The sequence below is a fragment of the Dama dama genome, chromosome 11 (genome assembly GCF_033118175.1).
Source record: "Dama dama isolate Ldn47 chromosome 11, ASM3311817v1, whole genome shotgun sequence".
NCBI lineage: Eukaryota > Metazoa > Chordata > Mammalia > Artiodactyla > Cervidae > Dama > Dama dama.
In genome coordinates, this window is record NC_083691.1 from 57,910,745 (window position 1) to 57,982,132 (window position 71,388).

The window sequence follows — 71,388 nt, forward strand, 5'->3', positions numbered from 1 at the left end:
GCATCTTCCATTCTCTTTCTGACTCTCACCCTCCTGCCTCCCTCATATGAGGACCCTGATGATTAATCATGAAGGGTCCACTGGGATAACCCAGGATGGATTAGCCTTCACTTAATCACATTTGCAAAGTCCCTTTTTTGCCAGGTAAGGTAACATATTCATAGGTTCTGGAGATCAGGATGTGGAGTTCTTTGAGGGGGCCATTATTCTGCTCAACCCTCAGTAGGATGAGCTTGGCTTGGGAGCACCAGGCCAGAACCCAGCTTCCTGCCTCCCTACCGACTCTGTTCAAAGTAGAATTCAGTGCGGGCTGAGGGCTCACTCTCCTTGCTAAGTCGCATGGGCTGATGGGGTTCAGAGGAGCTAGAGAGGAACCAGCCAGGCCAGGCAGCAGCCTCGAGCCTGAAAGCGGGGCCCGAGCTTCTCTGGAAGAAGGTGAAGCGAATGGCCTCTTCTCCGCCCTTGTACAGGTCCTCGATGTTCACATCCTGTGGGAGCAAGGCAGAGGAGGCTGGATGGGGCAGCTGACTGTCAGCCCTCAAGGCTTCTGGGGCTTGGCCAATGAGGGAACCAAAAGGTGAGTCTTTTCCCAGGGAAATTCACTCTGCAGGTTCTAGAGGGAAGGATCTGGGCACTGGGTGCAGAGGGAGATGGTGGAAATCCAAACAAGAGGGACATGTGGACCTTGCTGGACCACAGATGGGCATAGAGATGCCAGAGCACCCTGGAGGTCTGTAGGGTCCCCCAGTACAGGGTGTGATTGCTCACCTCCAGCTGCAGGGAAGGCCCCTCCCCTGTCTCCACACATGCCAGGCAACGGCTACCTCCCTGAACCCCCAAGAAGATGGGGAACTTGGTGCGTTCAAGGCCTCTGTTGGGGAGTATGCAGATGGTCTCTGGGAGGGAAGAAGAGAAGAGAGCCAGGTGATGAGGGGACCCCAGATTACAAGCTCTTAAGCGAGCTAAAGCTTGGGCAGGAAGGAACTGGGCCAGGGCACAGCTGACCTAGGCCCTGCATACAGACTGGGACTGCCATCAGGGCCCTGATCCCTCACTGGGAGAGTTCTCCCTGCCTCAGTTCTCACTGTCACTGGAGACAGAAGGGGAAGGAGAGCCTGGGGCAGATGGAGTTTGTGTGAGTCCCAGGAGGTCAAGGCCCCAGATGCTCACCTGCATGACAGTTGTCTGCATCGGGATCTCCCATCAGGAACTGGCCATCTCTCATGTACAGAGCCTTCTGCTCTGCATCCTTAATTCTGGAACAGGAATCGACGCTGACTGCCCGCCCCCTTCAGACACCCCGGGCCCCACAGCCCTTTCACCCCAGGCTCTGAATGACCTGCTCATTGGCAGTTCTTCTGTGTTGAGTCCTGCCCCAGGCCATGGGTGTGAGGCCTTGTGCCATGGCCACAGAAGCGGAACCTAGAACCAAGATCACCTGCAAAGCTGACTGAGCCCTTTTGTAACCATTCCCAAAAGCCCCCCTGATCATTGCTAACAAGCTTCCTGACTCCCAATTAAGCAAAGATGCCTGTTCCAGTAAACACCCCATAACACCCCAACCAATCACCCAACACTATCCTTCCAGCGGGGATTGTCTTTGTTCTGAGGCTATAAGAATCAGCTATTAACTCAGGAAAACTATCTTTCCCTGGTCTGTCAGGAGGTCAGCCCACTGCACTCACAGTGTCCTCATTATATCTGCTCTTTGTTCTTAATAAACTCACTCCCTTCTGAAATGCTCTTCGTCTGGAAATTCTTTCCCAACCCACACTTAGACTGCCCCAACATCCTGCAGGTGAGAAGTAGGGATGCTACTCCATCCAAAAGTAGGTCAAGACCAGGTTAGCCATAGGCTATAGGAAAGTTCTCCTGGGGCTGGGCATTTTTCAGAGACTGCATCTCTGTCTTTACTGAGCTTGGCCCCTATCAGGCCCTCAGGGCAGTGATGGGAGCCAGGGTCTTCTCACTGAGGTGTACAGAGTTTTCCTGACCCTCCAGCCCTCCAGCATGCAAGTATATAAGGGGTGGGGGGGAGTAGGCCGCTTTGGGTGTACCAAATACAGATAGTCAGCAGAGAGTCAGAGCAGGGCCCTGATGACTGGCAGTGGGGTTGGCAGTGGTTCTAATGATAAGTGTGGGAGGGTAAACACGTGCAGGGAAGCTGAGAAGGAACCATGGTGAGTCTGTGCAGATCAAAGCCACGCCCACAAGGCTAACCCATTGCTGGCTGGTTTCAGAGATGGCCATCAGCTGCTCTCGGGCCTGGGGATGCTCCTTACCTTCAAGGGCAGAACTTCTGGGCCAACACCACTACCTCTAGGGGATTCTTCTTTCTTAGTAACAGCTAATTATAATACCCTGAGCTCATGACTGTATGTGTTTAAAGCAGGTTCCCTTGTATAATAAAAATGAAGATCTGAAAATAACCTGTTTTGGCAGCTAGCTGCCTCCCTCCAACCTCAACCACCCTGAACTGCCAGCCACATTCTGTTCAGGGACAGAACCCAGGCTAGAGACCCCAGAGAGCTGACATCCTGTTTTGTCATTTGCAGGCTCCATGCACATGTGTCTTGCCTTCTCAGCCATGCTGTAACTTCCTGGAGGCCCTGACCAATCCCCCATGTCTAGGATAGGATGGGGCCACAGAGAGGACAATCTTCCCAGGTGGCGTTAGTGGTAAAGGACCCACCTACAAATGCAAGAGACCTGGTTCAATCCTTGGGTCAAGAAGATCCCCTGAAGAAGGGAATGGCTACCCCCTCCGAGTATTCTTGCCTGGAGAATTCCATGGACAGAGGAGCCTGGCGGGCTACCGTCCATGGGGAGGGACTTAATCGCAAAGAGTCAGGCACAACTGAGCGACTAATACTCATGGAGAAGCTGAGGGAATGCATCCCAGGTGTTAACCCTATTTTATTTTTATTATGCCCAAACTCATTCCTTGAAGGTCTTGAGATAGTTTACAACAAAAAACACAGATAACAAAGTGGTAAATGAAAAGCAAAGATTCAAATATCAAATGAGATAAAAGTAAGAGTTAGAAGCCCAGAATGGGAGTAAAAACCACAGAGGTTAACATATAAAAATGCTATCATTAAGATGCAAAATTATCTCTGAGCTTTTAGAGAGCGGAGGCTGAAGCAGCACAGAGAATGTGAGTCTGAGTCCTAGTCCTGTGTGACATCAGGTACTTAATAACCTTTTTGAGCCTCAGTTTTCAAATCTATAAAATGGGTTTAATAACTCTCCCTTGTAGATTTCTCAAGATGAAGGCAAGGCAGTAGAATGGCTGGCTTCTTGCAGAAGCTCAGGGAAGAAAGCTCCTGTAATTACGATAAGTGCCTTAATTATGGGGCACTTGAGCTTTCTGGTGTGAGAGGGAACTTCATCCCTCTGACTCAGCCTTCTTTTCTTCTTCCTCTGTCATCCCCAGATCCCTGATTAGGAAAGGTAGACTCCAGGAAGACTTACATGTAGTATTTTGCCATGGGGAGGGAGCACATTCTTGTAAGCAGGGGTTACTGGTCCTTGCTGAAGGGGGAGAAAAAAGGGCTGTCAGAGTATGAATGGATAAAGAAGATGTCCATATACACAGTGGAATCATAGCCTGTCATAAAAAAGAATGAAATAATGACATTTACAGCAATGTGGATGGACCTAGAGATTATCATACTAAGTAAGCCAGACAAAGACAAATATCATATAAAATATTGCTTATCTGTGGCATCTTAAAAAATGATACAAATGAACTTATTTACAAAACAGAAAGAGATTCACAAACATAGAAAACAAGTTTATGGTTACCAAAGGGGAAATGAAAGGCATAAATAAAGAGCTGGGGATTAAAATATACACACAACTATATACAAAATAGATAACTAATAAGGACCTACAGTATAACATAGATAATTGTACATATATAGTGTTGCTGTTGTTGCGGTTTAGTCACTAAGTCTTGTCTGACTCTTTGTGACTCCATGAACCGTATGTAGTCCACCAGGCTCCTCTGTCCATGGGATTTCCCAGGCAAGAATACTGAAGTCAGTTGCCATTTCCTCCTCCAGGGGATCTTCCTGACTCAGGGATTAAATCCATGTCTCCTGCTTAGCAGGCAGATTCTTTACCATTGCACCAGGGGAAACCCATCTAACTGTCTATCTATCCATCTATCTATCTATGTATAACTGAATTACTTTCTGGGCACCTGAACCTAACACAGTATTGTAAATCAACTATAATTCAATTAAAATTTTTAAAAAAGAATGGCTGCAATTTAAAAAAAAGAAAAGGAAAAGAAGGGTGGTGGAGCTGGAGAACAGACACCCCAAGGGCCCTAAATCACCCCATCACAAGGCAGAAAGTTCTCACCAGGGACTTGTCTATCGCTGGCCTCTGAGTCCACCAAGGTGCCCCCAGCCCAGCCAGTTCCAGGCCCTCTGAATTGCCCTCCTTTGAGGCCATCCAGGAACACATCTAGCCGAGCTGGCAGGGGTGTGAGCCATGACCTGGGGCCAGCTCTGGGAAACAGGATGGAAGGTACCCCCAAAGAGTTCAGCCAAGAGACATTCCCCGGGGCTTAGATGGGGGTGGGTGGGCTCCAACCTCACAGTTTGAGGAAGAACCTGGTTTTGACCCTGACCCTGTCCCACTCCCCAGCCTGGCCTTAGAGACACCATCCTGACTTCCTCTGGGCAGCACTACTAGGAAGAACCTCCAGCCTGCACCAGGGGTGGGCAGGATCTCCCTGCAGTTAGAAAGCATTGTTCTGGGGGATGCTTTGCCAAGACTGTGACCTACCAGAGGTTATCCAAATTCCCCCATTCTATTCCAGATGGAAAACAGCACACACACGAGACACAGACTTGTGTTCTGGGGGAGAAATGGTCCAAAAACTGAAGCCAGTGACATCTATACAGATCCCAGACCACAGAGCTTCACACAGCTCTGCTCCTCCCAGATGGATCATCTGTCCCTAGAGCTTTTCCCTGAAATTACCACTTTCAATCCAGCACAGAAAGAAACCCAGAGCCAATCAGGGCATGAGGCTGGGAGGAGTTGGAGAAGAGTCCAGAAAAGTAAATACAAGGATGGCTAGGGCTGAGGCTAAAAAATAGATCTGATTCTCTCACCAAGGAAGAAGGGAAAGAGAAGAGAAGAGGAAAGAAAGCAGAAATGTAGAAGAAATGGGAGAAAGGTAGAAATGAAGAAGCAGGGCTCAGAGAGGGAGAGGGTGATACTGAGCAACATTTTGGGAATCTATAAGACGGAAGTCCTGCAGGACTTCCAACCATCTCAGGCTCCCTGAGCTCCTGACCTGGATGTTAGAAGGATGGCTGTAGTCAAGGTGCCTTATAGTATAGGAAATGCCACTTGATCACCTTGAACAAGTCATTTCCTCTCCCTCAGCTTTGCAGTGAGAGTTTGAGCGTTCGTGAGGACAAAGGATCATGGGACACCAACAGGAGTACAAATTCTGGATAGATGTTGGTGATGTGAATCAAGGTTTGAAGCATTCTGTGTACTTTGTAATTTCATCTGTTTTCCATATTCTAAGGGAAAAATAATGAATTGCCCAAGTATTTAATAATAAAGATGTTCATGTAATCATATTTTATAATAGCAAGAAATTGGAAATAATCTATCTGCCATAATAGGTGACTGGTAAAAATGGTAAATAAGAATGTGGAGGCTCAGTGATAAAGAATCTGCCTAGAACACAGGAGACATGGGTTCAATCCCTGGGTTGGTAAGATCCCCTGGAGAAGGAAATGGCAACCCATTCCAGTATTCTTGCTTGGGAAATCCCATGGACAGAGGAGACTGGCAGGCTACAGTCCATGGGGTCAAAAAGAGTTGGACACAATTTAGCGACTCAACAGCAACAAAAGTTATGGTAAATAAGAAAGTATGTGTACATGAAAGACAATGTTGTGGAAAAACATTTTATGATATATGAATGTTCAAAATACAAAGTGCAAAGTGCAGGTTATAAATAATATGTGCATTATGTTTCCATTTAAATCTACCCAAATACATAGAAACAAAGATGATCAATATTTTATAGCACATATCTATGGCTGATATGATTATGGGTGATTTTTATTTAATTTTAGCATTTCAACATTTTTCTTTATATGAATAAGAATTTCCTTTGTGAATGAATGAATGAATGAAAGTTGCTCAATAATGTCCAACTCTTTGCAACCCCATGGACTGTAGCCCATCAGTCTCCTCTGTCCATGGAATTCTCAAGGCAAGAATATTGGAATGGGGGAAGTATATGCTACGTTTCAATTTTTTGAAAAATGAAGTGTTCAATCCAAGTCATTAGTTTTCCAGAATGTGCCTGCCCATTGAATTACTTGGAGGACTCTTGAGAAGTACTGTTTCCTGGACTGAAGTTTCCTGAAGTGACTTAGTGATCAACTGGGCTGGGGAAATGGTACACAAGTTCGGTTCTTCTCACTCTTGAATGAACATATAAGTCACCTGCAGCTCTTGTTAAAATACAGATTCTGATTCCCTAGGTCTGGGGTGACCTAAAACTCTGCATTTCAAATGCAACCAAATGGTATTAATGCTGGACGATGCTTTAAGTATCAAAGGACAGATGATCCTCCAGCCCTTATAAGCTGACAGCAGCATGGCCTTGATGCAAACCCACTTGATGCTGCACTCACTCTCAGCCAAACTATTGGAGAAACTTTGGTTGGAGCGGCAGAAATATGGGCAACCTGGTGCTGTGCCAAGGGCTGGCTGGGGCAGACCAAGTAGAGGGCAAAGTGTGAGGCCAGACAGACAGGCTATGACTCCCCCTCTTGGTCAGTGTCAACTCAGAGCCAACAGAAATTCAAGAATGGTCCAGTCCAGCAGGATCTCTGGGACTCTAGAAGCCTCTTTTCCTGGTCTGGCCTCAAACCTGTGTCTCTCCTAAAGACCCCCAAATCAGGAATCCCTGCCTGGGGTCTTGGTATAGATTGAGATGTATAGAAGTGAGTAGGAATGAGAGGCCATCTTCTAGTTTATCAGAGAGGCTGGGTTCCTGGTGTGGAGCATCTGCCATAGTCCTTCCCAAAGTACCACATACTCCCCAAAGCTTTCCCTTCCCAATTGTCTCCAAGTGACCTTTCACTGGACATTAGGCTATAGCCCTCTCTGGGTACCATCTTTGGCTATCTCAGTTCCCATCAATTCACCTGTCCTGGACCCAATATCACCAAAAAATATCCCTGGATTTCCTCAAGCTCTTTTGCACATCACACTCACATTGATCTCACCCTCTCCTTCATCCTCCTACACACAGTCTTCATTGAATCTGTTCCCTCCAAGACCAATATTAACTTCTGTAGAGTCAAACCAAATGACTTTTTTGATTTGTCAGATCTTTGGCAACTGCCTCCCTTGGATCCCTTGATATTGATTCACACCTCTCCATTCTCTGCTCAGGTCCATTGCGAATTTTTCCCTTTTTGCAGGGGTCATCCCTAAACCTTGAAATCACAAGCCAACATCCTAAGCACTTCTCTTTCATATCCCATGGAGCTACAATCCATCCATTTCTACAGATGCAATGATCATCTTTCTCTGATGCCTCCCAAGCCCAGTTTGAACATCCTCCTTTATCTCCAGCAGCCTCCAGGATACCACCCTCTGGATATCCTGCCATCATTCTCAACCAAATGCATCTAAGGTCAAATTCATCTTCTCCTCCTCCAAGTCCATTCATCCCTCCCAGTATCATTTCTCTTGCTACCATAATATTCCTCTAGATAGTGAGATTCAAAACCTGAGAACTGTTGACAATTTCTCCTACTTTCTTGACTCTATGACAGATTTATCAACAAGTTCCAATAAATTATGTCTTCAAAATATAAACTTTGTTTTCTTCATAGCCATTAGAATTGTGACTATATTCCTGGTTTCTCCACCTTCAGTACAGCCCAACCTATCTGAGGTTTCTGGACTTGTATTCTAAGTACTGCTTTCATCACATCCCCACCCCACTATAGTCTACAGTGGTTTCCCATCATATGATACACTTTTCTAGGTATATCTCACTTCTCTTTGGACACTAAATCACCTCCCAGGCAATGAGACTTCTTTCTTATTTTTCTCATAGGTATTCTCAAAGTTATCTTTGATTTCCCTACCTCCAAAGTCATCCCATTCTATTGTTGTCCATTCAGATCTTTTGGCATTAAGGTCACTGGACATGGTATTATTATCTATAGTTGAGTATCTAGTTCCGCCAAGTTAATTATCAGCTCAGATATACAAGGTCATGTCACTTAACCTCTAATCTTCAGTTTCAGCATCTATAAATCATGGTATTAGAGTATGTGGTTATTAAAATTCTTTCCAGATCAAACTATCAGTGATTCTATGATTCAGTGTTTAAAGACTATTTTCTTTACTATTGCAATCCTACTCTGAACTCCCATGAAGTTTCATTGTGTTATTTATTATTTTATATGTAGACATTTATTTCCCTTTTTAAATTTAACAGGCTCTTTAGGCCACAAAATGTGGCTTGTAGCTCTCTCCACCTGCCCCAACTGAGGTACATCCATGCTTACAAGTAGGACATAGAAACACATACCGCAGATTCAAATGGAAGGTTGGTTCTAGACCTAACTCTATTACAAGTTTGTTTTGCCACCTTGGAAAGTCCCTTTTTGTCCCTAGGCCTCCAATTTCTTATCATTAGAATGAGAGGCTGGGCAAGATCAGTATTTTTCAAAAGTATTTTAAGTTTCAAAGAAAAGTTTTCATGGGACCCTAAGGAAAATTAGATGGATAAAAGGTACCTGTTTAGCAGAATTAGAGAGAAATGGAGATATGGGAACCCAGTTAGCATTGACCACTGAAGCAGGCACTGGGTGTATATGTCAGTCTCAACTTCCCAATTTATCCCTCACTCCACCTTTCCCCTTGGTAACCACACACTCTACTCTATATAAAATAGATAACTAATAAGACCCTATTGTATAGCACAGGGAACTCTACACAATATTCTGTACCTAAATGGGAAAAGAATCTGAAAAAAGAGTGGGTATATTTGTATATCTGGAGAAGGAAATGGCAACCCACTCCAGTATTCTTGCCTGGGAAATTCTATGGACAGAGAAGGCTCGTAGGCTAAGTCTATGGAGCCTTAAAGAGTTGGACATGACTGAGCAACTAAACAACAACTGAGGGAATGGCTACCCACTCCTGGAGCGGTTCCTGCCTGGAGAACTCCATGGACAGAGGAGCCTGGCGGGTTACAGTCCATGGAGTTGCAAAAAGTCAGACAAGAGTGAGCGACTTTCAATTTCACTGTGTTAATAGATATTCTCCCTGTATGCCTAGAAGGATCTGTGAGTCTGAGATCCTTGGAAATAAACAAATTAATTAACAAACCATGCCCTCATGGCAGGTCTGATGGATAGAAAAAGATAAACCATCAGTGGGGTAGCTGCAATAAGCCCACAGGTTTTTACACTGGAAACTTTGATTGTTTAAATAACAAGGACGTGTCTGGATGCCAGTAAAGAATGGACTCTTCCTTGGCCCTTGCCTCCCTGGCTACCTCTCAAAGATAGGGAGAGCCTGATGTTTCTCTCAGCATGCCAAGCTACTGACCCCAATTCTTTGGTGCCTCCTGAGTTGAAAGAAATGTCTTATGAAACAGGTCTCACTGGTTTGTACAAGGTGCTGACTGGCTGGTGAGGCCAGGGCCTGGTCTTGGGTGGCTGGGAAATTTCCCCTCCTTAGGGAAATTTGGGAGAAGGAAATGGCAACCCACTCCACTATTCTTGCCTAGAGAATCCTGTGGACAGACGAGCCTGGTCGGCTGCTATCCATAGCATTGCACAGAGTTGGACACGACTGAACTGACTTAGCATGCATGCATATATAACTGATTCACTTTGCTCCATAGCAAAAACTAACACAACAATGTAAACCAACTATGCATGCATGCACACACACTCAGTCACTATAGTTGTGTCCAACTCTTTGCGACCCAATGGACTATAGCCTGCCAGGTTCCTCTGTCCACAGGATTTCCCAGGCAAGAATACCAGAGTGGGTTGTCATGCCCTCCTCCAGGGGATTTTCATGACCCAGGGATCAAACCCAAGTTTCCTGCATTGCAGGTAGGTTCTTTACCTGCTAAATCACCAGGAAAGCCTGTAAATCAACTGCCCCCTCTCAAGGCACTGGGGCATCCCTAAAGAAAATCAAGCTTCATCAAACATTGCTGGGTACCACTGGCCTCAATGATTTCTTCTGAAATTACTAAAATCTGTGCTCCTTGAGGACTTCCCTGGTGGTCGAGTGATTAACAATCTGCCTTGCAATGCAGGGGACATGGGTTTGACCCTAATCAGGGAACTAAGATCCCACAAGGGGCAGAGCAGCTAAGCACTTGAGCCACAACTAGAGAGTCCGTATGCCACAACGAAAGATCCTTCGTGCTGCAACGAAAGATCCAATGCAGCCAAATAAATTTAAAAGTATTCAAAATTTTATTTAAATTCTGTTGCCCTAAACATTTAAAAACTTTAACATGACTTAGCTATACTTTCTCCTCAAATTCTTTCTATGTGCCCCTAGACTTATTTAGCATCCTATATCTACATAAAGGATACCTTGCTAACTAGAGAGCTTTCCAGGAGAAATCAAAGGGAGGTGGCCTATCAGAGATATTGACAGAGGGAGAAGAAAAGAGGAAAAAGAGAAAACACTGCCTTCTACCACTGACCTGCAGATCCTGGGTGCCTGGAACCTCCAATTGATTTCTCCAGGCTGTCTACACTGAGTTTATATTGCCTGATCAGGGTGGGACAGCCTGTAGCAATGTTTATAATTGGCTCCAGGATGGGGAAGAAAGGTGCTGGGATTTCACAAGGTCTTTGGCACAGTCCAGATAATAAGAAGGTGGGAACACTAATGAATATTTGTTAAAGGGGAGAGAGTCGCCCATAAAGCCTTAGCAGAAGCCAGGTGCTGGGACCCTGCTCAAAGCTACTGTCGTTAATACTGATATTGGTGGTTTTGGCAGCCAGATAAATGATGCTAGGGTCAGACATCTTCATATCACCTTCCCTTTGGTACCCATGGAGCTCCGTCTAGTCTTAGGGAAGAAGAAGAGGCAAGAGTGAGTGTGCCTGAAAGGCCTAAGGACAGATTTTTGTCCATAGCCAGGCTGTGACCATGAAGGCAATGTGAGAATGGGGGTTGTTGATATTGTGAATAGCCTCTGTTGGGAAAGATGAAAGGGATGTCTTTGTTTTTCAACAGGCTCTATTAGTTGGTACCAGCTTGATGGGGTGAATGTCTAAGGAAATCCACTACAGTCAGAAGACACTGACCTTAGATTTATCCTGGGATTGAGCAGGTGCTGTGTGCCCTAGACTACAAGGGCATATGACAGTGTGAGCGGGGCAGAGATGAAGAATACTTGGGCTTCTGATTGACATTGCTTAATTCAGCCCATCCATCCACTCATCTGTCCATCCATCCATCAATCCATCAGTTCATCTACCCATTCATCCATCCAACCATCAGTACATCTACCCATCCACCCATCCATCTGTCCATCTACCCATCCATCCATCCATCAGAATGTCTACACATCCAACCACCCATTCATCCACCCACTTACAAGGGGCAGAGACACTTAGGCATAGTATTCTCTGGGGACCAACTGCTTTATTGTAATTCTCCCTCATGGGTCATTTGCAAAGTTCCATAAAGAGCTCGGTGAGGACATGGGAGAGGTCAGTCCTATACCCAGATGTCTGCAGAGTGAGCAATGAAAAAAGATGGGCAAAGGTGGAAACAGATTTCTGTTTTTTAAGGCCAATAGTCATTCTTCACCCCTTCTCCCAATCTCTTGTCCCCTCAATGGAAAAGTTCAAAGCACAGGGTATTTTACCAGGCAACCAATCAGTGCTCACTGAGCATTCACAAGACCTGTAACAGAGGCATCTAAGACATGGTCCCTGTTATTAAGTAGCTTTACAGTCTGACTGGGGAGCTAAGTCATAAATACTTGAAAAGACCAGACTCTCTAATCTCTGAGCCCAGGGGATACTGAACACAATAGAGGGGAGAACCTCCTTGAGTAGAAAGATAAATTCCTAGAATTGAAAGGGCTTTCGCCCTTTATATAATTCCTCCTCTTTCACTACTCCTGTCAGCACATCCCTGCTAAAGTCCTTTTGAATTCTATCAGCCTACAGGTGATACAGCAATCACACTTGAAGCTGGAGAAAGCTTCAAGAATGAGGTAGAATTTCAGCTGCTCCCTGCAGGGTGGGTCCATTTCGACAGGTAGAAGAGGGTGAAAGAATATTCTGGGTGGAGGAATAGTCTCCATATTCGACACTCTCTGGACTCCAATAATTTGCCAAACATTAGTAAGGTGCTTGGAAACAAGCTAGGACAGACTTGACCTTGAGGTGATCTCAGGAGCCTCAGATCCCAAGTCAACTGATTCCAAGGAGGGGGAGTTAGCACAAAGCACTGTCAGAGCTGATGACCACGGATCTCAACTCAGCAGGGGCTCCTGGGAGTCAATGATATGAGACCTTTTCTGGGCATGTGGGCAGACAGTGTGAACCAAGTCTGTTCTCAGGGGCCCTGAGAGGCCTGTGGTAGCGGCTTGCTGTCTGCTGCCTGAGGCTTTATGCTGCTTCTGGGCTGAAGCTGCTGAGGTCCCTGGAGCCAGACCCTCTGGCCTGGCCTCTCCCTCGCTGATCCTTCAGCTGCAGCTGAACCTGCCAGGCTGGTCTGACTGGTGAGGTGCAGAGGGGACATGTGGAACTACCATTCGGGCCCCTCCTCTGGCTTCTGCTGTGATTCCCCATGGTTCAGGCAGGGACCCTGGAGTCACAGCCTCTGGCCCATATGTCTGAAGGTGCAAAGGGAGCTGAGAAAGATCTAAACCTTGTGGAAACAGAATATTCAACCAATTTAGTATGGTCAGCTTTTTAAAAAAAATATTTATTTCACTCGGCTGAGTCGGGTCTTAGTTGCCACGCGTGGGATTTTGTTATGTTACGTGGAATCTTCCATTGCAGTACACAGACTCTCTAGTTGTGTCACTTGGGCTCCAGTAGTTGTGGCACAGGGCCTTAGTTTCTCTGCAGCATGTGGGATCTTAGTTCTCCAACCAGGGATCGAACCCATGTCCCCTGCATTGCAAAGCAGATTCTTAACCACTGGACCACGAGGGACGTCCCTGATCAGCTTTTCAAGTTTGATGTTTGGGGAAATAAAAGGACTGGTGTTCATTTTGACCAGGGCAATAAAAGTACTGGAGAAAATTGCAATCAAAATAAAATAAATGATTTATTTCTCTTCCCCTCCATACTAGTCATGTATTGCTGGGTAACAAGTGACCTGACCCCAAACCTTAACAACATAAAGCAGGAACACTTATTTTCTCAGAGTTCCTAAGGACTAGGCTGAGCTTAGCTGGGTGATTCTGCTTCAGTCTCTCACTAGGTTAGAGTCAATCACAGGCGCATCACTTGAAGGCCTAGCTGGGCTGGAGGCGGAGCTACTGTCAAGTTCACTTGTGTGGCAGTTGTCAGGAGCCTTCGTTTTCCACCACTAGGTCTCCTTATAGGGCTGCTCACACATAGCAGGTGGCTTCCCCCAGAGCAAGTGAACAAAGAAACAGACCAAGATAGAAGCCACAGTGTCTTTTATAACTTAATCTCACAAGCGACATAACATCACTTCTGTTGTGTTCTATTGGTCATGGAAACAACTGTGATTCAATGTGGGAGGAAGCACAGGGGTGGGGCATGAATACCAAGCGACTGGGGATCATCAGCCACTCCAGCTTCATTGTAGAACAATTAGAAAATACAGATAAATAAAAAGAAGGAAAGAAAAATCACCTCTAATAGCATTACCCTGACATTGCTAAAATGGAAGTCAACTCTTTCAGACTTTTGTTTCTATGCAGAAATATATATAAATAGGTTTTTTTCATTAAATTGCAATTAAAAATATGCTACTTTGTAACTCATTCTTCTCGCTCAATATGTCATGAGCATCTTTCTGTGTGAAGATACATCAGTATCTTGGGTTTTAATTGTACCTTGGGTTTCAAAAGGTATGACATGCCCATCTTCCGTCTTCTGAGTTGGAGCCACTTCCTCAGACACCACTACCCTCTCCCATCCATGGCTGAAACATGAAGGTAGAGATGGAAAAGGCAGCATATGATGGTGGCTGAATTAAAGAGAAAGGGACAAGGTCTGAGTCCTCAACTCTATGACCACTCTCCCTCTTCTGCACAGTGGAGACCTCGTGTGTGTGGCCAGCTGGTGGCCCTGATAGGCTCAACTAGAGATGTGCTGCCCTGTGGGGCTCAAAGCTACCAGGTAAGTTATCAAAAAGCATGGAAGGTTTCCACCGCTCCCCTGACCCTGACTCATTAGAGGTTTATTTCATGGGACTTTTTCAAGGATTCACACCAGTAGTGCCAATCAGCAGAAGAGGAAACTGTAGAAAGCCCCAAATCTCAGAAGGATTTACCCAAACTGGGAAACAAGGGCAGGAAGAGTGGCAGTATGCCCAGCCCTCAAAAGTGGGGGCCATGAGGGTAGAGGCAGAGTGATCACCACAGGTGTCCTCCTATGCCTCCAGCCCCTGCCAGAGCTGGCCTTCCAGGGAGCCCTGGAGACACATTGCCCTAGTCACATTGCTGGAAGTAGAAGTCAGTGATGGGCTCGTCCCAGCTGGTGTCCTTCAGGAGACGGGTGATCTGCAGCGGCTGGTCAGCTTCAGGTACCGTGCAAAGAAACCAGCCTGGGTAGGCAGCCGACTCAAAGCTGGAGGTGAGCCCCGTGTCCCGCCGGTAGAAGGTGAATTTCTTAGACTTCTCAGCACTATGATAGAGCTCCATGATGTTCACTGGCTGCAGGCAGAGGGCATGACAGGTGAGAGACAGGAGCAAGCGGAAGGACACAAGGAGGCAGAGCCGCAATCAACAGAACGCTGCGAGGGAGAGGTGCCCCAGCCACAGCAGCAGCAGCAGCAGTATCTTTGACTTAGTGAAGCCACATGGTGAGGCTGCCCCGACAGGACCCACCTCTAGTTTCAGGGTTGGTTCCTGCCCTGTCCCACACGACAGGCATTGGCTCCCACCCTGGACGCCCAGGATGACGGGAGAGAGCTTGGCATCCAGAGACCGATTGGGGACAACGCTGATCTCCTCACCTAGAGGAAGGAAGGGGATGAGGGAAACTTGACTGCTCTTCCTCTCTCTCCCCCACTGTGGGCTGAATCAGACACTCTCCCACTAGGCTAGTCAGAAGGGGAGCTTCATAGCAACTGCCATGTAGGGAAGGGTGGTCTCCTAAGGTGATCCAGTGAACGTCAAGACACATAGGACCTTGAAGATGGTATTATCTTCCACCCCCACATCCACTCCCTTGTCCAGGGTCAAAACTTCAAGTCTCCAAACCCCAAGGGAAATTTGATCACCTCTTTCAATGTCCCTTGACCCTCCAGACTTTTCTGTAACCTGTCTTGATAAAACTCCCAATTAGAGTTATTTGGACATCTTTCTACCCTCCTGTGAGAGTCCTGAGATCAGAAAAGGGTCTCATTCCTCTCTGTATAATTCCTCCATCTCTCTCTCTCTCTCTCTCTCTCTCTTACACACACACACACACACACACACACACACACACACACACACACACAACCTCACAGAGAGCTCTACCTGGCCCTAACACCTGGTGAGAGTGTTCCAGGTGTGTGCTGCTTAGTGAGCAGTCCCAGTCAGGCTGTGTGGGGCAGAGTGAATGAGCACGAAGCCAGATGGTGCCACCTGCCCCTCTAAGTCGCGCCACTCTGAGTGACCAAGGACTCTCAGAGAGCCAAGGGGACCCAGAGTAAAGAGGCAGTAAACCCCCTCTCACATGGGAGTAAAGATTTAGACAGCCTGCGTTAGTGCCCTCCTCAGCAAGAACTATCAGGAAAAGGGATGTTGGACGCAGCTTCACCTACCGAGGAAATGACAAAACAGCCATCTCAGAAAAGAATTCCACCTCTATATAGAGGTTTCCAGTGTATGGCGCAAGCTGGAAAGTGTAGTATTTCACTTGTCCTTGCTCAGAGCCTGGTTTTTTGACACCCTATCTACTGTGTCAGGTCTGTAGGTTTGTGCCAGTGTTTTTTAAGCCCTCTTCAGAGCCCCTCCCTCTGAGCATATAGAGACCTAGGGAAGTAAGGTCAGGTTTTGGCCACCAACCTTTAATGACCTTCCCCGCTTGTAGGCCTCCAGCTAGAAGCTGATTATCATGCAGGTAAAGCACCTTCAATGCTGCATCCTTCATTCTGAAATATCAGGACAGGATGACATTCAGTTAGGGGAGGGGTTGCTCCAGCTTACCTGGGCTCTCGAGACTCCGCCAATCTCAGGCACTATCGCCCTCTCTTCCCACTGAGCCGGAACTAATGGCACAGCCTTTTTTTCCCACCCCTGGGGATACATGCCTATCACCAGGACAACACCACAGCCTCCCACCTGAGTCTGGGACTTTCTCCTTCACCCTTTGCAATCTTTTCTACACTAACCAGACGTTGGAAAGGAAACTAAACTGTGGGTCAGAGTCCCGGGTTCTCATCCTGGCTCTGCCACCATCGTCACAATAGACAAATGGTTCACTCTCTCTGGGCCTGAGTCTCCTCATTGCTAAACTAAGAAGATAGGATAGATGCTGTTCAGGCCTTTTCAAGGTTAAAATGTGCCTTGATCAACTTCCACCTTTACTTCCTCTGCTTGGTGCATTTATTAATATTTCCACTTGGCTATATAGTCCCTACTATGTGAAGGATTTCTTTACATTTAAAATTCTTTCATTTTGCTTTTCAAATTTAATTCACATTTACAATCTCAGTTGATTTTCTGACATCCTGTGAGGTGAAAAATGTACTCTGAAGGGGGTTCTTCCAGATGTCATATGGAAAAACAAAGTATGCGATATACAAATTGGCTAAATGTTGGCTAAACACAAAGAAATCTCTACTTCAAAGTAACTAATACACTGAGTTGTGCTACAATCCTCTTCGAAGGGGACCTAGAAAGCCTATTTTCCACATTTCCTTGACCAAAGAGCACCACTGTATAAAGCCACTCATAAGACTGGCTTTTCTTGGGGGGCAAGCTATACTAGACCCTAAGCTCAGTGAGAACAAGATTCTGCTCAGTCACTGTTCCAAGTCCAGAGTGGAGCGCCTGACTCACCACAGGTCAGCGGACAGACAGACTGACAGAAGAGTTTTGCTAACGCTGTTTTGTTCCAAAGGGCAGTAAGAAGTAGTGCCTGGATTGACTTCACTTCACCTCATCGGAGGGTGGCGATGGGGACGGTGGCTGGGGGCGGGGAAAGGCGGGGATGGTAAGGTAACAGTAGGGATCCAAGCTCGTAACTGCCTTTCTCATTACGATGGACGATGGACGAGGCCACAGCTCTTTTCTCATCAGGTAACCCCCAAGAGGGAAGCCTGCCCCAGTCTGGAGCGGCTGGGAGAGATGGTCTAAAGACAAGGAGGTGGGTGCCTATTCACACCTTTCCAGACGCCCCCACTGTAGGCAATCCCGAGCACCCCTTCAGTGGAAAGACTGGAAAACAGGTCTACCGGGAAGTCGTGCCCCCTCGCGCTGGACACGAACCAATCAGAGGCTCAGATACTCACCGGAAGCACAGTGCCCCGCTCAGGACCATCTCGAGCTTCCCAGCTTGTAGCCACTCCTATTTTGAGATAACAGAAAATCTTAGGTGAAAATGGAGGTTGAGCTGCAGGGGACCTGGGCCCCCTGAGCCCTCCCCGCCTCCCTCCTCGACCCTCTGCCCTGGCATGGGAAGAGCCCCCAAGGAACAGGGGAATTCTAGGTCTGGGGTCAGGAGAGGCAAAGCCCAGTTCCCTAGAGGACACCTCAGAACGCTCCTTTCTCCTGACGGAGCCCGTGCTGTCTGCCTGTTCTTCCAAGGTTGCCTCAGCCCTTTTAATGATCCCTAGGGAGGGGCCCCTGAAACTGGCTCAGTCTCGGGAGGAGCAGGATTGCCAGAGTGATTTCATACCACCTTAAGCTTCCAGAAACACTTGCCTGCTCATTATCTCTCTCAGAGAAGGAAACTTCTGGAAACAGTCTTCTTCTTCGATCAATTCTGAAGAACTTCCAGGGGTTTTCCAGCCCTTTGTGATCACTGAGCTCCTAGACATCTGGCCCTGCCAGACCCAAGGGCAACATGCAGTGAGCTGCTCAAGGAAAGCAGAGTTTAGAACAACCCCCTTTCCGCCTTTCTCCCTGCCGCCTTACTTCTCTCCCTCTTTCGTTTGCTCCCTCCTTCCCTTCCCTTCTTCCTCTTTCCTGTCTGCCTGTGCCAAGACTATGGAAAATGCTGGAGGTGGAGCTCGCCTGCTTAGATACTGTCAAGAGTATATATTCGTTGTAGAAAAACCTGAAAATCCAGAGTGACCAAAAAAAAAAAAAAAAAAAGAATTCTCATCTCCAGCTTGTGTATCATCAGCAAACCAAGAACAATAGTTTTTCCTCTGCCCATACATACCTGTAACCATCACTTTACACATACTGTATCCCAGATGTGCTATGTTTAGTCTCTCTGTCCTGTTCGAGTCTTTGCGACCCCATGGACTGTAGCTCGCTAGGCTCCTCTGTCCATGGGGATTCTCCAGGCAAGAATTCTGGAGTAGGTTGCCATGCCCTCCTCCAGGGGATCTACGCAACCCAGGGAAAGAACCCAGGTCTCCCGCATTGCGGGCGGATTCTTTACTGTCTGAGCCACCTACACTATTTTCAACTCGCTTTAGTCATGTAAGCAAAATAGCAGAATCTCTTTTCATATCAAGTATAATGATATCAGAACATTGAATAGCTGCAGAGTATTTCTATGCAACATCATTTAATTACAGCAATCAATTATTGTTAGCCGTTGTTATTATCATAATGTGCTATTGAAAAATCTTGTAGTGACAAACATCTTTGTATCAACATCTTTGCTTGTGTGTCTGATTATTTCCCTTGAAAATAAAATCTAGCTTGGGCCATCTATTATTGATCTTTCTTCAGTACATAACTGATAAAATAATGTGTGATTGTATGACAGTTCATGAAGTTTTAATCCTTCCATATGCTCCCTGTGATGGATGTAAATGAAAGGTAATGGTCAGTGCATAATAAGTTTAATTATGTCTTGAGCACCACAGAAAACCATTTATTGTTAAGTCATACTTTTTTTAAAAAAAATATTGTTTTCAGATGAATGGACTAAAATGTCCTTAAAGTGTTCAAAAATAAAGAAAATATTACATGGTTCAAAGAATAGAAAAATGATTCATCACTCATAATGCCGCTACTGTAATAAACACCTTTCAGAAAAGTAGAGCCTTATGTAAAAATTATTAAGGTGGCCATAAATTGGCCAAATAGAAAAGACACTATTTGTGCAAATAGTTGCAAAAAAGAACAAAACAAAATTAAAAAAACACTCCAGAAGGAGTTGGCCAATAGGCAAAGTGACTTTAAGTAAACAGGCTTTCATTTGCAAAGTGGTAATAGAGAAGAAGGTTTTGTTTCTCCTAAAATGGTAAAATGCCAACTGCTTAGTTTGCCCCCTATGATCCCCTGACTCTAGTGAATTGCACCTGTGTGACCACAGGACACTGCCATGGTGCTTCATCAAGCTCCCGCCTCCTTCTGCTAATAAAGAATGAAGCCAGTATGTGGTCCCCCTCCCCTCACTCCCACACTGCTGAACATCCAGAGGGTTGTGCATAATAAGGGGTAGATACAGAGTGAATGGATGGGACAATGAATGGATGAGCCAAGAAAGTGAAAGAAAGAAATAGAAAGCAAATCCCTGCTAAGAAAACTTCTCCAAACTTGAAAATAAAACACAATGATAATGGCATGTGCTCTCAGTGTCGTACTGGAGCACTGTCAAACAGTCCCACCAACAATTGCACAGTTCTCTGGGGAAAGTCCGTCTTTGTTTGACTTGTTAACTACCACGGGTTAGATTATCAGGCTCCGTGAAGTTAGAAGAGAACTAAGAGAAGATTGATTAATTGCAGATAACTTCTGCCTGATAGAAAAGGTAGTCCCAAAAGATAACAGTTATCACTTCAGTTCACTTAATCAGTCGTGTCCAACTCTTTGTGACCCCATGGGCTGCAGCATGCCAGGCTTCCCTGTCCATCACCAACTCCCAGAGCTTGCTCAAACTCATGTCCATTGAGTTGGTGATGCCATCTGACCATCTCATCCTCTGTCATCCCCTTCTCCTCCTGCCTTCAAACTTTCCCAGTATCTTTTCCAATGAGTCAATTCTTCGCATCAGGGGGCCAAAGTATTGGAGTTTCAGCTTCAGCATCAGTCCTTCCAATGAATATTCAAAAATGATTTCCTTTAGGATTGACTGCTTTGATCTGGGTACAGTTGTATTGCTTTACAATTCATTAAGCAGGGTTTTGCTTTTTTTGTTTAATTTAAGCCAATCCATTCCACCATTTCTTTCCTGATTGATCATATAAGCTTCTATTCCTTGACTTACCCTTTGGGTCAGCTTTATCATCCTTCCAGTTCCTTCATTTATTAATAATGATAGATCTTTGACACATGCTCATGGTATGTTTGTGTGAAAGTCATGTTTTGGATTTTTTGAAAATTAAACTGGCATTATATAAAACAAAGTTCCTTTGCCCCAGATTCACACACCATGTGTGGTGGTTTTCAAATATGTACACAGATTCTTTGATACTCCACCCTTTAAGAAGCAGAGCTTAATTCTCCTTCCTTTGAGTGTGAACTGGATTTAGTGACTAAAGAATATATTGGGTTTGCCAAAAAGTTCATTTGGGTCTGTCTGTAACATCTTATGGACCATGGACATGCCCAGAGGCTGTCCCAGCCTGCAGAAGGGTAATGCTCCCAATGAAGACTTCTCACCACCTTTGAGTGGCAGTGCCCTGGAGGTGAATGCAGATCCTGTCCTTGATGGGGAGATGAGGATTCAAACAGTGTAAGAGTACACACCTGTACTAGTAGGTAAGCACACATTCGCAAACAGTTTTTTATAGCAAAATGGTCATTTTTATTAGGAAGATAAATTAAATAATTAAAATAGCCAATATTCATTTGATGTTCACTATATCCCAAGAACTATGTTTAGTGGTTGGCCTGAATGTTCTCATTTTGTGCTCAGAACTGCCCTCAGTGGTTAATACCATAATTATTATGTCTCATTCATGAATGTGGAAACCAAGAATAGAAAGATTAACTATCACTTGATACTGGACCTATAATTAATATTAGAGTCAGAATCAAGCCCAGGAAACCTGAATCCAAAGCTATTGACCCCAAAACACAACACAGCAGTTAGAGTGATCTTTTCATAGTCTGAGTCAGATCACAGCCCATCTACTCCCAGTCTCTGAGAGTAAAAGAAAAGACTTGGCCATGTTTTCAAAGCTCCACAAAATCAGGCCCTCGTTAACTCTTGACCTCATCCTTTGACCACTCCATGCAGTACATTCAAGGCACATGAACCTCTTGCTCGTTCTTGAACAAGTGAAGCATGTCCCTGCCTCAGGGCCTTTGCACTGGCCACTCTCTCAGCGTGGAAAGACTTCTCCAAGACATCAGCATGGCTCACTCTTTTACTCTTTAAAGTCTTTGCTAAACTGTCACCTTCTCAACAAGACTTACACTCACCACCCTAAACTGCTCTCTCCTACTTCCAATTCCCCTTTCCATGCTCCATTTCTTTGCACAGCACTCACCACTTGTAAGCACATTGAATAATTTGGGCGTACTACTTATCAGCTCCCCTGCCAGTCCTGTTGGAAAATAAACTCATTCAAAGGGAACTGTTTTCTATTGTCTTCATTGGCATATTCTAGGCCTTAACGCCTTCGATAAATGATGCTGCATTGACATTGAGTAACTTATACACTGTATCATGTAGGAAAAGCCAGATAATGCCTAACATTTTGTTCACAATTATGGTTTTATTTCTCAGAGTTTTTAAAACTTTTGGGAATATAATTGCTTTACAATTGTGTGTTAGTTTCTGCTCTACAACAATGTGAATCAGCTACCTGTATACATATATCCCCTCCCTCTTGAACCTCCCTCCCACTCCCCTATCCCATCCCTCTAGGTCATCACAGAGCATTGGGCTGAGTTCCCTGTGCTATACAGCAGCTTCCCACTAGCTATCTATTTTACACATGGTAGTGTATATAGGTGCTTCCCTGATGGTTCAGATGGTAAAGAAACTGCCTGCAATTCAGGAAGCCAAGGTTCAATCCCAGGATTGAGAAGATCCCCTGGAGGAGGAAACGGCAACCCACTCCAGTATTCTTGCCTAAAGAGTCCCATGGACAGAGGAACCTGGTGAGCTACTGTCCATAGGGTTGCAAGGAATCAGACATGACTGAGTGACCAACACTTTGACTTTTCACTTCAGTGTAGATATGTCAGTCCTACTCTCTCAGTTCATCCCACCCTCTCTTTCCCTTGTCATGGCCACAGGTCTGTTCTCTACATCTGTGTTTCTATTCCTGCCCTGCAAATATGTTCATCTGTACCATTTTTCTAGATTCCATATATATGTGTTAATATATGACATTCATTTTTCTCTTTCTTACTTTGCTCTGTATTGATGCCTTTGACTCTTATTCTCTTGGTATAACAGTTAAGACCATAGGTGGACAAACTCTGGCCTATGGGCTAAGATGGGCCCACTATTTGTTTTGTTGGAACACTGTCATGTTCATTTGCTTCAACAGTCTATGAACACTTCAATACTACAATGAACAACATTGAATATTTGTGACAGAAACTACATAGCTTGCAAAACCTAAGATACTTCGTACCTGGCCTTTGAGAGAAAAAGTTTGCTGAAGTCTGGTCAAGACTCTCTGGATCCAAGTCCTAAATGTGTCACTTATCAACACGTATTTTTGATCAAGTTATTGAATTTTTCTCTGTTTTGGAGTCTTCATCTGTAAAACAGGAATAAAAATAGTGTTTACCCAGGTTGTTGAGCTTAAATGAGTTAATGTATACGATGTGCTTAAAAGAGTGCCAGGCACATTCATGCAGGCATGCTTAGTTGCTCAGTCGCGTCAGCTCTTTGTGACTCCATGGACTGTAGTCTGCCAGGCTCCTCTGCCCATGGAATTTTCCAGGCAAGAATACTAAGTGGATTGCCATTTCCTTCTCTGAGGGGATCTTCCAGACCCAGGGATTGAACCTGCGTCTCCTGCATTGGCAGGCAGATTCCTTATCACTGAGCCACCTGGGAAGCCCGCCAGGCACATAGTAGATGCTTAAATGTCAGCTATATCATCACTACCACCACCAGCAGCAGCTGCGTGGCCTTGGGAAATTTGCTTCTTCTCTCTGATGTGATGATTCATCTCACCTTTTTGTTTCTTTATAAAAACAGAGTAATAGCCACTTCACTGGGTTGCCATGAGGAGTGGATGAGACAGAGGCTGTGACGAGCATGGTAGGTGTTTGGCACAAACCCACAGACACCTGCTTACTGCCCTCTTTGTGTTTCTCTGTCTCCTCCCCAGGTACATAAAGAGGAAACTGGGAACATAGCAGAGGCCAGGTTCACATTCCCCTAAATCTGGGGCTGGTTCAAGACCAAACACTTCCTTGCACAGGTTAATGCCCTTACCTGGGCCAGAGAATGAGAAAGCCCCACCCTGGTCTGGCTGAGAGGCCATAGCACATGCTATGGGATTTCCACATTACTTACAAGAAGGCTAATATTGGCTGCTCGTTTACTGTGCCCGGCACCATCTCAAAAGCAGAACAGGCACAGTGCCAGGGGTCCTGGGAGATAAGTGCTAGTCTTATTCTCATTTGACTGATAAGACAAAATGAGGCTTAGAGAGTTTGGTTCACAGGGTCACAAACTAGTAAGAGATGGACCCAGTATTGGTCCTCTGGCAGTTGGATTCCATACTAACTTGTCCCCCCTCCCAAGATTTATCTCCAATTGTGAGCAAATAAACCATGGAATTCTACAGATTCAAGTGATAGAGGAAAGGAGGGCAGAGATGGAAACTAGTTGATCTCCCTTTCAGGGTTTTGTTTGCAGGAAGGATCAAGCCTCCCAAAGAACAGGGGCTTCTTCCTCCACAAGAACAGGAAAGACAGTGAGAACCCCCAGAGTTGGTTCAGAGACAAAAGGCTTCACCAGTATAGACAATACAGTGGTGGACAGGACTTCCCTGGTGGCACAATGAATATGAATCCTGCCTGCCAATTCAGGGGACAGAGTTCCATGCCTGATCCAGGAAGATTCCACATATCACAGAGCAACTAAGCCCCCACACTCTAGGACCTATGAACCACAATTACTGAAGCCCATACACCTAGAGCTTGTGCTCCACAAGAGAAGCCACCGCAGTAAGAAGCCTGCACACCACAACTAGCGAGTAGCACTGCTCAGCACAGCTAGAGGAGACCCGCGTGTAGCAACAAAGACCCAGCACAGCCAGAAATAAATTAATTTTTTAAAAAAGAATGTGTTGGATTACGGAAATGATTTTTTAAAATGCAGTGGTGGGCATCCAGATGGAAAGGATTCCTCACTCCCTGGGATGACTTCTAGGGGCTTAGAACATCCTTGAAGGACCCTGCCTGGAGCAGGAGAGATGGTGGCGATGCACACACAGCCTCCAGGGAGCCCCAAGCAGAAAGGGACCTCCTCCCCTGACTCCAGCCACAACCTGTAATCACTGTGGGAGTGACATAGGGGAAGGTGCCACTGGGCTCTTAGTACATCTGAGAACTGCTGGGCTCCCCATGAGATCACAGGAAAGTTTGAGGTCTGGGCACTGGCTGCAGCTGGGTGCCTTGTTTCTGCTTAGTTCGGTGGCATCTTCCAGTGGGGGAAGGCTGGGGATGGGCCAGTTCTACAAGCAGGGATCAAGGAGTGTGTGGGTGACCCAGGAGGCAGGGTGAGGCTCTGTGTGTGTCACACCCACCGGACAGTTTCTCCTGACTGAGTCACCAAGGGTGGGGCCAGAGCCACTGGCAAACTCCTTACCCGAGATGCGGATGAGACCCTCCCAAGCAGGTTCAGAGGTTTCTCTCCTCTGCATCTCAGAAGCCCACAGAGCCTAAGGACTCCCCTCCCATGGGCTGTGTGGTTTGGCCATGACCAGACTTCTGTCTGAAGAACAGCTGGAACTTGAGCCAGATTCTGAACCTGGGTGTGAAATTGGAATTAAACTAAAAACATAGAAGGGAAAAGCCAGCCATTTAGAAAGAGGGCTGGTCTGACTCCATTCTTCCTGCGTCCTCCCCACCTCCTGCCTGTCAAGTACCCTAAGCTCTGTGCGCATGGCCATGACCTCATCAGAGAGGGTGGATCAGGCCAGCCACACTTTGATCCATTGCTTCCAACCATTCATGCAACCGGTCCGTGTGATATTTGCTTCTTTCCACAAAGGACTTGGAGCAGTGAGCACCTGCAGCAGAGCCAGCCAGGACAAGGCGAGCTGCATCAGGTCTCCCTGTGGGGAGGCTCTAAGACTTCTGGTGGCTCAGGTGGTAGAGCCTGCCTGCAGTGCAGGAGACCCGGGGTTCGATCCCTGGGTTGAACTTTTTCACGTTAGTGATGCTCGGAACAGAGAAGATAAACTTATCCCCCATATATATAAATATACTTATTTGCCCAGGGCTTCCCTGGTGGCTCAGTCGGTAAAGAATCCACCTGCAATGCAGGAGACCCAGGTTCAATCCCTGGGTGGGGAAGATCCCCTGGAGAAGGAAATGGCAGCCCACTCCAGTATTCTTGCCTGGAAAATTCCAGGGACAGAGAAGCCTGGAAGGCTACAGTTCATGGGGTCACCAAGAGTCAGACACGACTTAGTGACTAAACCTATAGTTACTCAGTCACGTTCAACTCTTTGGGCCCTCATGGGCTGTAGCCCACCAGGCTCCTCTGTCCATGGAATTCTCCAGGCAAGAATACTGGAGTGGGTTGCCATGCCCTCCTCCAGGAGATCTTTCTGACCCAGGAATTAAGCCCATCTCTCCTGTGTTTCCTGCACTGCAGGCAGATTCTTTACCTGCTGAGCCATTGGGAGAGCCTATATATATATATGTATATATATGTATGTATATATATGGGTTTATATTCTGTGCAGTTTCTCAAGATGGAAGCTTAGATTATTAATTTGACACATTGACTTTTCTACTATGAGTATTAAACACTATGAATTTCGCTCTAGGCATGTTTTAGTTATAGCTCACAAATTTATACATATTGTATTTTTATTTAATTCAAATATTTTCAAATTTCCCCTTAGCCTTCCTCTTTGACCCACAAGTTACTTAGAAGTATATTGTTTAATTTCCAAATATTTAGAGTTTTTCTAAAGATTTTCTTTTCTAGTTAATTCAGTTATCATCTGAGAATATATACTGTGTGATTTCTCTTATTTTAAATTCACTGGGTTTTGTTATATAACCCAGAATATAACCTATCATGGTGAATGTTCTGTGTGCACTAAAAAAAGAAAGTGCATTCTGATGTTGTTGTGTGGAGTGCTCTATTGATAGTGTTTTTCAGGTCTTCTGTACCTTTACTGATTTCCTGTCTACTTGTTCAGTCCATTATGGAGAGAGGAATGTTGAATTCTCCAACTATAATTGTCTATGTCTCCTTTCTATTCTGTCTTTGCTTCATGTGTTTTGAAGCTCTGCTGTTAGGAGCATACACATTTAAGATTATTACATCTTTTTGGAGAACTGACCTCTTTATCACACATAGTCATATATGTGTTTCTCTGCAATGATAGCACCCCAGTGCCTGCATGCTAAGTCACTTCAGTTATGTCCGACTCTGTGTGACTCTATGGATTGTAACCTACCAGGTTCCTCTGTCCATGAGATTCTCCAGGCAAGAATACTGGTGTGGGTTGCCATGCCCTCCTCCAGGGGATCTTCTGCAAAGACAGCAGATTCCTTACCCCTAGTGCCACCTGGGAAACCCTGTAGCTTTGTATAATTACCACTGCTATCAAAATAGAGAACTATTCTATTCCCGCAAGGCTGTCTCATGCTATCCCTTCATATCCACATTTTGGCTTCACAGGCTCCTCTGTTCAATCCCTAATCCCTAGCTCCTACTATCTGCTTTTTAATAGTCCCCAGTTGGCTGGGAACTGTTTAGTTTTACTCCTGTTATTTCAGCATAAGTATTACTATTAGTAGTATATCTTTATATATGCTTTATAAAAGTGTCCTAGTTTGAGTAGTGAATTTAATCCCTTTTCTTTTATTGGGATTATGAATGTTTTTTGTTGTGTCTATCCTATGATTTTATTTTAGGTTTTCTGCCTACCATAAGTTTTGTTGTGCTTCATTCATATTTTTTGCCTGCTCGATTCATTCTATTTTTTGTTTCAATTCATTTTCTTCTAGTATGTTGCTGCTGCTGCTGCTGCTAAGTCACTTCAGTCATGTCCAACTCTGTGCGACCCCATAGACTGCAGCCTACCAGGCTCCCCTGTCCCTGGGATTCTCCAGGCAAGAACACTGGAGTGGGTTGCCATTTCCTCCTCCAATGCACGAAGGTGAAAAGTGAAAGTGAACTCACTCAGTCATGTCTGACTCTTAGTGACCCCATGGACTACAGCCTACCAGGCTCCTCTGTCCATGGGATTTTCAAGGCAAGAGTACTGGAGTGGGGTGCCATTGCCTTCTCTAGTGTGTTAAAAACATACAATTCTATTTTTACTTATATACTGGTTAACTAATTTTTGGTACACAGATTTAAATGTATTTTTCTTTTTCTCTAAAAATTTATGCTTATTTGTTATTTAGCATGTTATATTCTATAAGACCTAGCTCAGGACTGATTTTACATGCCTCAAATAAATTAAATTTTAGTTTCTTAGAAGAAAGTGTGAGATAAGATATTTAGTCCAGTTTAGACTGGGGGTCAGCAAACTATGGCCCATGGACCAAACCTGGCCCACTATTTTTGTACAGTCTATGAACTAAGGACATTTTTTACACTTTTAAATGAGTGAAATAAGAACTTCCCTGGTGTTCCAATGATTAAGACTCTGATACTCCCAATGACCATGGCCAATCCCTGGTCAGGGAATTAGATCCCAAATACCACAACTAAGAGGTCACATGCCACAGCTAAAGATCCTGCATACAATGATGAAGATTGAAGATTCCATGTGCTGAAACTAAGACCCAGCACAGTCAAATAAATACATAAATAAATATTTTTTAATAAAAATAAAAAAATAATGAGTGAAATACATTTTAAGGAATAATATTTCATAACAAGTAAAATTTATATGAATTTCAAATTTTGGTGTCCACAGATAAGGTTTAACACAGCTTTGCTCATTATCTTATGTATTGTCTATTTTTGTGCTGCTACTTCAGCAGAGTTGAATAATTGTGACAGAGACTGTATGACTGACAAAGCCTAAAATATTCATTGTAATGTATGGCCCTTTACAGAAAAAGTATGGCAACCCCCAGCATGTGTGCTAAGTCACTTCAGTCATATCTGACTCTTTGCAACCCTATCAACTGCAGCCCACCAAGCTCCTCTGTCTATGGGATTCTCCAGGCAGGAATACTAGAGTGGGTTGCCATGCTCTCCTCCAGGGGATCTTCTTGACCCAGAGACAGAACCCACATCTCTCACATCTACCTGCACTTACAGCTGAGTTCTTTACCCCTGAGCTTCCCTCGTGGCTCAGAAGGTAAAGAATCCGCCTGCAATGCAGGAGATAGGGGTTCAATCCCTGGGTCGGGAAGATTCCCTGAAGAAGGGAATAGCAGCCCACTCCAGTATTATTGCCTGGAGAATTCTATGGACAGAGAATCCTGGCGGGCTATAGTCCATGGGGTTGCAAAGGGTCAGACATGACTGAGCGATTAACACTCACTCACTCACCGGGCACCAGGGAAGCCCAGCAACCCCAAGATCATCAGTCAAATGTTGCCTCTCCAGGCTTCCTTAGCTCAGGTTCACATTGTCCACTTTTTATGAAGTGGGGAACCTAGGCTTTCTTCGCCATCAGGTTGATGACAGGTAAAAGAGCAGGAAATGATCTTAGTATTTTTGTATTTCTCCAGGCCTGAGCACCACCCCCTGTATTAGAAGACTATATTTATTGTTCAGTTGCTAAGTCATGTCCAACTCTTTGTGACCCCATGGACTGCAGCACCCCAGGCTTCACTGTCCTTTACTATCTTCCAGAGTTTGCTCAAATTCATGTCCACTGAGTCAGTGATGCTATCTAACCATCTCATCTTCTGCCACCCTCTTCTCCTTTTGCCTTCAACCTTTCCCAGCATCAGGGTCTTTTCCAATGAGTAGGCTCATCACATCAGGTGGCCAAAGACTATTAGAAGACCATGTTCTTTAGCCGCTCAGTCATGTTCAACTCTTTGCAACCCCATGGACTGTAGCCTGCCAGAGTCCTCTGTCCATGGGGATTCTCCAGGCAAAAATAGTGGACTGAGTTGCCAAGCCCTCCTCCAGGGGAACTTCTTGACCCAGGGATCGAACCCAGATCTCCCACATTGCAGGCAGTTTCTTTACCGTCTGAGCACCAGGGAAGCCCAATATTATGCTATAAACATCTATTTAAATTATCACCTACCTGCCTTCCAACTTTGATCTAGTGTTTCCAATAACAGTTTCATCTGCATATGAATTATCTCTCCAGATACGAAGTAAAATCTTGAGACGACTAGTTCATCAGGCACATTGAGAGACTGAATCACAGTGCATTATACAAAGCTAATCTGACTTTATAAATGTAAATGTGTCTTCTGTAGTATTAAAATGTCCTGAGTTCTCCTTCTAGCAAGATGGGGTAATAAGAACCAAATTTAACTTCCCACCTGACTCAGCTAAAGAAAATGAGAATGGATAACATTTATGAAGCCATGGTTTTAAAGCATTGAACATCAGCCAGTGAAGGACAGTGATCCCTGAGAGACAGGAAACAAATGTGGTGACCCAATAATTACCCTCCCTTTGCAGTAGAAACCCAGGGGCTCAGCATTCTTTCTGAGTAGAGGAGATAGAGGTTTTCAGTCTGTGGAAATAAAGGTAGTTGGAGACTTAAAAAAAAAAAAAGTATGAGAATGAAGGGTTGCATAGAAGGAGAATTCAGATCTATAGAGGGTCCCCATTGCACAACCACCAGAGTACTGATTCATGAATTATAGATGAGGAATCTACCCAAGGCTGGAGATTCAGTTCAGTTCATCCATTCAGTCATGTCCAACTCTTTGCGACCACATGGACTGCAGCATGCCAGGCTTCCCTAACCATCACCAACTCTCAGAGCTTGTTTATTTATTTATTTATTTTAATATTTTATTTTATTTTTTTAAGTATTTATTTATTTTAATTTACAACATTGTATTGGTTTTACCATACATTGACTTGAATCCACCATGGGTGTACATGTGTTCCCCATCCTGAACCCCCCTCCCAACTGCCTCCCCATCCCACCCCTCCGGGTCATCACAGTGCACCAGCCCCGAGCACCCTGTCTCATGCATTGAACCTGGACTGGCAATTCATTTCACATATGATAATTTACATGTATAAATGCCATTCTCCCATATCATCCCACCCTCGCCCTCTCCCACAGAGTCCAAAAGACTGTTCAATACATCTGTGTCTCTCTTGCTGTCTCGCATACAGCGTTATCATTACCATCTTTCTAAATTCCATATATATGCGTTAGTATACTGTATTGGTGTTTATCTTTCTGGCTTACTTCACTCTGTATAATAGGCTCCAGTTTCATCCACCTCATTAGAACTGATTCAAATGCATTCTTTTTAATGGCTGAGTAATATTCTATTGTGTATATGTACCACAGCTTTCTTATCTATTCGTCTGCTGATGGGCATCTAGGTTGCTTCCATGTCCTGGCTATTATAAACAGTGCTGTGATGAACATTGGGGTACACGTGTCTCTTTCCATTCCAGTTTCCTCAGTGTGTATGCCCAGCAGCAGGATTGCTGGGTCATATGGCAGGTCTATTTCCAGTTTTTTAAGGAATCTCTACACTGTTCTCCATAATGGCTGTACTAGTTTGCATTGTACTGTTTGCAACAGTGTAAGAGGGTTCCCTTTTCTACATACCCTCTCCAGCATTTATTGCTTGTAGACTTTTGGATAGCAGCCATTCTGACTGGCGTGTAATGGTACCTCATTGTGGTTTTGATTTGCATTTCTCTGATAATGAGTCATGTTGAGCATCTTTTCATGTGTTTGTTAGCCATCTGTATGTCTTCTTTGGAGAAGTGTCTGTTTAGATCTTTGGCCCACTTTTTGATAGGGTCTTTTATTTTTCTGGAATTGAGCTGCAGGAGTTGCTTACATATTTTTGAGATTAATTCTTTGTCCATTGCTTCATTTGCTATTGTTTTCTCCCATTCTTAAGGTTGTCTTTTCACTTTGCTTATAGTTTCCTTTTTTGTGCAGAAGCTTTTAATTTTAATTAGGTCCCATTTGTTTATTCTTGCTTTTATTTCCAATATTCTGGGAGGTGGGTCATAGAGGATCCTGCTGTGATTTATGTCAGAGAGTGTTTTGACTATGTTTTCCTCTAGGAGTTTTATAGTTTCTGGTCTTACATTTAGATCTTTAATCCATTTTGAGTTTATTTTTGTGTATGGTGTTAGAAAGTGTTCTAGTTTCATTCTTTTACAAGTGGTTGACCAGTTTTCCCAGCACCACTTGTTAAAGAGATTGTCTTTTCTCCATTGTATATTCTTGCCTCCTTTGTCAAAGATAAGGTGTCCATAGGTGCATGGATTTATCTCTGGGCTTTCTATTTTGTTCCATTGATCTATATTTCTGTCCTTGTGCCAGTACCACACTGTCTTGGTGACTGTGGCTTTGTAGTAGAGACTGAAGTTGGGCAGGTTGATTCCTCCATTCTTCTTTCTCAAGATTGCTTTGGCTATTCGAGGTTTTTTGTACTTCCATACAAATTGTGAAATTATTTGTTCTAGTTCTCTGAAAAAATACCATTGGTAGCTTGATAGGGATTGCATTGAATCTATAGATTGCTCTGGGTGGTATACTTATTTTCACTGTATTGATTCTTCCAATCCATGAGCACGGTATATTTCTCCATCTATTTGTGTCTTCTTTGATTTCTTTCATCAGTGTTTTATAGTTTTCTATATATAGGTCTTTTGTTTCTTTAGGTAGATTTATTCCTAAGTATTTTATTCTTTTCGTTGCTATGGTGAATGGAATTGTTTCCTTAAATTCTCTTTCTGTTTTCTCATTGCTAGTGTATAGGAATGCAGGGGATTTTTGTGTGTTAATTTTGTATCCTGCAACTTTACTATATTCATTGATTGGCTCTAATAATTTTCTGGTGGAGTCTTTAAGGGTTTTCTATGTAGAGGCTCTTGTCATCTGCAAACAGTGAGAGTTTTACTTCTTCTTTTCCAATCTGGAGTCCTTTTATTTCTTTTTCTGCTCTGATTGCTGTAGCCAAAACTTCCAAAATTATATTGAACAGTAGTGGTGAGAGTGGGCACCCTTGTCTTGTTCCTGACTTTAGGGGAAATGCTTTCAATTTTTCACCATTGAAGATAATGTTTGCTGTGGGTTTGTCATATATAGCTTTTATTATGTTGAGATATGGTCCTTCTGTTCCTGCTTTCTGGAGGGTTTTTATCATAAATTGATGTTGAATTTTGCCAAAGACTTTCTCTTCATCTATTGAGATAATCATATGGTTTTTATTTTTCAATTTGTTAATGTGGTGTATTACATTGATTGATTTGTGGATATTGAAGAGTCTTTGCATCCCTGGGATAAAGCCCACTTGGTCATGATGTATGATCTTTTTAATTTGTTGTTGGATTCTGTTTGCTAGAATTTTGTTAAGGATTTTTGCATCTATGTTCATCAGTGATATTGGCCTATAGTTTTCTTTTTTTGTGATATCTTTGTCAAGTTTTGGTATTAAGGTGATGGTGGCCTCAGAGAATGAGTTTGGAAGTTTACCTTCCTCTGCAATTTTCTGGAAGAGTTTGAGTAGGATAGGTGTTAGTTCTTCTCTAAATTTTTGGTAGAATTCAGCTGTGTAGTGGTCTGATCCTGGGCTTTTGTTTGTTGGAAGATTTCTGATTACAGTTTCAATTTCTATGCTTGTGATGGGTCTGTTGAGATTTTCTATTTCTTCCTGGTTCAATTTTCGAAAGTTGTCCTTTTCTAAGAATTTGTCCATTTCTTCCAAGTTGTCCATTTCATTTGCATATAGATGCTGTAATAGTCTCTTATGATCCTTTGTATTTCTGTGTTGCCTGTTGTGATCTCTCCATTTTCATTTCTAATTTTGTTCATTTGACTTTTCTCCCTTTGTTTCTTGATGAGTCTGGCTAATGGTTTGTCAATTTTATTTACCTTCTCAAACAAACAGCTTTTGGTTTTGTTAATTTTTGCTATGGTCACTTTTGCTTCTTTTGCATTTGTTTCTGCCCTAATTTTTAAGATTTCTTCCCTTCTACTAACCCTGGGGTTCATAATTTCTTCCTTTTCAAGTTGCTTTAGGGGTAGAGTTAGGTTATTTATTTGGCTTTTTTCTTGTTTCTTGAGATATGCCTGTATTGCTATGAATCTTCCCGTTAGCACTGCTTTTACAGTGTCCCATAGGTTATGGGTTGTTGTGTTTTCATTTTAATTCGTTTCTATGCATATTTTGATTTCTTTTTTTATTTCTTCTGTGATTTATTGGTTGTTCAGCAGCGTGTTTTTCAGCCTCCATATGTTGGAATTTTTAATAGTTTTTCTCCTGTAACAGAGCTTGTTTAAACTCATGTCATCGAGTCAGTGATGCCTTCCAACCATCTCATCCTCTGTTGTCTCCTTCTCCTCCTGCCTTCAAGCTTTCCCAGCATCAGGGTCTTTTCCAACGAATCAGTTTTCGTATCAGGTGGCCAAAGTATTGGAGCTTCAGCTTCAACATCAGTTCTTCCAATGAATATTCAGAACCGATTTCCTCTGGAATTCCTTTAGAAATTTGAACAGTATGAAAAGGCTGGAGATTAAGACACTCTAAAAGTTTAGTGGGAGTAATACCTGTCCCCACCAGCTGGACTAGGAATCCCATAATTCCCAGGCATTGGAGTATAGTATTCAGAAGGACTTTGCTTAAGAAGTGAAATATAATTAGACCTGGACTAAATACTGCTGTGGTCACACCTCTCCAATCTGAAATCAAGACCCCAAATGATTAAATAGGGCTTCCCTGATGGCTCATGTGGTAAAGAATCTGCCTACAGTGCAGAAGACCTGGCTTCAATCCCTGAGTCAGAAAAATCCCGTGGTGAAGGGAATGACTACTCACTCCAGTATTCTTTCTTATATGTCTTTAAAAATCAAGAAGTCCTAATTATATGGAATTGGAAATGCAGACAGCTAATGTGTGCCCTGAATGGGATTCTGGAACAGAAAATGGATATTAGATGAAAAAAAAAAAAAAAAAAAAGGCATAACAATGTGTAACTATTGATATATTAATTGCAACAAATTAGTGCTGTACTAATGAAAAATGTTATTAATAAGGAAAACAGTTCTGAATATATAAAACTCTCTGTACTGTCTGTGAGATAATTTTGTAAATCTAAATTTGTTGCAAAATTCAACATTTAGTTAAGACAATCAGCATCCAACAAAGTAAAATTCATAATGTCTGACATCCAATCAAAGATTACTAGGTAAGCAAAGAAACAGGGCAAAAAGATATAGTAGGAGAAGAATATAAATTGAAACCAAGCGGAACTGGCACAGATGTTAAAGTAAGAAGTGAAAAAAATTAAATGAAATGTTAGTCACTCAATCATGTCTGACTCTTTTGATCCCATGGACTGTAGTCCACCAGCTCCTCTGTCTATGGCATTCTCCAGGCAGGAATACTGGAGTGGGGTGCCATGCCCTTCTCCAGGGGACCTTCCTGACCCAGGGATTGATCTCAGGTCTCTCACATTGCAGGCAGATTCTTTACCATCTGAGCCACCAGGGAAGCTCAAATTTAAAAATACAGGACATCAAAACAGGACATTTAGTTATTAAAACTAAAGTTCACATGTTTAAAAAAGGTTAAGAGTCATGAAAGATTTTTCAAAGACAGATTTGAATGAAATTCTAAGATGAAAACTACAATGTCTAGGATGAAATAAGCACTGAATGAGTTTAACAGAGCATTTGGTATTATAGATGAAATGATTAGTAAACTAGAGGACACAGCAATAGAATATATCCTAAATTATGTATATAGAGAAAAAATAAAAACAAAATCTAACAACAACAAAAAAGGAAAATCAGGGGATTTCCCTGGTGTTCCAGTGGTTAAGAATCTGCCTTCCAATGAAGGAGACTTGGGTTCGATCCCTGGTCAGGGAACTAAGATCCCACATGCCATGGGGCAACTAAACCCATAAGCTACAGCTAGACAAACCTGCATGCCACTATAGTCAGAGCACCACAACAAAGGCCCAGTGATGTCAAAATTTAAAAAAAAAAAAAAAAGGAGAATCAGTGAAATGTGGACAACTCCAAATGTCCTAATATATGTAATTGAAATCTTTGGAGAAGAAGATGAGGCACAAAAATATATATTTAAAGAAAAATGGCCAGAATTTCTGTTCTAAAATGTGCATATTTTCACTTGATCTTAGTCAAAAAGCTGAGAAGCGATTGCATATTTTCTTCACTTGTTATGACAGCAATCACCTTTAGCGTGTGTCCCAAGTTTGAATCCCTACTAACATACTTTAATAGATGTGGGATTTATGTAAGTTCCTTTGTCTCTCTAAACTTCAATTTCTTCATTTGTAAATGGGGTAACAACTGCTGAGAAAGATGAAATCATTCTGGAATGAGTTAGTCATGAAAACTTTCACCCTATATGTGGAGTGACTAGTCTTCCTGGTTTTTGCTTGTTTTCCTAAGGTAATTATTAATAGTCTTCCTTTTCATCCTCAGAAGTACCTTGGTTTGTATGTTAAGTATTGTGACCATAGTTATAGGGTTACTGAGAGGATTAAATGAGATAGTGTCTGGCATGATGTGAGTTCTATATATTTAACTTATGAGTAAACTATGAATATATGTTGTCAATACATATATAAATTACTTCAGTGCTTTCACCTTCATTTACATGTTTTTACTATTAAACAGTGCAAGTTAGAGGTAGGTAGACATACTCAAGGGCATCCCAGGTGGCTCTAGTGGTAAAGAACCTGCCTGCCAATGCAAGAGACATATAAGAGACAAGGGTTCCATCCCTGAGTTGAGACCCCGGGAGGAGGGCATGACAACCCACTCCAGTATTCTTGCCTGGGAAATCCTATGGACGAAGGATTCTGGCAGGCTACAGTCCACAAGGTCAAAAAGAGTCAGATAGGACTGAAGTGACTTAGCATGCTCGCAGACATACACAAAGTGAGGATTACTACAGATCTACTTAGATTTTAAGTTTAGAACAAACATCTAAAAAATAACTCTGTGGTATAATTAAAATTAAAATGATTGTACCTGTTTTATCATTGTGTTAAAATACTGCAAAATTTGGTCAAAGGCCACTATTAAGGCAGACATGCAACAATTGCATTTTTCTTATTATATTTATGAAGTGAAGTGAAAGTGTTAGTCACTCAGCTAGGTCTGATTCTTTTCAACCCCGTGGACTGTGGCCCACCAGGCTCCTCTGCCCATGGGATTTCCTAGGCAAGAATATACTGGAGTTGATTGCCATTTACTTCTCCAGGGGATCTTCCTGACCCAAGGATCAAACCTGGATCTCCTGCATTGCAGGCAGATTCTTTACCATCTGAGCCACCAGGGAAGCCCTATTGTAATTATAACTAGTGTAAAAACAAAAAAGGAATGGATTTTCATTAGTCTGTATCTCTTCATCATGACAAATTTGGTCTTGCAAAAACTTAATGTGTCCTTATTTAAATGAAAACACTATGAATGGATAAGGCCGATACTCAGGGACTAAAGTACCCACTTCAGAACTCCATCATGCTGGTATCCTGATCTGGGACCTCCACTGTCTATAAATGGGCATGGTGCTAACAAGTTAGCCTGCTAAGCTTCACAAACACTGGCAGAAAACACAGGGTTTCTGGGTTAGGGACAAGGATGGTCTTTTCAACATATGGTGATGATACATACAGTTGGCATCAGAGCAAAAAGGCAGGAACTGAAATCTCTACGGGAACCAGAGCCAGGATTGGAAAAGCAGAACTGTAATTGACAAATTGCTGGAGGCTCAAAGGGGAAGAGTCTGAGAGTGAAAAACTAGGGGGCGGGGGTGCGTGGTGAGGAATCCCCACATACTGTGAGTTTTACCTCCAAGCTGTGGACCAGGTTCTTACAGTAAACACCAGAGGAAAATCCTTTTGTGCTACCAGCAAGGGAAGAAGAAAGGGAATCATTTTCGGGGGAGTCATATTCTCAGTTCCTCATATGTTGAGTAATTTTGAATTGCCCTCTGGACATTGCAAATGTGTATTACAGAACATGTCTGTTACATTCCTCTGAAGAAGATTTTATTTCTGTTTTAGCACTCAGTTCACTTAGACGTGAAATGCAAAGTCTGTCTTTCAACAAGGACATATATCTTAGATCAGTTCTTTTATCTTTAACTGAGTTTCTATGTATGTTTCAAGGATCAGCTAGAAATTTGGGTGGTTTTTACACAGAATTTTGTGACCCTCTCTCTTACTGCTTCTCTCTTTCTAAGGTTTCCTTCTCACTTTCCAGTGGCTGTGGTTGTCCCCAGACCTGTCCCCTGGTCTTTCAAAGACTGTAGGATTTTCTATTAGTTCTAGTTGTTTCACATCATGCAGCATTAGTTAGCTTTCAGTCTAAAACTGCAAAAATTAGAAACTGACATTTGTGGATTATTTTTTCTAAGCAGCTACTCCACTCTAGAATCTCTCTGCATGTGTTTTCTTGTGCTCACTTGCCAAGGCACTCAGATCCCCTCCCTGCCAGGTCTTATAGTTGTTTTTGTGAAAGTCTTGGTCCAAAAGGAGCCTACTCAAGACACCAAAAGAAATTCATAGCTTTCTAAGAATAGCTTTCATAATTAGCACTTTGTGGCATTTCCCCCCCTGATCTCTTAGGTTTATGCTAACTGGAGAATTAAGTTAAATTGACTGATTTCAATTTACTTCCACCGTTCTTCCATTTTTTTCATTGTTTCCTTTCTGATATCTTTTTTTGTTTCTTTTGCTCCTTCCTTTACTGCTTTCAATCACAAGGAGGAAGGTGGTTTTGTTTGTTTTTCCTTTATTCATTTTCCTCTCAAGTTTGGAAGTTACATACTCTCTATTAATTTGATAGCTACTCTAGCCATTTCCTAGACTTAACTAAATACAAAGTTAATCATTATTTTTAGCTGGGGAACTGTGCCATAGTGAGGGTGGCTATGAGCGTAGGATGGTAACTTCTTCCTGGGTTATCTGAATTTTCCCTCCTCGAGTGTCCCCTGAGTTTTGTGATGCAGACAGAGGGTGACTCTGTCATTTCATTTGTAATGGCTTTGTTGAGGGGTCAAGCAAGGGCAGAATTCAAAGTTGGTGCCTGCTCCACCCAACAAAGCAAATACTGACTACATCCTTGGACATCCAAGATGAGTGGAGTGAGTCAGGCATCAGGGACCACTTTGGTATCCAACCTAGAGAAAGGAGACTGTATGCAGAAACCCAAGTCTGTCTACCCTTACTCCTCAGCCCTTGAACTTAAAGGACAGGACCCATAATTATCTGCCTCAGTCTGGTGATAACGGGAGCAGGTCACAAAAGGACATGGTTTGTATGGTCTGCACTAGACAGTTTCCTACTGAGCAGCACTCATTGCTGAGTTCTTCCTCTGAAAAACAAGCAGAGATGGAGATGGAGCAGTTGAGAGAATGAGCTCTTTCCACCTGTCCCTGAATTCATACACTCTCTGCATCTCTATCTTTTGTCCTCATCTCTGTCTTTGGTCTCTTACTCCTACCAACAGTCCTTGAAGGCATGAAGTGAAGTGAAAGTTGCTCAGTCATGTCCAACTCTTTGCAACCCCGTGAACTATACAGTCCATAGCGGGGATATTCCAGTATTCTCCAGGCCAGAATACTGGAGTGGAATACTGAAGTTCCCTTCTCCATGGGATCGTCTAAACCCAGGGATCGAACCCAGGTCTCCCACATTGCAGGTGATTCTTTACCAGCTGAGCCACCAGGGAAGCCCAATAATACTGGAGTGGGATTCTCCAGGGGATCTTCCCAACTCAGGAATCAAACCAGGGTCTCCTGCATTGCTGGTGGATTCTTTACCTGCTGAGAAGTCGTGAAGCTTATCTTTTCTCCTGGGATCTCCCCAGACAACCCATCCCAAAGCCTCTCATCTGAGCCTTCGGCTTGAAATCTTCACTGTTCTACATCTGGCCCCCACGTCAACCAACCTCCTCAATGTGTGACCAAACTGGACTGAGACTCAAGGATGTCACCCAGTAGCACACATCTCATTCTATGAACTACAACAGAGGAGCAACTGGAGGTCACAGTTGGATTAGAAATCTACCAGAAATTTGAGCTTCCCTGGTGGCTCAGTGGTAAAGAATATGCTTGCCTATGCAGAAGATGTGGGTTCAATCACTGGGTCAGGAAGATCCCCTGGAGAAGGAAATGGCAACCCACTTCAGAATTCTTGCTTAGGAAATCCCAAGGACAGAGGAGCCTGGTGGGCTACAGTCCTTGCAATCTCAAAAGAGTCAGATACAACTTAATGACTAAACAGTAACAACCAGGAAATTATCCTTAAAGGAATTTGACCTTCTAAGAAGCATGGAGCAGAGATTTGCTGAGAGTAAATTAGGCATGCCCAGACAATTTCACACTTTCCAGTATGAAGTTTCTCTTATCTTCAAAGAAAAAGCAGCACTTCTGGTACAGAATGACCACAGTGGACACTGCGTAGATCCCTGAGCCCGAACAACTTTGAAAAACTCTCAGCAGTTGGGATTGTGATCTGGGTACCCTGTCCTCTGAAGACTTTCCATCTATCACCCTGTAGCGAGAAGAAAGGTGTCTTTCCTGTTTGGGAAGTGCAAAGCACAGATCCCCAGCTGTCTCTGGGCCCAAGTTATCAATACAGTCTGTCCTCTGGGTATATTTCAGACCCACTTAAGGCTTTGTAGTGGAGGGGAGGGAAGGGTTTCTCAAGTCGTCATTTAACCCAAGGAGAAGCAGTATTACCGGACTTCAAACGTCATCATCAAAGTCTCATTCAAACTGTGATTCATTCTCTCAAGGAGGAAATTGCCCAGAAAAATTCTCTCATTGCAGATCTACCCTAATTATGTTGCATAAATTAAGCTGGACTAAGAAACAGAAAATTACTCATGCAAATTTTGTAATACCAAATGTCTCCTCCTTTAATTGATCTGATCAAGGGTCAAATCAGCACATAAAATTCAATTTATAATTTGATGAGAATTTACCTCTAAAGCATAAAATTGATTAAAACAAATTTCCTAAAGAGTCTTTATATGTATTTATGCTGCTTCTGCTTAGTCACTTCAGTCATGTCCAATTCTGTGTGACCCTGCTCCTGGCAGGAGCAGTCTGCCAGGCTCCTCTGTCCATGGGATTCTCTAGGCAAGAATACTGGAGTGGGTTGCCATGCTCTCCTCCAGGGGATCTTTCTGACCCAGAGATCTAACCCAGGTCTCCTGCATTGCAGGCAGATTCTTTACCCCCAAGCCACCAGGGAAGCCCATATGTATTTATAAATATATATAAAAATATAAAAATTTATATATACCATATATATGTAGAAAATCTCATTATTCATATAATAATTCAAAGAGTGTACAAAAACATGAAGTATGGTCTCATTGGGTCTTCTACAGGAGTTAGGTCTTCTGAGATAACACAGGTTTGTACTCTCTGGTCTGTTGAGAGAATCCACATGTAAGTCTCAAGGGAATTCCAAGAAAGAGCAAAGGGTCTTGATGCTGGAACATTCATAGAGGCAGAGAAGGATCTGGATATGGTTTTGTCAGAGAGGATGAAAATTTTCTCTACCTTTCTTTGTTCTTCTCTCTGGTATAAAAATTAAACTGACATGAGACAGATTAAAAGGAGCTAATCAAATAAAAGTTAAAATAACAGGTTCATATGGGAGAGACCCAGGAAAACTGAGACAAAAATGACCAAAATCCTCCCCTTAAATGACATCTTCAGCTAAAGACAAAAGAGGGTGTGGGGGTAGTGGTTTTGGACTTTAAAGGAGAAGAAAGGAATTCACATGAAGATGGAAAAGCAAACGTGTTATAAGCAAATGTTTGCTGGGCCAGGCACAGATAATGGGACAGAGAGAAAATTTAACAAATAGACTTTGCTCAGTTCCTGCATGTTTACTTACTTCATACAAATAGTTGTTGTTTAGTAGGTAAGTCATGTCTGACTCTTTCTAGACCCCATGGACATTAGCTCTTCAGGCTCCTCTGTCCACAGTTATTCTCCAGGCAAGAACACTGGAGTGGGTTGCCATTTCCTTTTGCAGGGGATCTTCCCAACCCAGGGATTGAACTCAGGTCTCCTACATTGGCAGGCAGATTCTTCACCACCGAGGCACCAGGGAAGCCATACTAATATTTATCTATGATCAAAGCTCCATTCCTGGAACAAGCCCTCTATCTACATTCTTTGGGCAGCAAGAGAAAGTTTAAAAAAAAAAAAGAAACAGAAAACCTCCTAGGTCTTCTGTTTCTTAAACATAATCAGCCTAAAAGAATCTTCATGGTAGGAAGATACATTTTGGGGTGGTGTTGTTTCCAGCACAAATTCTTAGAGGATTTATTGTTTTTATTTTCAATCCATCTAGAGATGCTTTTATTTTTCCTAAAGAATGTTTATTGTCTTAGTGAAAGTGAAAGTGGCTCAGTCATGTCTGACACTGCAAACCCATGGACTATACAGTCCATGCAATTCTCCAGGCCAGAACACTGGAGTGGGTAGCTTTTCCCTTCTTCAGGAGATCTTCCCAACCCAGGGATCAAACCCAGGTCTCCTGCATTGCAGGCGAATTCTTTACCAGCTGAGCCATAAGAGAAGCCCTTTATCATCTTATCCTCATCATTATTCAAATGGTGAGAAAAATATTAAGCACACAGACAGTGTTGTAGGCATAGGGAATATCAGTTCAGTTCAGTTCAGTCTCTCAGTCATGTCAGACTCTTTGTGACCCCATGGACTGCAGCACACCAGGCTTCTCTGTTCATCACCAACTCCCAGAGCTTCCTCAAACTCATGTCCATCAAGTCAGTGATGCCACCCAACCATCTCATTCTCTGTCGTCCCCCTCTCCTCCTGCCTTCAATCTTGCCCAGCATCAGGATGTTTTCCAGTGAGTCAGTTCTTCACATCAGGTGGTCAAAGAACTGGAACTTCAGCTTCAGCATCAGTCCTTCCAATGAATATTCAGGACTGATTTCTTTTAAGATAGACTAGTTTGATCTCTTTGCAGTCCCAGGGACTGTCAAGAGTCTTCTCCAACTCCACAGTCCAAAAACATCAGTTTTTCAGCCCTCAGCTTTCTTGATGGTCCAACTGTCACATCCATATAATCATAAGCAAAAATGCTTATGCTGAGTCCACATCCTGCATGAGCAGATAGGTTTTTTTTTTTTTTTTTTAGTTTTTATTGGACTGTAGGTTTTTTTTTTACAATGTTGTGTTAGTTTCTACTGTACAGCAAAATGAATCAGCTATTTGCATACATATATCTGGGGCTTCCCTGATAGCTCAGCTGGTAAAGACTCTGCCTGCAATGCAGGAGACTTGGATTCAATCCCTGAGTTGGGACGATCCCCTGGAGGAGAGCATGGCAGCCCACTCCAGTATTCTTGCCTAGAGAATCCCATGAACAGAGGAGCCTGGAGGGCTACAGTCCATGGGGTCACAAAGAGTCGAACATGACTGAGCAACTAAGCACAGCACAGCATGCACATATATCCACTCTTTTTGGAATTTCCTTCCCATTTAGATCACCACAGAGCATTGAATAGCATTCCCTATGCTGTACATTGGGCTCTCATTAATGATATATTTTATACATAGTATCAATAGTGTGTATATATGTATATATATATACACACACACATATATATATATTTGTCTTTTATATTTTGTCCTACTTTCTTTCAAAGAGAATGAGCTGCCTTTCTGGGTGCCAGGTGTCCTCTGCCAGTGTTCAGAAGTTGTTTTGTGGAAGTTGTTCAGCATTCAAATGATCCTTTGATGAATTTGTGGCAGGAGAAAGTGGTCTCCCGTCCTATTCCTCTGCCATCTTGCAAAAAGGCAAAATGGTTGTCTGACGAGGCCTTACAAATAGCTGAGAAAAGAAGAGAAACTAAAGGCAAAGAAGAAAGGGAAAGATATACCCATTTGAATCCAGATCTCCAAAGAACAGCAAGGAGAGATAAGAAAGCCTTCTTCAGTGATCAGTGCAAAGAAATAGAGGAAAACAATAGAATGGGAAAGACTAGAGATCTCTTCAAGAAAATTAGAGATACCAAGGGAACATTTCATGCAAAGATGAGCACAATAAAGGACAGAAATGGTATGAACCTAACAGAAGCAGAAGATATTAACAGGTGGCAAGAATACACAGAAGAACTAGACAAACCAGATAATCACAGTGGTGTGATCACCCACCTAGAGCCAGACATCCTGGAATGTGAAGTCAAGTGGGCCTTAGAAAGCATCACTACGAACAAAGCTAGAGGAGGTGACGGAATTCCAGCTGAGCTATTTCAAATCCTAAAAGATGATGCTGTGAATATGTTGCACTCAATATGCCAGCAAATCTGGAAAACTCAGCAGTGGCCACAGGACTGGAAAATGTCAGTTTTCTTTCCAGTCCCAAAGAAAGACAATGCCAAAAATTGTTCAAACTGCTGCACAATTGCACACATCTCACATGCTAGCAAAGTAATTCTCAAAATTCTCCAAGCCAGGCTTCAACAACGTGAACTGTGAACTTCCAGATGTTCAAGCTGGATTTAGAAAAGGCAGAGGAACCAGAGATCAAATTGTCAACATCAGCTGAATCATCAAAAAAGCAAGAGAGTTCCAGAAAAACATCTGCTTTATTGATTATGCCAAAGCCTTTGACTGTGTGGATCACAACACACTATGGAAAATTCTGAAAGAGACGGGAATACCAGACCACCTGACCTTCCTCCTGAGAAATCTGTATGCAGATCAAGAAGCAACAGTTAGAACTGGACATGGAACAACAGACTGGTTCCAAATCAGGAAAGGAGTATGTCAAGGCTGTATATTGTCACCCTGCTTATTAAACTTCTATGCCGAATACATCATGCGAAATGCTGGACTGGATGAAGCACAAGCTGGAATCAAGATTGCTGGGAGAAATATCAATAACCTCAGATACGCAGATACCACCTTTATGGCAGAAAGTGAAGAATGAAAAAAATCTCTTAATGAAAGAAAGAGGAGAGTGAAAAAGTTGGCTTAAGGCTCAACATTCAGAAAACTAAGATCATGGCATCTGGTCCCATCACTTAATGGGACATAGATGGGGAAACAATGGAAATAGTGACAGAATTTATTTTGGGGAGCTCCAAAATCACTGCAGATGGTGACTGCAGCCATGAAATTAAAAGACACTTGCTCCTTGGAAGAAAAGCTATGACCAACCTAGACAGCCTATTAAAAAGCAAAGACATTACTTTGCTAGTAAAGGTCCATCTAGTCAGAGACATGGTTTTTCCAGTAGTGATGTATGGATGTGAGAGTTGGACTATAAAGAAAGCTGAGCATTGAAGAATTGATGCTTTTGAACTGTGGTATTGGAGAAGACTCTTGAGCGTCCCTTGGACTGCAAGGAGATCCAACCAGTCCATCCTAAAGGAAATCAGTCTTGGATATTCATTTGGAAGGACTGATGTTGAAGCTGAAACTCCAATACTTTGGCCACCTGATGCAAAGAAGTGACTCATTGGAAAAGACCCTGATGCTGGGAAAGATTGAAGGCAGGAAGAGAAGGGGATGACAGAGGATGAGACGGTTGGATGGCATCACTGATGTGATGGACATGAGTTTGAGTAGGCTCCAGGAGTTGGTGATGGGTAGGGAAGCCTGGTGTGCTGCAGTTCATGGGGCTGCAAAGAGTCGACATGACTGAGAGACTGAACTGAACTGAACTGCTAGTGATTCTGCTACATTCACCAGGCTGGAGAAACTTAGGGAAGGGCAAATTTCCTACAAGTGGAATGTAGGCAGGGCGGGCAGTCTACACAGGATAGTGCAACCCTAGATTTTTGTCTGGCCCAGATGTGGCCTCCTCTGATTGTCTGAATCACCAAGGCTGGGCCTCCAACATCATCTCTCAATCTGAACCAGGAAAAGGATATCTGGGTTTTTCAGCTTTGAGAAGTCAGTATGAGGCACTCCATGCAGGTAAATTAAGGACTTAGTCATTATTTTGACTCAAGGGCTTCTGAAAGAACTGAGCTGCTTGGACATCACAGAAATGTATTCTTCTGGAAGCAGGAAATGGAAGTTCCAGTTTGTCATCAACTTTGTCAGCAGGAAGGACAAGAACTGAGGCAGAATTTCCAACATGAGCATGAAAAATGAGCTTGATGTCCTCAAGCACATTCTTCAGATGTTTGGTTTTCCCCTCAAAGAGAAAAGAGGACTGATGTCATGGTTTGTGACTCAGATAAATCCTCCTGGATTTCTTATATTGATCTCCTTAAAGGGGACTCAGTCCCCACCCTAGTGAAAAAGAGAAAGACATCTTCAGATGAGTAAAACAAGGACACAGAATCACACTATTTCAATTAATTTTAATTTTTATCATAGTTATACATACATATTGCTTTTGAGATTCAGAAAAGATGTTTGGGTAGTGCTTTGGGACTTCAAAGAGGAGAAAGGATATTAATGAGGAGATGGAAAAGCAAATATGTGATATTTTCTGGGCCCTGTAGAGACAATGGGACAAGCCACATTTTCCCCACCACACCCTGCCCATATTCTTGCAAATATCTCTGGAGGGAGCTTTATTCCCAGAACAGACACTTTATCCAGTCTTTGGGCAGCTATGTTTGTGCATGCATGCTCAGCCATCTTCAACTCTTTGTGACCCCATGGACTGTAGCCCACCAGTCTTCTCTGTCCATGGGATTTCCCAGGCAAGAATACTGGAGTGGGTTGCCATTTCCTCTTCCAGGGGATCTTTCTGACTTAAGGATAAAACCTGTGTCTCCTGCATTGGCAGATGGATTCTTTACCACTGAGCCACCTCGGAAGCCCTAAGGCAGCTAAAGGGGAGATAAAAAGAAAGACTTTCTGAGTCTTCTATTGCTAAAAAATAATCAGCTTAAAATAATTCACATGCAAAAGAGACATATTTGGGAGTGGCAAATTTTGCTTCTGTATAGCAATATGTGTGTAGTTGTCAGGGAGAGTAGGACCATCAGCATTACCCTGCCTCTCCCCACCATTTAGCATCCTCGGAGAGACCTGCATAGGTCCCAGACCCAAACTCTCTTCAAGGGTGACATCTCATTGCTCAACCCATTGATCTCTTGGGGGAAAACCCCATGGTTCCAATCCTTCTTCCAATCTCAGGTTTCTTCACATGGAGTCAAGAGGGCCTCTGGGATTATCTTATCCCCACCCACCCACCACCCACCCCGACAAGCATTTCACACTTCTGAGTTGTCATGGGAGTTTCTACCAACTATTTCCTAATTATGGGGAGATAAAAACCTATTTTAAGGGAAGATAAGAAAAATTTAGACATAAAAATTTTCTCTCTGCCCTTTGACCTCCCCTTCCCCTCTAGTGCGCACTGTGCATCTGTATTATGCATTAACCAGACAGACCTCCCCAATGGCAGAAAAAAACGTGTTCTGTTGTAGAAATCTAGTTTCCTTCTTCTGGCACCAGCCATGTAACTCCTTAAAAGATAACATTCCTTTCTCAGTCCTGTAAGGGGATCACACTGACCCACCACTCGCCTTGTACTTGCAGACATCTCTGGTGAACTTTATGTGCAATGCCAATACAGCCTTTCCCTTAAAGAGAGAAACTGATGCAGCACAGACTGGTCAGATGACTTAAGGGAAGCCACACATAATGGAAGTTCTCAGTTCAAATACTTAGTCATGACCTTATTAATTTTACTAGCTCTATTACTTGTATCTTGCCTTTTACAAGATTATTGCTTCTCACATTACCAAATGCATGCCTGAGCCTCAGATAAAATGAATAATAGTTAGGTGACTTGAAACGATTGACCAAATATATAATTCTGTAAGATCAATGATCGTAATAGTGTAACTCTAGATAAGGGAAGAAGCAACAAGAGGAAACCATTTTCCAGATCATAACAGTCCAGAAAGACAGGCAGTCCAGAGCCTCTTGGCTATCATTAACATATCCAGTAAAAGCACATTGAGTTGGCGTGACATAGGACATATTTACTGTAGGATTATTTACAACAGCCAGGATGTATAAACAACCTAGGCATCCAAGTTAGATGAATAGATTAAAAAGAGAAGAGATATGTGATAATGTGAATACTATTCAGCCATAAAAAATGATAAAATCTTGACATTTGTGACAACACTGATATACTTTGAGTGTATTATGTTAAGTGAAGTTAGAGAAAGACAATTTTCATATGGTTTCACCTATATATGGAATCTGAAAAACAAAGTAAATAAAACAAAATCCAGACTCACAGACAGAAAGAACAGATTGGTTGTTGCCAAAAGAGAGGGAGTTGGGGACTCAAAATGGGTAAAGGGGCCAAGAAGTACAGACTTGCAGTTAAAAAAATGAGTCATGGGGATGTAAAGTTCATCATATGGAATATAATCCAAAATAATGAATTAACTTTGTGTGGTAACATGTGATAGGTAGACTTGTGATGATCGTTTCATATTGTATACAAATGTTGTATACCTAAAAATAATATAATGTTATATGTCAATTATATCTCAAAAATAGTGAAAAAAATGTAATGGAAAAAGACAAAAAAAATCATATTGAGTGACCTTCAATGAAGTCCTCGTCAGACCTGAGCATTCCTAGGGCGCCATGGGACAAACCAGTCACAAAATGCTTCCCCATCCTTGATCAAAATTAAGACCAAAAGGGAAGGGATGTAAAACAAAGAATGTTGCCCACCACCCAGTTTTATATGAATCAAGCCATTAGCTTCTACAGTCGCTAACCTATAGCACACCCTGAAATAGACTCAAGGGGAAGATCAGACTGAGGCACTAGGTACTCTGGATAAACTGACAGACTGGCCCCGAGATGGATATATTCTGGAGAAAAGTTTATGAACCCAGTTTCTTGCATCTTCCCATACTGAAAAAAGCATTAAAAACACAAAGCTTCCTGTTCTTTGAAAAATAACAGTAACTTTCAACCAAGATGAGTTCTTGGTGGCATGTACCCCTTTGCCAAAATCACATATATACTGGCCTCTCCCTTCACCTCTATAGAAAATTCCTCGAGAATTCTCTGAGAGACTGTCTCCTTGGTTACAGTCCCCAGATTGGTGCAAATACAATTTTCCATTTCTTACTTTTTTTAAAAAAAATAGAAAGAACTGTTTATTTATTTGGGAGTTTGCTGGGTCTTCGTTGCTGTGTGCAGGCTTTCTCCAGTTGTGGTGAGCAGGGGATAGTCTTTGTTGTGGTGTCCAGGCTTCTCATTGCAGTGTCTTCTCTTGCTGTGGAGCTTGGGCTCTAGGCGCATGGGCTTCATACTTGCAGCACATGGGCTCAGTAATTGTGCACCGGGTTAGTTGCCCTTCAGCATATGGGATCCTCCTGCAGCAGGGATCGAACTCTTGTCCCCTGCACTGGCAAGTGGATTCCTTACCACTGGACCACCAGGGAAGCCCTCATTTCTTTCTTAGATTGACTACTGATTAATTTTTCATCAACACCAATATGTTTCCCCAGAATCTCTTCAAGTTCTGCGGGCATAGAAAATGCTAGAGTCTTACTGTTATATTTAAAATGAATAACCAACAAGGACTGATTGTATAGCACAGGGAACTCTGCTCAATGTTATGTGGCAGCCTGGATGGGAGAGGGGTTTGGGGGAGAATGGATACAAGTACATGTATGGCAGAGTCCCTCTGCTGCCCACCTAAAACTATCACAGCATTGTTAATCAGCTATGCTCCAATGTAAAATATAATTTTTTTAAAAATAATTAAAAGGAAAGAAAAAGAAAATGCTGGCATCTTCTACCTTCATTAATCTCTAGAAAACCTTACATCTTGCAGACCTTGGGAATTGGGAAAGGGGCTTTGGAAAAAGACATGAGCCAGAACTTCAGTCTTGGAGGACATGTCTCTCTCTGCTGCATCTTGATGGAGGGATGTTGAGTCCATCATCATGGACCAGGATGCCCACAGGTAGCCTGCCCAGGGGTCTGAGGAGCTGGGGACCTGTCAGGTTGGGATGCTTTCCCCCTGAACCCCTTCATCCTCCTTGCAGGGAGCTCCCAATTTCAAATAGGACAAGATCGTGGGCCCCTGAAGATGCCAGCATTTTCTTTTTCTTTCCTTTTAGTTATTTGTTTATTTTTATTTTACATTGGAGCATAACCAATTAACAATGTGTAGCTATTTACAGTAGCTACACATCTCGGTGGGACCATGCCCCTCACAGCAAGGCTGGGTAGAGGCAGGACTGGAGACAGATAAAGAGAACATTGAAGGACTTTGACCCTGAACTTGCCTTGGACCCTCAGGGAGCAGACAGGTTTGGAGACACTGATCTCTAAGAGAGGACTAGACAATTCCCCCTACTTGTACCCTGCTGTCCCAGTGTGGGGCAGGGAGGGAATGCTGACCCAGAGCCAGAAACCAGGAAATTCTAAGCAGGTGGACTTGTTCACTTTTTGTGATGCTCACCTCCTGGCCCACCTCAGAACAATCTCTCCAGCCCTTGCAGCCAAGGTTCAGAGCAGATGGTGGATTGGGAAGGGCTTGGGGTCCTTCCCTGGCTTCACAGGCTCTGAGATCCCAACCCCCATACACTGCTGACGAGTTGACTTTCCATGAGTCAGTGCTCTCCTAGGCCTCATAAGTTGTCCTATATTCCATCCTTCCCTACAGGAATAAAAAGAGGACCTCCAGCAAGAAGACACTCTTTGCAACCCCATGGACTGGAGCCCACCAGGCTCCTCTGTCCATGGGATTTCCCAGGCAAAAGTATTGGAGTGGGTTGCCATTTCCTTCTCCAGGGGGGTCTTCCTGACCCAGGGATCAAACTCACATCTCCTGCATTGCAGGCAGATTCTTTACTACTGATCCATTTAAGAGAGTTAAATAGCCCAATCACTCACCAGGCTGGGATAACAGGACACAGACAAAGCCAGCTGGGCATTAACACAAAATACACAGCAACTAAAACATGGCACAACATCCCCCTTCTCGAGTGACTCCCACTTTTTTACTTTTTAAACCATAAACTATCAGAAATGTGACTTCTTGAGCCACTGCAGAAAACAGTATGGAAGTTCCTCAGAAAACTAAAAATAGGACTGCCAATTCCAGCAGTTCTGCTCCTGAATACATAGCCATTAAAAAGACAAAAGCACTAATTGAAAAGTGTATGTGCATCCCATTATTCATAGCATCATTATTTATAGTAGCTAAAACATGGAAACAACATAAATGTCCATCAAAAGATGAATGGATAAAGAAGTTGTGGAATATGTGTGTGTGTATGTATGTATATAATGAAATACTACTCAACAAGAAAAAATGAAATTTTGCCATTTGTAGCAACATCAGTGAACTTGGAGGGTATTATGCTAAGTGAAATAAGTCAGACAAAAATAAATACTGTGTATCACTTACATGCAGTTGATTTCCATTTGAGGGAGAGGCAGAGATATGATTCTGGGGCAACAGCCTTGTTAACAAATGGATATCACAGAGGGCCATGCAAGCCGCCTTCACAAAGTTGGAGCACTTGTGTAGACATGAGACCTCTCTTCTCTGTGACATCAAGGATTAGGAACAGGAAGGTGGGTTTTATTCCAGATGAGACTAGTTTTTCTGGGGAGGGTGGACTGCCTGGGGAGGGTGAACTCCCTGGGGAGAAAGTTGGCTCCTTATTTATTCATTCACTTAGCAATTAATTAATAATTAATTTGTTCAACATATATTTATTTGACACAGACATGGTGCTAGGAGCTGGGGGTGTAATGGTGAACTAGACAAATATTACTTTCCACCAATCAAGGATTTTACCCTGCAAAGAGGGAAGGAAAGAAAAAGACAAAGGCGAATAAAATCATTATGAATTATGTGAAGAAAAAAAAAGAGGAGAAAGGAAATTTCAGGAGGTAGAAGAAGCAGCTTTCTTCAGACATGGTGGTTAGGGAAGGCCTCTTGAGGAGGTGAAATATAAGGAAATAACTTGAAGGAGCCAGAAAGGCAAAGAGAGAGAATAAGCCGATGCAGGTAACAGGGATGTACATGAGCACAGCATATGCAAAGGTCCAGGGGCTATAAAGGACTCAGCATATTCAAAGAACTGAAAGATTAGCATGACCGAAGATGGCAATGGAGAGATTGATCTGAAAGTAGTGTTGGGCCATCAGGGGCCGGACCATCCAGTCAAACCTGTAAACTATGGTAAAGAATTTGCATTTCATGAAAATTCAAACTACAATGAGGTATCACCTCACACCAATCAGAATGGCCATCATCAAAAAAAATCTACAAATGATAAATACTGGAGAGAATGTTGAGAAAAGGGAACTGATACAGCCACTATGGAGAATTGTATGGAGATACCTCAAAAAACTATGTATCTACCATATGACCAGCAAGGGCTTCCCAGTTGGGGTAGTGGTAAAGACACTAGACATAAATACACATAGACATAAGAGACATGGGTTCGATCCCTGGGTTGAGAACGTCCCCTGGAGGAGGGCACGGTAAACCACTCCAGTATTCTTGCCTGGGAAATCCCATGGACAGAGGAGCCTGATGGGCTGCAGCACATAGAGTCTCAAAGAGTCAAACATGACCGAATTGACATAGCACTTACACACACATGACCCAGCAATCCCACTACGGGTCATATGCCCTGAGAAAACCACAATTCTACAAGACACTTTTACACCAATGTTCATTGCAGCAATATTTACAATAGCCAGGACATGGAAGCAACCTAGTTGTCCATCAACAAATTAATGGATAAATATATAAATGGAATATTATTCAGCCATACAAAGGAACAAATTTGAGTCAGTTGTAGTGAGGTGGATGAACCTAGAGCCTCTTACACAGAGTGAAGTAAGTCAGAAAGAGAAAAACAAGCATTGTATATTAGCACATATATATGGAATCCAGAAGAATGATACTGATGAACCTAGCAGAGAATGGACTTATGGACACAATGGGGGAAGATGAGGGTGGGATGAACTGAGAAAGTAGCATTGACATATATACACATAATAAAGTGTATATATGGGTTGGATGTAGGTCATGTGTAAAATAGGTAGTCAAAAGTCTCTGTATAACTCAGGGAGCCCAGCCTGGTGTTCTGAAATGACCTAGAGGAGTGGGATGGAGGCGGGGGTAGGGGGGAGGCTCAAAGGGGAGAGTGTGTGTGGGTGTGGGTGTGGGTGTATACATATATATACACTGCTTAGTTGCTTCAGTCATGTCTGATTCTGTGTGACCCTATGGACTTCAGTCTGCCAGGCTCCTCTGTCCATGGGATGCTCTAGGCAAGAGTGGGAGAATGGGTTGCCATGCCCTCCTCCAGAGGATCTTCCCAATCCAGGGATGGAACCAGAGTCTCCTGCATTGCAGACAGATTCTTTACCACTGAGCCATCAGGGAAGCCTATCTATCTATGTATCTATGTATCTATCTATCAGCCTAAATATGACTGATTGAGTTGTTCCATGGCAGAAACCAACACAACATTGTAAAGCAATTTTCCACCAATTAAAAAAATTTAACAATAAGCAAATTTTTATAAATGAATTTGCATTTCATTCTAACTGCAAGTGGAAACATCAAAGAAGTCTAAACATTGGAATGGCATAGTTGAATTTCCATTTATTGAGATAATCCTTGCTGGCTCACAGAGAACTGATTTAACAGATAGATGGAGTGGTAGATGGAGGTCACCAGTCAAGAGGCAGATGTACAGGACTGGTGAGTTACGGTGGTTTCCAGATATCCAGTGGTGGATGGCAGAGAAGGTGGAGAGGGATGTGTGGATTTGAGATGTACTGTGAAGGTAAGATTCTTGGTGAATAGACTTGATGGGTAGGATGCAGATCTTTAGAGAGAGGAAAATCAAGGATGACTCCCAGGTTTCTATCTTGAGTAACTGAGATGGAAAAGACTGGATGTGGGAATAGGCATATTGGGCAAGGATCATGAGTGCTACTTAGGACATGCTTAATTTGCAATATCCAAGCTGGTAGTTGTAAGTGCAATTCTGGAGTTCCAACAAGAACTCTGGGTCAGATCAAATCACCATTATACATTTGGAATTTAAATTCATAACAAGTAAGATCATCTAGTCACAGATTTCCCTGGTGGCTCAGTGGATAAGAATCTGCCTGTCAATGCAGGAGACACAGTTTCAATCCCTGGTTGGGGAAGATCCCATGTGCTGCAAAGCAACTAAGCCAGTGCACCACAATTATCGAGACTGTGCTCTAGAGCCTGAGAGCTTCAACTACTGAAGCCCAAGTGCCCTAGAGCCTGTGCTCCACACCAAGAGGAGCCACTGCAAGGAGAAGCCTCCACATAGCAACAAAGAGTAAAACCCCCTCCCCACTATTAGAGAAAAAGCAGTTGCAACAATGAAGACCTATTGCAGACAAAAATAAATAAAATTATTTTTAATGCCTATGTTCAAGTAAATAGAAGACAAAATTTAAAAAAAAAGAATAAAAGTACAACAATAACATCAACATTTTGAATATTAGAGTATCTCAAAGGCTGGAGGAAAAAGTCATAGAAACCAGTGTTTCAGAGGCTGAAACAAGGGAAGTAAAACTGATAGAGCTCTCTCCATCTGTCATGAGAGGATGTGAGCTCAAGGTCCTTCTACTCTGCCATCTTGTCCCTCCTCTCTTTCTCCATCTGTCTATCTTGGAATGATGAGAAATGATCTGAAGGAATAAGAATGGGAGCTAGAGAACCTGAAGCAGGGAAATGAAGGAAACCAATGCAAGGAGGTGTTCCTGAGCTCAACACTCCAGTGGGTGACTGTGACTCAATCCTGCTTGAACCCTCTGACGAATCATGTGGACTAGAGAGCTGAAATTTCCCTTCCCATTCTCCCCCATTGGTGAAGGGTTCCCAGTCATTGAAAAGCCCAATAAGCCTGTGCATCATATACCAAGAAGGGCAAGGTTTCCTGCTGGAAGAAAACCTTATATGCTCACATTCATATTCAGGGCATTATAAAACCTGCAATTTATGTGTCTCTGGTTGAGTGAATTCATAAATTATACTACAAGCTTTAACTAATGTATTCCTCACAAAATGGACAACTGGTTTAAAAGCATCAGAATAAAGAAACTTGTGATTGAATGTCCCCCTAAAAGTCTAGGAAACAGGAATAATAACAAGAAAATGTCATAGCTGATGCTTCAAAAAAATGTAAACTGCTATTAGTGATTCTTTGAAATACAGATTGACTTATATCCACTATGGTTAACAATTAATCTTAACCAAATTGTATACTGTGTGTCAAGTTATTAACTAATGATGCTATGAGTCATGATTATCAAGACTTGTGATGTTTTTATTTTACATTTACCTTACCCTTTAGATTCATCTTTTGCAGTGCATGTTACAATATTTATAATAAGCATGCATAGAATTATTAATATCTTTTATTCATAGGGTTATATGTTTGGAAGTCACATTTCCAGGCTATGGGTTGGCAGAAGGAATAGCAAGAGAGGTTGCAAGAAGGATTTGGGAGTGGACTTAAATGGACTTGGCAACTAGGATGATGGGACAAGATCAAGAAAGAATAAAAAGTGACTCTTAGGTTTCACACTGGAATGACGTGCAAGTGGGGGACACAGTGTATCTAGAAATCATCTAGAGATTATCTAGAGGGTGGGCTTCCCTGGTGGTTCAATGAATCTGTCGGCCAATGCGGGATATGTGGGTTTGATCCCTGGGTCAGGAAGATCCCCTGGAGAAGGAAATGGCAACCCACTCCAATATTTTGCCTGGGAAATCCCATGGACAGAGGAGCCTGGCAGGCTATAGTCCATGGGGTCACAAAAGAGTCGGACACGACTTAGTGACTAAACAACAGCAACAAATCTAGAGAATATCTAGAAGAGGAGGTGGTTTTGAGGTGATGAGAATGAGGTAGGCTATGGATGGGCATCCACGTACGGTGGTCTCTTAAGATGACCTGTTGTGTTTTCAAACAGAAGAACCTCTGACTGCTTGATTCTCTGAACTGGATTCAGCCACCCAGAGCCCAGACTGGATTTAGCGTCCATCCTCTAAGTAGTAATTCGTGCTTTTGGCTGTGCCCCTCTCCTTGGTGAGGGTAATGGGCTGCCCTGCCTCAGAAGAGGTTGCAATGAACCAGCCAGGGTAGGAGACAGACTGAAAGACAACAGTGGAGCCTTCGTAATTGCGGTAGAAGAGGAAGCACTTCTCTCCTTTGGGCTGATTGTAGAGGTTCATGATATTTTCTTCCTGAGGATACGAAAAAGGCTGGTTAGAGAGGATTTTTGGGAGGAGGAAGCTAAACTAACTCAGTCCTGGTACTGTCCCCTTTCCCCAAAGAGAGGGACAGCAGTAAGGGACATAGGCAGATGAGAGGGGTACGCCAGCTCTCAAAACAGGCAATCCACTGGTTCCCAGCACTTGGCCCCACCCCAGAATCCCATCACAAGAGGTGCTTCTGATTCCTTGAACCAGAACTGCCTTCCTGAGAACAGAGGGAGTTGTAAACTCTTTCATGAATGTATTCATTGGATGGTTCAGGCCAATCTCATGAGGTTCCGCACCTCCAAGTGGGTTTATACATTACAGCTTCCATCAGAAGCAGAGGATTGGCTTCATAACTACATATCTGACTTTCAAAATGGGGACCATGAGTGTGTCATCCACCAAATCCAATTAACAATCTCCTCTCTGGTCTCCACTGCCATGCAGTAGCTTTACTTAAGAGGAAGCATCCCAGAGCCTTGGAGGATCTCTGGGAGGTGGTTAAAGAGGACTGAGAATGGCCATTGTGAAACGTTCTCAGGGATGTATTCTCTGGCTTGCAGAGTAAGCTCTTTCAGTAAAATGAGTCTTAACACCTTCCAAAGGTCCCTTGTGTTGACTTGGGGATCAGGTCAGCTTTCCTTCTTTATAGTGAATATCCAGGATTGCAAACCTATTTCTTTTCGGTTTGTTTGTTTTCTTCTTTCTTTTTTATTTTCTAAATTATGAAAGGATGCAGAGAAGGCAATGGCACCCCACTCAGTTACTCTTGCCTGGAAAATCCCACGGATGGAGAAGTCTGGTAGACTGCAGTCCATGGGGTCACTAAGAGTCGGACACAACTGAGCAACTTCAGTTTCACTTTTCACTTTCATGCATTGGAGAAGGAAATGGCAACCCACTCCAGTGTTCTTGCCTGGAGAATCCCAGGGACAGGGGAGCCTGATAGGCTACCATTTATGGGGTCGCATAGAGTCAGACATGATTGAAGTGACTTAGAAGCAGCAGCAGCAGCATGAAAGGATGATAACATATTTACGGGAGACTTGGAAAATACAGAACAAAGTTACATATCATTCCACTATAGGTTGCAATTATTTTTCAGTTCAGTTCCATTCAGTCGCTCAGTTGTGTCCGACTCTTTGCAACCCCATGAACCACAGGATGCCAGGCCTCCCTGTCCACCCCCATCTCCCAGAGTTTACCCGAACTCATGTCCATTGAGTCAGTGATGCCATCCAACCATCTCATTCTCTGTTGTCCCCTTCTCCTCCTGCCCTCAATCTTTCCCAGCATCAGGGTCTTTACAAATGAGTCAACTCTGTATCAGGTGGCCAAAGTATCGGAGTTTCAGCTTCAACATCAGCCCTTCCAATGAACACCCAGGACTGATCTCCTTTAGGATGGACTGCTTAGATCTCTTTGCAGTCCAAGGGAGTCTCATGAGTCTTCTCCAACACCACAGTTCAAAAGCATCAATTCTCGAGTGTTCAGATTTCTTTATAGTCCAATTCTCACATCCACACATGACTACGGGAAATACCATAGCCTTGACTAGATGGACATTTGTTGACAAAGTAATATCTCAGCTTTTTAATATTAAATAAAGATTTTTTAGTTGGAATTTCAATATCAAACTCTCAAAAGTTACTAGAATGAACAGACAGAAAAATAGAAGCATATGGTATATCTGAAAAGCACTATGAACCAATTCAACATAATTGAGATTATACAATTTTCACACAACGGTAGGATACAAATTCTATTCAAGTTCCCGTAGACTATAAACCAGGAGACCCTGGACGATCCAGGGACATAAAACAAGGTGCAAAAATTTCATGGTCTAAAGATATTGAAATCATACAGAGTCTGTTCTTCTATTACTGTAGAATTATACAAACCTATTACTTATATTCAGTAACAGATTAAATGAAACTGAAAGTTCCTCTCATTAATGTACTTTTCTAATTAGCTGCATAACCACTCACCTTAAGCTGCAAAGTGGGATAGCCCTGGATTTCTGTACAGTAGAGACAGAGATTTTTGTCCTTGATTCCCAGGTAATGTGGAGTACCTTCTCCTTCCTTATGGAATTCCTTGTCTCTACATGCTATCAAGGAAAGAATGACTGGAAACACAGGGAAAATGGAAACAGGTGTCAGGCTCCAAGCAGTGAAAAGGCCATTCCTTCTGGTCTGACACTCACGTCTGGGGGATACTGAGCAGCCAGGACACAGCCCCCTCCCGGAGTCTTCTCCCACTAGCCATGTGTCAGAGACCCTTCATCAGTTGGCTGAAACCCATTTCTTATTTCTTCCTTAATATCAGAGCCCCAGCTGTCACCAGGATATATTACTTCCCCAAGATAAAAATAAATTTCACATCACACTTACAGCTAACTTTGACTATATGCTTAAGTTTTAGCCCATGAGATAGGAGTGGAATGTTGTGTAGGATTTCTAAGAATGTTCTTCTTTAAAAGGAGTTCACTCAGTTGGGAGGAGCTTTCTTCTTATTACCTGTCTTAATACCTAGATGGTGGTGAAGGTGATCTTGAAGATGGTAAAGCAGAACCCTAGAATCCTTGGAATCTGGTGGCATTACAGAGGCACCTATGGGCCTTAGTCTGCCTTCTCAGGCTTCTTTTCCATGAGAAAGAAAGGAATTTCTATCTTATTTAATTCCTGCTGGATGGTTTAGTCACCAAGCCATGTCTGACTCTTTTGCAATCTCATGGACTGCAGCCTGCCAGGCTCCTCTGTCCATGGGATTTCCCAGGCAAGAATACTGGAGTGGGTTGCCATGTCTGCCTCCAGGGGTTTTTCCTGACCCTGGGATCAAACCCACATCTCCTGCATTGAAAAGTAGATTCCTTACTACTGAGCCACTGGGGAAGCCCCTAATTAATTCCTAGTTGAGTGGATTTTCTGTCACTATCAGTATAATTTAATTCTCAACTAATTTAGCAGGTGATTCCCAGGAGCCTGCGTGTTCTGCATCTATCCTTCTGGGTAGGGAGAAGGGAATTTATCCATTCAACATTGTTTATTGAGTGCTCGCTCAAGGCTCTGGAGATATAGCTGAAAACAAGAGACATTGTTATTGCCACCATGGAAAATGGGACTAAACCATGCAAACAGAGAAATGACCAGAACCACGATAAATGGCAACACCTGTTTTGGGGAAACTGACAAAGGCCTGAGATAGTAGGAGAGAGACCAAGAAAGAGGAAGCGAAAAAGCAGAGTGAAGTTCAAGCCAAGAACTTAACGCTAAGAGGAAGCCAGTAAATGAAGAAATGGGAATGTGGTGGTGGAAGGGTTTGGATGAAGAGTGTTGACAGGGAAAGGAAATGTCAAGACCCTTAGATGGAAAGAAACTCAGTAAGTTCCAGGCTCCAAAAATAAGATTGGTGTGCCTGAGATCTCCTCACTGCTCACTTTCCCCAAACTTCCACCCCAAAAACACAAATACTTGGAAACAATATTCTTCTATTAATGTGATAAGAAGGTCACTCATGATGGCTTGTGAAGATAAGACGCGAAGCTACACAAGTGAAGTGGGAGAGAGGGCAGTGAGGAAGTAATACAGTGCTCCAAGTGAAAGATGATATTAACTTAGAAATAAGGCTTATTTTGCACATAGACTCATCAGTCTCTGCTGGTGGATTAAATGGAGATGAAAGAAAAGAAGAAATAAGGATGCCTTCTGTATTTCTGGCTCCAGTGAACAGGGTGATGGTAGTGCCACTAAAGAAGATAGGGAAGACTGGGTCCATAAACCATTTTGAGAAGTCAGATCCACAGTTCCACTTTTGGAATAGATGTTGTTAGAGATGTCTGCATGCTAAGTCACTTCAGTTGTGTCTGACTCTCTGTGATCCCATGCACTGTAGCCCACCAGGGTCCTCTGTCCCCGGGATTCTCCAGACAAGAATACTGGAGTGGATTGCCATGCCCTCCTCCAAGGGATCTGCCCAACCTAGGGATCTAATCCACATCTCCTACATCTCCTTCAGTGACAGGTGGGTTCTTTACCACTAGCGCCACCAGAGATGTCTGAGAGGACTTTATCAAAAGGACATGGGTTACAGAGACCTATACATCAGCTCAGCAAACAGTTCAGGAAACATTCACTGCACACCCACCCTGTGATAGTTGGAATTTAAAGGTCACTAGCTACTAGCCAAAATCTGTTTTTGTTTTGCCTCTGGACACAGAGTTAGACTACATTTCCCAGCATCCCTTGCAGTTAGCTACAAGTTATGTGACTCCATTTTAGCCATTGGTTATGAATGGGAATGTTCCAGGCCATTTTCGCTTGGTCACAAAGCCTTTCTATACATACTCTTCTGCTCTCTATCATCTTCTGTCAGACAGAAGCAAAAAAGGACATGGGAAAAATTTTCAGGGGAGATATCTGGGTTGGAAGCATAAATGCCGGAATGAAAAGGCAACACATCAATCCAAGAAACCAGCTCTGAGTCCCTTCAGAGTGGTGATGTGATGGTTACAGATTGAGTTCTGAAAATTGCCAGCATTTGGCTATTTTACAGAGAAAGTGGAGTCAGAATGGAGAGTGCAAAAGAAGAGCCAGTGAACCACATAGAACATTCTTACCGAGGGAGGGAATGGAGAGTGTTCAAGAAAGAGTAATCAATTATGCTGACTGCCACTGAGGAACAAAAAGTGAGGACAGAGAAATGGGTCAGGGGACTGGGAAGAGAAGCTAGAGATGAGTGGGCAAAGAACAATTCAGAAGTTTTATTCTTTGATGTAAGCATGGACAGGTGGGGAAATGGAGACAAGTTGTGTACTCTTCCATGACTATGACTGTACATAGAACAGTATATAGATTACCACAGAGGAAAATAGAGCACTTGTAGAAATGGAACGTGCAAATTCAGAGGAGGTTTTTAGCATTAGGCCTGGAAATGTTCTATTAGCGCATGTCTATCAGAGTTAGAAGACAAAGACAGAATAAGCAGGGGAGAGGGGAATGAAATCAAACATCAAAGGAACAAACAAGAAAGGAAAAGAAGCTGATTTGGACTGACTTTTTTTCAGCTTTATTGAGGTATAATTGGCATGCAATGGACTGATGGGAGGAAGGAATATTCCCCTATTATTCGAAGACAGGACTCCAAATTAGAAAAATACAGGTATGATAATGGAAAGCTGAAGCAGTTTAAATTTAAGGACAGAGGTAGCAATGGTTGAAATTTAGAAGAGGGAAATTCCGAGGAGAAGGTCAGCTGTTAATTGAATGAATAATCTCTTCTTAACTAAGGACATTTTCTTTTGGTAAGGAGAGTTCCAGATCCATCACACCCTCATTTCTGGGTACAGGTCTCCTTTCCTCACACCCTTCCCAGATAGTGTGAGGGAACCATCTTGCCCTTTCCTGCCTTTCTTGAGGGCACTGAAGCTGTCCCCAAGAACATGCTTCCCAAGCTCACGCAAGTTTGTCCTCATCCCCAGTGGAGCTGATATCCCTTTAAGGGCAACACAGTGGCTTTGATTGTCACTCACCAGGTTTAACGTTGTTGCTAGAAGGAACTGCTATTAATGAATTTCCTTTTACGATCCACACCATCTGCTGAGAATCACGAATGTGAAGGTAACTGGGATTTTCTTGCGCTGCCAGAAGACAGAAAATCACAAAATACACATGAGGCTATTGTAAACTTTAGGACTCCAATTGCAACTGGTAATAAAGGCCTTTGATTCCTAGGATTCGTAGGAGTAGGTTTACTGCTCTGACAAAGAGTGGCTATTAAGGGAAAGGAAATAGGGCAGGGGCTGGTTTGTGAACCAATGCATCTGAAAGAAGTTACATGCATTCATAGTCCCAAGAGTCTTTCAAGATTCACCCTTTTTTCTAGGATTATCAGTGACTTGTCTTTTTGCTGATTGATAGTCTCTGGGTAGTAACAAAACCAAGTATATATGAATCAGTCATCAATACATTGTTTCTTATTTACCCTCTTTATCAAAATAAATAAGTAGTTCTAGAACTGCTTATTTATTTTGAATGAATAATCTGGACTACAAGGGTTTCTTATACTCTAAATTACAAAACAGAAACCCCTGTACTCCATTTATTTGGGGAGACCAGATGGAAGTATTTCCAAGCTGGTTTGTGATTCATCACTTACACATAGGGCTTTCCATGTTGGCTTCAGGGCTTTCTGTGAAGAGGATGAGGTAGACCAGATGGTGGAGAGGCTGTGGTCAGCAGTTAGTCCTATAAGGAAAGAGGGAAGAAAAACACGTTATCAATTTCTCTCCCTTTACCTGGAATGCTGTATAAAAAAACTGTCCTGAGGCCCTATCTTAGATGCACATTTGAGAGTAAGGATGGGAAAAGCATGTTCCAGGGCTATAAAACCCAAGATGGAAGCTCCCGTCACTGTCAGGGCTGAGTGGTCCTGGCTGTCCAGGCTGCAGTGGCCCTGGGATGCCCTCCATCCATCACATCTAGGATTGTTAGGAGATTTAAGTGTATCAGCTCAGGTACCTTCTGGTGCCGCAAGTCTCTGGATTTAGAAGAAGAAAGAGTACATGCCTGTCTCCATTTAGCACAGCTGATAAGCCACCAGCTATCCTGACTTCAAGCTTGAGCATCCTAAATAACCAGCAGCTACCCTGTCTCTCTGACTCACATCTTCCCCCACCCTTCATCCAAAGAGGCATCTCTGCACAAGGATGTCCATGGACCACATTAGGTATTTTGACTGTTTGGAGACATCTATCTCTGAGCTTCTGGTTAGGAAACCATGACAATTCCCCAAGAAGACCACAAACTCCCCACAATGAGAACCAATTGTTCACATCCCCTTCTGCCTCAGGATATGCAGTGCCTGAATCTGTTGTCATCCCTATAGAAAGAGTAAACCCACTACCAGCAGCACTCTGGAAGCAGTCTCAGTTCCTCTGACACTGTGGGTCTTGGACCAAGGCTCCCAGAGGTTCCTCAAGGCTGGAAACAGAGCAGTGAAAGAAGGTTCCCCATACACAGTTTCTGAGCAACAGGAGTTACCTTTGTCCAGAGATGCTCTTGTCCTAGAGCCCAATGTTAAGGCTCCACCTGCACCCAAGTGCCCTGGAGAACTGTCCGGGACTTCCAGGCCTTTAAATGAGTGAGGAAATAGGGTTATTTCCTGGCTCTGGGTGTTCCCACTTTGACAAGAAAACTGGTCCAAGACAGAGGTCCCATGAGGATTCAGTGGGTGACTGAGAGGCAGCACAGGTGTGGCCAGGCTGGGGTCCTGGAGAAACCAGAGGAGAGTAAATGTCAGGAAACACCAATGAGGAAATACAGAAAAGGCCAGATGCTGAGTTAAGGAGGAGAACTTCCTTCTGGACTGCTTTGGAGGCAGAGGTGTGGCTCACTTTATTCACTGACTGTGTGAGCCATGGCCTCATTCACATCCTATTTGAGGCAAGCCATAGTCCTCCTTTCAGAGTTTTGCATAACCAACATTTATGCAAGATTCATTCTGTATCTGATAGAGATGTACCTGATGAATCTTTCATCCTTTAGGAGCTATTCATCTTTATTTCTTATGGAAGAAAACAGTCCCTGAGAGATGGCAAAACTTACCTAAAGTCATATAGCCACTAAGAAATGTAACTAAGTTAAAAATCAAGTCTTTTTGGGCTTCCCTGGTATCTCAGTGGTGAAGAGTCCACCTGCCAATGCAGGAGACATGGGTTTGATCCCTGATCCAGTAAGATCCCATATGCCATGGGGCAACTAAGCCCGTGAGCCACAACTATTAAGCCTGTGCTCTAGAGTCCAGGAGTCACAACTACTGAGCCCACATGTCACAACTACTGAAGTCCATGCACCCTAGAGCCTGTGCTCCACAACAGAAGAAGCCACTGCAACAGGAAGCCTTTGTACTGCAATGAACAGTAGCCCCCAATCACCGCAACTAGAGAAAAGCCTACAGAGCAACAAAGACCCAGCACAGCCAAAAATAAATAAACAAAAAAATTATTTTTTAAAAGTCAAGCCTTTCTGTGCTTAACCACTATGTAGTATGTTGCCTTTGGGTCATGATCTCCTGCACCCAGTGTTAACTGAGATACATAGGAAGCCTCGTGCTTGGTGGTGGGTATTAAAAACTGCACTGTATCTAAGGAGACTCACTTAATAGGAGGACATTTGGAGGTCTCCTGGCTTCCTATCTCTGCTTCAGGAATCAGACTCAGCCTCAACATTGGTGGTGAAAGGGAACCATTACCCTTGAAACCCATATTGTTTGTCAGTCCTAGGTGGCGCTAGTAGTAAAGAACATGTGTGCCATTGCAGGAGATGCAGGAGACCCTGGTTCAATCCCTCCATCTAGAAGATCCCCTGGAGGAGGGCATGGCAACCCACTCCAGTATTCTTGCCTGGAGAATCCCAGGGACAGAGGAGCCTGGCGGGCTACAGTTCACAGGGTCACAAAGAGTTGACACAACTTAGCATACAAACACGCATGCCTAAACATAAAGAAGTATTCATTCTATGCCAAGGTTTACTTTCATGTTACTCACAACCACTGATCAGGGCTCTGTTCTCTGAAACCCACCACTGACTCTCTCCCAGGGAGTATTGCAGCAGTCCCTAACTGGCCTCCCTGCTTCTGTTCTTACCTCCCTCAAGTTAAACTCCCACCCAGCAGCAGTGAGTAGGATCAAAGATGTCAGTGTGATCCTATCACTGCCCTGCTCAGAACTCTCCCATGGCTTCACATCACACCCCAAAAGCACTCAACACAGCTCACACAAGCACAGGTAAACTTGCCCTTGCTTATAAACTTGACCTTGCTTGTCTCTCTGCCCGTCTTCTATCCCTGCCTTTCCTACCCTCCCCGCTCTGGTGTCTTGCTGATTCTACCCCCCACTCCCAACAAAGAGCTCCTCTTCTCAGGGAGCCTCTGCTGTTGCTCTGCAGGAATTGGACTTTCCCAGACCTTATGGGGTCCACCCCCTTACTTCCATTCATTTGCAAAAAAAAAAAAAAAAAAACAAAACAGCCTCTAAATGATGTCTTCCCTGCCTGCCCTGTCTCCAAGAGCCTGCTGACTCATGCTTTGATTTCTAATTCTTCTCTATTATTTTCCTTATAATATGTATGTTGCCATAACCATGGATATTTATCTGTTATGTACATATGTATATATGTATGTACACAGACACGTATGTATGTGTGTATTGTCCTCAGCACCAAAATGCCAGCTTCATGGGGCAAAGGAACTTGTCTGTCTTGTTAACTAGATCCTTAATGTCTGAAATAGTGTCTCACCCGTTTTGGGGATTAGTAAAAATGTATTAAATAAACAAAGGAATGAATGGAATAGTCTATGAATATGAGGAAGACTGAGAAGACAGAAAGGGAGAGAGCTGCCTTGTAGGGGCATCTGTTGAGATGAGAGGCAAGTTCCTGCCCCTCTCATGGAGAAGGGTCAGGGGTTGCTCTCCTAGTCCATAGCAGAAATAGACTACCCCAGGAAGATCTCTCAAACAGGTAGAGGAGACTAGGAGCTTCACCTTCAGCTGGATGACTGATATACTGAGAGATCCTCAGGTTCACCCTGGCTCCTCAGCCAGGACAGGGTGTAGGGAGGGAGTTCTTGGGAAGTCTGATATGGGTTCCAGCCTTGAACCCAAGAGACTGTACACACCAGTTGGTCCAAGAGCATCCAGTTTATGCCCATTGTCCCAGGTTTTTATTATTTTGGGTTTGGGGGTGTTTTGGGGGGGTATTTTTGTTTTGTTCTGGGGAGGTTTGTTTTTTGTTTTGCTTGTTGTTTGTTTTGCTTTGACTCTGCTGCATGGCTTGTGGGATCTTCGTTCCCCTAGACCAGGAGTCAAACCCAGGCTCTGGCAGTGAAAGTGCTAACCATTGGACACCAGGGAACTCCCCCTGTGTAATTCTTAATAGAACTCCTTTCACTGTCTTAAGAGTTCTAGCCACCTCACAGCTCTCGAGAAATTACCTACATAGGGAAAGGCAGAGGAGAAACAGGTCTAGCTTTCTGTGGAAACCATGAGAAATGAAAAGCTCAGGGATTTCTGTGCTGTCACCAGGAAGAAATTGAATCTCTGACATCAATGTGGCCACTCAAATGCTGAAAGGCAGAAGATATTAGGATGGGATGAGGAGGTCAAGGCGATGCTTGCGGGGCCCAGAAATTCATCAGTGTGCTTGGAAAAATATTGTCTCCATAATCTTTCTCCAAATCTTAAGACAAGTAAAATCATAACAGAAAGTTTAAAAAAAATCACAAGATGATATGGGTTAGAAATCACCATATTGGGCTTCCTTGGTGGCTCAGTGGATAAGAATCCACCTGCCAGTGCAGGGAACATGGGTTCAATCCCTGGTCCAGGAAGATCCCACAAGCCATGGAGCAACTAAGCCCATGTACCACAACTATTGAGCTTGTGCTTTAGAGCTTGGAAGCTGCAACTACTGAAGCTTGTATGCCCTAGAGCCTGTGCTCTGCAACAAGAGAAGTCACTGCAATGAGAAGCCCACGCACTGCAACTAGAGAAAAGCCCACACAGCAACCAAGACCCAGTGCAGCCAAGATTAAATAAATGAATAAATATTTTAAAAAAGAAATCCGTGTATTTACAGAGAATGCTGTTTACTGACATGATGTGGGAACAAATGTTATTTCATAAAGGGTAGAGGAAGAGATAAGTCTTTGTTGTCACTATGCTCTAGATGAGTGTATGCCTTGCCAGATCATGGCCTGTGAGTTGATGGAAAAAACCCACAGGAGACTCTCAGAAGCTCTCTCTGGGATAGGATAGGGGAGCATTTTGTTAGCTGTGTGGTAGCATTATGTGTAAAATATGGAGTATGATATCTACTAATGATGCTTATTTGTACCACCACCCCAGTAGTGAGGCCAGGGGAAACCTGAGTTTAGGAAGATACCACCTTCTACAAATATCCTACTGGGTTCTTCTTAGAAGTGGGAGATTTCATGGGAACCTGCTTTTATCATTTCATGGGAACAAATGGTAAAACTCCTTATGAATGCGAGGAATCGGTATTATGATCATGATATCCCATTAAAGTCATTCCATTCATAACAGCAACTGAGAGGAGCAAATTTTTTATTTCAAAAATTTGACTTCCCATGAGATCCAGTGATAACACTTTAGGTGAAAGCTTCATAAACAACACTAGTTCTTCATTCAAACCAGCAGAGCACATAACTTCACTGAGACACAAGCCATGCCCACAAGGGGTTCCAGCTTTATTCTTAGTCTTTTCTTCTATGGAACTTGTCTGTCTGCTTTTTCCCACCAGGATCCAAAAGATCTTGATACATTGCCACAGTGCAACATATCTGAAAATCCAGAGATCTGGACTCCAAATGAAAGAATCATCACCTTCATTTGTTATTTGAAACATCATTAGCAGGTATGTTAAGTAGAGTTTTCTTTAGTATTTTTGTCAAGGTGTCATAATTTAGCTACATAGCCATAGCAAAGACCCTCAATTTCCCTGCACTTTTGTCCATGTGGTTCCTGGCAGAGGGCACACAACTTGGCCCAGTGTTGTGTGTATGTGGTCACTGCATGCATGTGTTGAGGTCAGTAAGATACTCTTGGGTGAAAAGCTTAACCAAGATTCTTCCTCCCTTTAAGACTGCTGCTGCTGCTGCTGCTGCTAAGTCGCTTCAGTCGTGTCCGACTATCTGCGACCCCATAGACGGCAGCCCACCAGGCTCCCTCATCCCTGGGATTCTCCAGGCAAGAACACTGGAGTGGGTTACCATTTCCTTCTCCCATGCATGAAAGTGAAAAGTGAAAGTGAAGTCACTCAGTCATGTCTGACTCTTCACGACCCCGTGGACTGCAGCCTACCAGGCTCCTCCGTCCATGGGATTTTCCAGGCAAGAGTATTGGAGTAGGGTGCCATCGCCTTCTCCGACTAAGATGGTTCAATTCATGGCTGGGGAACTTGAAAGCCCCCCAAAAATGAAATGGACATAATTCTGGCAATTCTGCCTTTCCTTGTTGAATGATCGTTATGACAATGTTCATCTCCAAAGCACTTTTCTCTCTTTTTTCTTAATTAATTAAAGTATTGCTGATTTGCAGTTCTGTGATTCAGAAGCACTTCAGGAGCTTGAATGGAGGAAACCAAAGACAAGATTCTCTTTACAGAGAACAACTCTCATCCCTAGACCAGCCTTAAGCCTGGAGTACTGTGAACCCAAAGTCAGTAGTGTAGATTTTCCCCAGTTCTTGGGTGATAATCACAGGACAACTTCCATTGGAGCAGGAGCCAATGAACCAGCCAGGGAAGGCCACAGACTCAAAGCTGGAGGCCCTGCCTTTCTGGTCATGGTAGAAGAGAAAAGGCTTCACAGGCTCAGTTTGGTGGTACAGATCCATTATGTTCTGTTCCTAAAGGGCGAGAAGGAGGTCCCGGGGAGAAACATCACTGTTTGAGTTGTTCCACACTCTGCACACTAACAGTTCCTATTCAAGATTGTTTTCCCTGTTGAAACAGGCCTGGGTACCTCTATTTCATATTAAACCATTAAAAATTATCAGCCCCAAATACTTTAGAAATGTTAAGTTTAGGAGTGAAAACTTAGACCACTAATTTCAATGGTTCTTAATGTGAGCCTTTGAAGAAGAACAGTGTTGACATCAACGTTTTTGAGAATACAAAGCACAGATTTAATCATTACCTGTTCCTTATAAACCCAAGGAATAGTTACATAACAGTTATCATGAATTTAAACAGAGTTGTTTCATATCAAGTGTCTCTAACCTCAGAACTATGGATGTTTTGGGCAGAATAATCTTTTGTTGTCAGGGTCTGTCTTGTGTATGCTGGGAGGTTTAACAGCACCCCTGGCCTCTATCCAGTAGAGATCAGCAGAATCCCCCAGTTGCTAGGTGTGGCAACTAAAAATATCACCAGACATCGAAAAATTTGTCAGGGGCAAAATTGCCCATCATTAAACCACTATTTTCTATCTTGTCATCAGATTGAGCATCTGCCTATGCTTGTTTGCTGAAGGCTTTTACATTTATTCCTGACTCCAGTAGATGGTCTTCCCTGGTGGCTCAGCTGGTAAAGAATCTGCCCGCAATGGGGGAGACCTGGGTTCGGCCCCTGGGTTGGGAAGATCCCCTGGAGAAGGGAATAGCCACTGATTCCAGTATTCTGGCTGGGAGAATTGCATGGACTGTTTAGTCCATGGGGTTCCAAAGAGTCAGACATGACTGAGTGACTTTCACTTTCACTCTTCTTTCCAGTAGAATAAAAATAGATAGAGAACATACATGCATGCATGCTAAGTCACTTCAGTTGTATCCGACTCTTTGCAACTCTATGAACTATAGCTTGCCAGGCTCCTCTGTCCATGGGATTCTCCAGGCAAGAATATTGGAATTGGTTGCCATGCCTGCCTTCTAGGGATCTTCCCGACCCAGGGATCAACCCGCATCTCTTATGTCTCTTGAATTAGCAGGCAGGTTCTTTACTACTACGGCCACCTGGGAAACCTATAGAATATATAGATCAAGGGATCAATAGATTTCCTAAAGCACACAGAGGCCTGGTTTGTGATCCTCCTATAACTTAAAATATTTTTAAATAATAGAGAATAGCATTATTAAAATGCTTGTTACAGAGAATTGCTTGTTCACTTACAGTTGAAATCTATCTCCTGTCAAAAACATGTTTTAATTTGCTCACCCACCTAGGGATAAACTGCTGAAAGTGTCACAGCTGATTCCACCCACATGTGCAGTTGACCCTTCCTATCAACAGATTCTGTGTACTTGGAGTAAACCAACTGAGGACCAAAAATATTGGGAAAAAAACAAAAAAAATCAAGAAAGTTCCAAAAAAGCAAAACTTGAATTTTCTTTGTGCTGGCAACTATTTATATAGTGTTCTCACTGTATTGCTGTTACTGCTACTGCTAAGTCACTTCAGTCGTATCTGACTCTGTGTGACCCCATAGACGTCAGCCTGCCAGGCTCCCCCATCCCTGGGATTCTCCAGGCAAGAACACTGGAGTGGGTTGCCATTTCCTTCTCCAATGCATGAAAGTGAAAAGTGAAAGGGAAGTTGCTCAGTCGTGTCCGACTCTTAGCAACCCCATGGATTGCAGCCTACCAGGCTCTTCCATCCACAGGATCTTCCAGGCAAGAGTACTGGAGTGGGGTGCCATTGCCTTCTCCATCTTACTGTATTAGGTATTATTAAGTAATCTAGAGCTGATTTAAAGGATAGGTTACATAATTATATAGGTTATTTAGGAACTTGAGCATCCACTTTGGTATCCATAAGGGGTAGAGGAGTCCCGCACCAAAGCCCCCAAAGATGCCAAGGGATGACTCTGTGTGTGTGTGTGTGTGTGTGTGTGTGTGTGTGTGTGAGAGAGACAGAGAGAGACAGAGAGAGACAGAGAGACAGAGAGAGATTCATATATATAGTCAAGAATAAATCTAAAAGCCTTCCTCTTTGCTGAATTACTTCTTAAGCAAAACAAATGATTTTAGCAGATTAGTTTCAAAATACCCCTGCAATTTTTTCTTGTTTCATAATACATGCATCCTAAAAAGAACCAAAAATAAATATGCATAAGGATAATCAATAATTTGTCCTTTAAAAGATTCTAGAGGACTTCTCTGGTGGTCCAGTGGTTAGTAATGGGCCTGTCAATGCAGGGAACACAGGTTCGATCCCTGGTCTGGGAAGCTCCCATATGCTGCGGGGACACTAAGCCTGTGTGCCACAACCGTTGAGGCCCTCATGCCCTAGAGCCCATGTTTTGCAACAAGAGAAGCCACCACTTCTCAGTGCACAGTGAGAAGCCTGTGCACCATGGTTAGAGAATAGCCCCTGTCCTCAGCAACTAGAGAATGCCCATGCACAGCAAGGAAGAGCCGGCACAGCTAGGAAAAAAAAAAAAAAAATTAACAAAGATTCTAAAAAGCTAAATTTTCCATCAAATGAGCACTTAGTGAAATGAATGCGCATCTTCCTCCTAAGTGCTAAGTGAAGTCGCTCAGTCGTGTCCGACTCTTTGCGACCCCATGGACTGTAGCCTACCAGGCTTCTCCGTCCATGGGATTTTCCAGGCAAGAATACTGGAGTGGGTTGCCATTTCCTTCTCCAGGAGATCTTGCCGACCCAGGGATTGAACCCGGGTCTCCCGCATTGTAGGCAGGCGCTTTACCGTCTGAGCCACCAGGGAAGTCTTCCTCCTAGTTGGGGGTAAATACTATGGCTCAGATGGTCAAAAATCTGCCCCCAATGTTGGAGACTGGGATTCGATCCCTGGGTGGGGAAGATCCCCTGGAGTTGGAAATGGCAACCCACTCCAGTATTCTTGCCTGGAGAACCCCATGGACAGAGGAACCTGGCAGGGCTACAGTCCATGTGGTGGCAAAGTCGGACACAACTGAGCAACTAACACTTTCACTTTTACTCCTAGT

General features: G+C 43.3%; 4 protein-coding genes across 4 annotated transcripts in view; all 4 read right to left on the bottom strand.

Annotated features, from left to right (window-relative positions):
* Positions 1-275: 275 nt before the first annotated feature.
* On the bottom strand, positions 276-14,126 carry IL1F10 (interleukin 1 family member 10). Its single transcript, XM_061156280.1, has 5 exons — positions 14,105-14,126; positions 3,475-3,534; positions 1,171-1,256; positions 769-896; positions 276-488 (listed from the first exon to the last, which is right to left on the bottom strand). The coding sequence occupies exons 2-5, from the start codon at positions 3,504-3,506 to the stop codon at positions 276-278; spliced, it is 459 nt and encodes a 152-aa protein (XP_061012263.1). The 5' UTR covers positions 3,507-3,534; positions 14,105-14,126.
* A 528-nt stretch (positions 14,127-14,654) lies between these two features.
* Positions 14,655-17,755, bottom strand: IL36RN (interleukin 36 receptor antagonist). Its single transcript, XM_061156281.1, has 4 exons — positions 17,716-17,755; positions 16,268-16,353; positions 15,101-15,228; positions 14,655-14,926 (listed from the first exon to the last, which is right to left on the bottom strand). The coding sequence occupies exons 1-4, from the start codon at positions 17,742-17,744 to the stop codon at positions 14,702-14,704; spliced, it is 468 nt and encodes a 155-aa protein (XP_061012264.1). The 5' UTR covers positions 17,745-17,755; the 3' UTR covers positions 14,655-14,701.
* A 37,924-nt stretch (positions 17,756-55,679) lies between these two features.
* On the bottom strand, positions 55,680-62,079 carry IL36B (interleukin 36 beta). The gene is made up of 4 exons (XM_061156111.1): positions 62,064-62,079; positions 61,438-61,545; positions 57,896-58,035; positions 55,680-55,892 (listed from the first exon to the last, which is right to left on the bottom strand). The coding sequence occupies exons 1-4, from the start codon at positions 62,077-62,079 to the stop codon at positions 55,680-55,682; spliced, it is 477 nt and encodes a 158-aa protein (XP_061012094.1).
* Positions 62,080-68,115: 6,036 nt separating this feature from the next.
* Positions 68,116-71,388, bottom strand: part of IL36A (interleukin 36 alpha) — a 4,420-nt gene continuing 1,147 nt past the window's right edge. Inside the window, exon 5 of the mRNA XM_061156112.1 lies at positions 68,116-68,331. Coding sequence (XP_061012095.1) covers positions 68,116-68,331 — 216 coding nt within the window. The remainder of the gene's footprint in view (positions 68,332-71,388) is intronic.

Excerpts from the sequence above, each read along its gene's own strand:
- IL1F10 (XM_061156280.1), bottom strand. The coding sequence starts at position 3,506 with ATGTGCTCCCTCCCCATGGCAAAATACTACAT. Across the intron at positions 1,257-3,474 it reads CCCATGGCAAAATACTACAT|AATTAAGGATGCAGAGCAGA; the intron begins GTAAGTCTTCCT and ends TTCCTGTTCCAG. Across the intron at positions 489-768 it reads GGCCTTCCCTGCAGCTGGAG|GATGTGAACATCGAGGACCT; the intron begins GTGAGCAATCAC and ends TTGCTCCCACAG.
- IL36RN (XM_061156281.1), bottom strand. The coding sequence starts at position 17,744 with ATGGTCCTGAGCGGGGCACTGTGCTTCCG. Across the intron at positions 16,354-17,715 it reads AGCGGGGCACTGTGCTTCCG|AATGAAGGATGCAGCATTGA; the intron begins GTGAGTATCTGA and ends CTGATATTTCAG. Across the intron at positions 15,229-16,267 it reads AGCGGGGAAGGTCATTAAAG|GTGAGGAGATCAGCGTTGTC; the intron begins GTTGGTGGCCAA and ends TCCTTCCTCTAG.
- IL36B (XM_061156111.1), bottom strand. Across the intron at positions 58,036-61,437 it reads TAGCAACAACGTTAAACCTG|TCATTCTTTCCTTGATAGCA; the intron begins GTGAGTGACAAT and ends CTGTGTTTCCAG. Across the intron at positions 55,893-57,895 it reads ATCCCACTTTGCAGCTTAAG|GAAGAAAATATCATGAACCT; the intron begins GTGAGTGGTTAT and ends TCGTATCCTCAG.